The 72089-nt window shown below is 38.2% G+C and overlaps 1 protein-coding gene across 2 annotated transcripts; it reads right to left on the bottom strand.

The window, feature by feature from the left end:
* Positions 1-25630: 25630 nt before the first annotated feature.
* ZFX (zinc finger protein X-linked) lies at positions 25631-41640 on the bottom strand. 2 transcript variants are annotated; one of them, XM_068962253.1, is made up of 7 exons: positions 41580-41640; positions 38109-38678; positions 29329-29478; positions 28966-29109; positions 28378-28530; positions 27711-27851; positions 25631-26814 (listed from the first exon to the last, which is right to left on the bottom strand). In XM_068962253.1, exons 1-7 carry the CDS (start codon positions 41638-41640, stop codon positions 25631-25633), a joined length of 2403 nt encoding a protein of 800 aa, XP_068818354.1. The 2 variants fall into 2 exon arrangements, with proteins under 2 accessions (XP_068818354.1, XP_068818355.1); XM_068962254.1 differs by lacking the exon at positions 28378-28530.
* Positions 41641-72089: the final 30449 nt, after the last annotated feature.

Below are 72089 nucleotides of genomic sequence, written 5' to 3' on the forward strand. Positions count from 1 at the left end.
ACATATTAGTGAGAAAAGGGAAAGGGTGCTATTTACATCTTCAGACTGGACCACCTCTTACAGCAGGTGTCTCCTGGGAGAGACATCAAGGCTAGAAGGACCAGAAGCACCAGGAGGAGAGGTTCTCAATTGTGACTGCACATAGAGTCACCCAGAAGCTTTTTAAAAACCTGATACCTTGGCCCCTCCTTCAGAGATCCACGTTCAGTTGGCCTGGGCTGAGTCCTATGCACAGGAACTCATTTAACCATGCAGATGAGTCTCATATGCAGCTAGGGTTGAGAACCTCTGACCTGAAATAAGGGCTTGTAATCCTAATCAATGGGCTTCCTGGTGGCTCAGTGGTAAAGTACCCACCTACCAGTGCAGGAGATGAGGGTTTGATCCCTAGGTCGGGAAGATGCTCTGGAGGAGGAAATGGAAACACATTCCGGTATTCTTGCCTGGAGAATTTCATGGACAGAGAAGCCTGGTAGGCTACAGTCCATGGGGTCCCAAAAGAGTCAGACATGACTTAGCAACTAAACAACAGCAATGATAATCCTAATTTATAGTCAAGATTTAATAAGTCATCTTGTTGTTGTTCAATGGCTAAGTCATGTCCGACTCTTTGGGACCCCATGGACGACTGCAACACGCCAGGCTTCCCTGTCCTTCACTATCTCCCGGACCTTGCTCAAACTCGTGTCCATTGAGTCGATGATGCCATCCAACCATTTCATCCTCTGTCGTTCCCTTCTCTTCCTGCCCTCAATCCTTTCCAGCATCAGGGTCTTTTCCAATGACTCAACTCTTTGTATCAGGTGGCCAAAGTATTGGAGCTCCAGCTTCATCATGAGTCCTTCCAATGAATATTCAGGACTGATTTCCTTCAGGACTGACTGGTTTGATCTCCTTGCTGTCCAAGGGACTCTCAAGAGTCTTCTCCAGCACCACAGTTCGAAAGCATCAATTCTTCAGTGCTCAGCCTTCTTTATGGTGCAACTGTCACATCCGTACATGACTACTGGAAAAACCATAGCTTTGACTATATGAAACTTTGTCAGCAAAGTGAAGTCATCTTAGATTTCATTAAACTCAGAATTCTCATTGTTGGTGAAGCTAATCTGAAGAAGAGCAAAAGGTCACTGTACATGTTTTCCAAAAGCAAGATTCAACAATAAAGCACAGACTAAAGATTCTAGTGTAGATCTAGGGGAGAGAAGTTATTCAAAAATATGAAACTGTATCCAAGATTAGCAAGATCCCAGTGGCTTGAATAAAGTAGAGTTTGAAACCCGAGCAGGACCCTCTTCCCCAGAGTTCAGTTGGGAGACTACACCCACTCATTTGCTTTCGTTTGAGTAAGATGATTCAGAAGAGCAGGGGCAGTGAGTTTTGGACCAACCATACCCTGGCATTTTGGAAACCGAGACAAATGGAAATGAAACTGAAAATGCTACCTCCAAACATTGGGAGGTTTATATGGCCTGGGTTTGTTTCAAGTTGTTAAGGAAGATGGCCATCCAGCAGCAGCTGGCAAATGTGATGACAGCTACTCGGTGAGCATCTCCTCTTTTTCACATTACACTGTGGAGTGTGCCACTCTCTGGCTCTAAGGCTTTTGAGAAGAAACCATGATGCACTCAGGCTCAGCCTGGCATGGTTTCTAGGATGCCAAAAAAGTAATTAAACTGACAGAGAAGGATGGGGAGAGAACTGGAGGAGTAATCTCTGGCTGCCAGTATTAAATACCAGGATTCTTTTCACAGAGACTTTCAAATACTTCCTCGGGAAAACTGTCACAGGAACAATTTTATTTATTTATTTATTGGCCATGCCACGCAGCTTGCAGGATCGTAGCTCCCTGGCCAGGGGTTAAACCCACACCCTTGGGAGTGAAAGCACAGAGTTCCAACCACTGGACCACCAGGGAATTCCTTTAGAGTGTGAGTATTCACAATCTTACCTCACAATGTCCAGTTTCTAAGGGAGAAAAATTCTTCTGCATGTTGCAGTTCTTGGGTTTTTATTTGTTGTGGAGAATCCACACGTGAGGCATAAGGAGATTTTTTTTTTTTAAGTAGAGAACATAGAGAATCCAAGTTGGAAAGGAGGGGGTATAAAGAAGAAGCTGTATGGACAAGATATTGGAGAGGATTTGAGAGGGTTGGAAGGTGACTTTCACAGCTCTCTTACCAGCAGTATAAAGTGTACTGAGAAGCAGCTGTGGAGAAAAGGCATATTTAAGATGTTAGGTAGGTATTCAAAATGCATTTCCTCTTCGGTTTTTCTCAAGAGACCAAGTAAAGCTTTAAATTACTCATCATGAATGTTGGCTGCTGCCCTAGATTTCTTTGGATGTCAGACTTGTAATAAATGGATCACATAAGGCCTTGACTTAAAATTATTAAGAGTAGATGTAGCATACAGAAAATAACTTAAAATTAATTATTAATATCTGGAGAAAGATGAGAGAGGCTATCGCATTCATAAAACAAGAGTTGGGTGTTAAAAAAACAAACCAATTAAAGACTGGAAAAAACCCCAGCTGAAGAATAAGTTTTTCTGAGTGATTTTCTTAGAACACAGTGCAAACAGGGGACAAAAGAGATTACAATATTAAAGAAAAGTTAAAAGAACAAGGACAGATTAAGAAGTATCAGCTTTGATCAAATGAAAGTTCTAGAGTAGCTGAAGAGAATAGAGGGGAGACCATAATAAAATTAATGAGTTGGAAAATCTCAGAGGTAAAAAAAGACACAGTTTTCATATTTAAAGAGTGAAGCAAATGCTAAGGTATGACAAATTTTTAAATATTTATCTGGACCTATTGTAGTGAAATCTCAGAACACCAAGAATGAAGAAAAAAATTCTTTAAATTCCCAAAGAGGAAAAACATTGCCTTCAAAGGAACTAGAATAATATCATTTTCAGAATTCTCATCATTGCCTCTATGTGCCATAAAAAAGGAAATAATATAGCTTCAAGTACCAAGAGTGAAAACAGAAGGCAGACATAGTGAAACATGCAAAGACTCAAAAGTTTATGTTCCCAAACCCTTTTCAGGAATTTAGAGCATGTGACTGTGTAATTTTTAAGCCTAGAAAGAGAAAGACATAATATTAAAGAAAGAGTACATACAACCAGGAAAATAATAAGTAGAAATAATTTGAGGATAGCAGCTGTACAAATAGACCTGGAAAGAAACCAAGCCAGCTGAAACAGGGAAAGGAGGCTTCCAGAGAAAAACTTTGGGGAATAAAATCCAAGCAACCTAATGCTGAATAAAATGAAGAGCTCAAAAATGGCCTGCAATGCTGAAAGGACTGGTGATGAATATTCTATGTAAGTAAATTTAGAACTTACACTAAACAAATGAGAATTGTAATTATAGAACATAAAGCAAATTTCAAACACCTTGATGAAGGAAAGTAACCAACAAAAAAATGAGAGGTAGCTTTTCTATTTCTGGCAATAGTGGACTAACTTGTTGCATACCAACTCTCATCAAGTACAACTGGAAAAACTAGGTAAAATATTTTTAAAAATCTGTTTGAAGGTATCAGAGCCAATGCAATGAGGTCTTGAGAGCCAAGATAAAAGATGAAAAACACACAAAGATGAGACCAACATTCATTGCTGGCTGCTTTTCCTTCAAGGCATTTACTGATTTTTAAAAAAGCAGCTGAAAAGCTGAGAAGCTTAGCAGAAGCAATGACTCAGTCTGAGGAGCTGAGCAGTGCTTCCAATAGTCCCAAAGGGATGGGAGAAATTAAGAGTTTAGGGTCCACCAAGGAAAAGGGACCCTGATAAATACTCCATGTTTTCAGCTAGAATCTCTGAAGGGCCTTATCTTAGGAATAAGGATGAATCAGAAATGAATAAACACTCAAAAAGACTTACTCTCCGCTTCAAATCAGTTTAATCCCTGATTACATTAAGGAGAACTGCCTCTTTCAGTTGCCAGCCTGAAACTAAAGTAAAACAATTCTATAAGAAAACAATACTTTACAGAGAATCAAATTATCTCTATAATTTTTCATATATATGTCAAACATTCCATCAAAAATTATTAGGAGAATCCTGGCCAAGATGGACTAAGAAGGTTGAATTTACCCTCCATCTGAAACAACCAAAAGATGAAAAAATATATGAGACACTGGGTTACAAGACACTGGACATTAGGCGACAGATGACAGTGATGGAGAGAGCTGGAAAACAAACAAGGTGAACACTAGGAGCACACCACATTACGGCCTTGGGTGCCCAGGTCATGGGGCAGGGAAGGGGAACTCAGAAATAGCCCAGTGACCTCCCCAAGCTGAAGAGACAGAGCTGAAAATTCTGAGGTGATCAAAATGGCTAGAATCTTCAGGAATGAGTTTCAGAGAGGAGAGAACTGCAGAGAGAGAAGTCCAGCTTCTCTGCAGAGGGCCTCCCTTGAGTATTCAGCAGAGTACTAATCAACACAGGCATGTCAGGAAACTGCCCAAGGCCAGGGAAAGAATCAAATGAAGAGATTAGAGGGAACAGGACTCAGAGTTAACACAGGGCCAAGAATACTGCATGTTCCCACTAACCGGACTGGACAACCTCAAAATTCACAGGGAATTTGGCAGAGTACTCAGAAGAATCTGAGGTCAGTTGAGGGGATAATTAACCCTAGACTAAACACTGCTCTGATCCTGTCTAACAAATCTTAAAAACAAGACCTGAAAGGATCAAATTGTTTCCAAGGAGCTATGTCACAGAATAAAGCTTAAGAATGTTTATAGGAATACAAAATTATCCATCACTCAACAAGGTAAAATGCACAATGTCTGGTGTCCAATTAAAAAAATTACTAGGCATGCAAAGGAGGAGGAAAATACAACCCAAAATGAAGGGGGGGGGGAATCAATCAATCAAACAAACCCCCAAATGACACAGATGCTAGAATTAGTAGACAAGACCATTAAAAAGGGCTAAAAGGTATTTCATGCCCTCAGAAGTTATGACGTGGAAGATATGTATTTTTAAAAAAAAGACTCAAATTGAGCTTTAAGAAATAAAAATTATAATGTCAGACATGAAATTACACTGGACAAGATTTCTAGTGACCAGTAATAGCCAAAAGTTTTCCAAATATAATGGAAACTATAAACTCACAGATCTAAGAAGCTCAGTGAATCCCAAACACAAGAAACATGAAGAAAACTATACCAAGGCACATCATAATCATATCACTCAAAGCTAGTGATAAAGAGAAAATCTTAAAAGCAGCCGGACAATTTTAAAAAATGTTACTTAACAGAAGAACATCATATTTCTCTTTGGAACAATGCAAACAGTGAAGATAGATCTTTAGAATATTAAAAGAAAAAAACGTAAACCGAGAATTCTATACCAAGTGAAAATATCTTTCAAAAATGAAAGGAAGTAAAGACTTTTTCAGATTTACAAAAGCTGAAAGAAGTCATCACACAATGGGGAAACAATAGTCTTTTCCAATACCAAAGGAAAACTGAATATCCACATGCAAAAGAATGAAATTGGACCTGTACCTTATGCCATACACAAAAATTAACTTGAAATGGATTAAAGATTTAAATGTAAGGCCTGAAATCATGAAAATCCAAGAAGAAAACATCGGGGAAAATCTCTTTGTCATTGGTCTTTGGAATGATTTTTTGGCTATAATACCAAAAGCACAAGCAAAAATAAACAAGTGAGACAACGTTAAACCAAAAAGGTCCTGTACAGTAAAGAGTATCGTCAACAAAATGCTGCTGCCTATGGAATAGGAGAAAATATTTGTAAAACGTATAACTGATAAGAGTTAATATCTGGTATATATAAGAAACTCATACAATTCAATAGCAAAATAGCCAATAACCCAATTTAAAAATGGATAAAAATCTGAACAGACATTTTTTTCAAAGACGACACAAATGGCTAATGGATTCATGAAAAAGTGCTCAACATCACAAATCATCAGGGAAATGCAAATCAAAACCACAGTGAAATATCACTCACACGTTAGAACGGCTGTTACCAAAAAGACAAAATACAGTAAGTGTTGGCAAGGAGAAAAGGAAGAAATGGGAACCTTTGTACTTTCCTAGTGGGAATACAAATTGGTGCAGATGTTATGGAAAACAGTATAGATGTTTCTCAAAAACTGAAAGCTAGAACTACCATATGACCCAGCAATCCCACTTCTGTGTATAAAACTAAAGGAAACAAAATGGATAAATGGATAACGAATAAATGTGATATGTATACATATAAAGGAATATTACTGACTTTAAAAAGAAGGAAATCCTGCCGTTTGCAACAATATGGGTCAACTTGGAGGACATTATGCTAAGTGAAATAAGCCAGCCACAAAAAAAACAAATACTGCAAAATCTCACTTATATGTAGAATTTAAAAAACTCAAATTCATAAACGCAGAAAGCAGAATAGTAGTTGCCAAGAGCTAAGGGTAGGAGAAATAGAGAGATGTTAGTCATAGGGTGCAAAATTTCAGTTATGCAAGATGAATAAGCTCTGAAGATCTAATGTGTAGCATGGTGACTAAAAGTAGAGCAACCATATAATATAGCAATCCCGCTCCTATCCAGAAAAGATGAAAACTATAATTCAAAAAGATACATGCACTCTATGTTCATAGCAGCACTATTTACAATAGCCAGGACATGAAAGCAACCTAAATGTTGATTAAGAGTGGAATGGATAAGAAGATATGGTACATATACACAATGAAATATTACTCAGTCATAAAAAGAATGTTATTTGCAGCAACATGGATAAACCTAGAGATTGTCATACTTAGTGCAGTAAGTCAGACAGAGTAAGACAAATATCGTATGACATCATTCATATGTGGAATCTAAAATATGATACAAATGAACTTATTTACAAAAAAGAAACAGGCTCACAAATTTAGAAAACAAATTTATGGTTACCAACAGGGAAAGTGGGGGAGGGAAGGGCAGAATTGGGAGTTTGGGATTAGCAGAGGCAAGCTAGTATAGATAGGATGAATAAATAACAAGGTCTTATTATATAGCATGGGCGTCCCTGGTGACTCAGAGGGTAAAGTGTCTGCCTGCAATGCAGGAGACCTGGGTTCGATCCCTGGAGAAGGAAATGGCAACCCACTCCAGTATCCTTGCCTGGAGAATTCCATGGACAGAGGAGACTGGTAGTCTATAGTCCACCGGGTCGCGAAGAGTCGGACACGACTGAGCGACTTCACTTGACTATTGTATAGCACAGGGAACTATATTCAATATCTTGTAATAAACTACAATGGAAAAGAATCTGAAAAAGAATATGTGTGTGTGTGTGTGTGTGTGTGTGTGTGTGTGTGTCTGAATCACTCTGCTGTACACCAGAAACTAGCACAACAATGCACATCAATTATACTTCAATTTTTTTTAAATTAAAAGAAATTTTAAAAATTTAATGGGCAAACTGCATTAATAGACACTAAAACAAAGAAGATATATGGATGGTAAATGAGCATATGAAAAGATGGCCAAAGTTACTAGCCATTAGGGAACTGTACATTAAAATCACAATGAGATAGCATTACAAACTTAATAGAATGACTAAAACAAAAAAATTAAACTTGCAATACCAAGTACTGACAAGTACGCAGAACAAATGGAAGTCTCATACATTGCTGATAGTTATACAAAACAGTACAGCCACTCCAGGAAATGTTTTGACAGTTTCTTATAAAGTAAAACATACACTTACCACACTAATGACCCAGGTATCCCATTCCTAGGAAACCACCTTACATAAACGAAAACTTATGTTCACAAAAACGTGAATGTCTATAGCAACTCAAATCATAATTGCAACCCAAATGATCTTCAATGGGTGAATGAATAAACAATTGTGGTACAGCCTTATAATGGAATGCTACTGAGCAATAAGAAGGAACAAACTATTACATGGATGAGTTCCAATGGCACTATACTGTGTGAAAGAAGCCACTTTCAAAAGTTATATATTGCAAGATACTTTTTCTATGGAATTCTGGAAAAGAGATTATAGAAGATTGTTGGTTGCCATGGATTAGGGATGTGATGAGGGTAAGCTCACAAAGGGGCAGGTTGAGGGAGATTTTTAGGATGATGGAATTTTTCTGCAATCAGTTTGTGGCAGGGGTTATGGAAACATATTTATTTGTTAAAACTCATGGAACTGTACACCAAAAACAAAAAAAAGAATCGTTTTTATTTTATGTTAATTTCTAAAGCTCATAAACTTTTATACCAGAAAGTCAACTGCACTGTGTTATTTTAAAATAAAATGAAATTTCAAAAAAGAAAAAAAATTAATATCAATACATAAGCACTAAAATGGGGACAATTTTTAAAAGAATGATCATGAGTCTTGGTGAGGATATGAGGCAACCAGAACTCTTAATACTGCTAGTGGAATTTAAAATGATACAACTACATTGGAAAAAAAGTTTGTGTCTAAAATGTTAAACATAGACCATACAAACCACTCACTTCATTTACCCAAAAGAAATGAAAACTTATATCCACACAAATACATAAATGTTCATGGCAGTTTAATTTGTAATAGCCTAAAACTGCAAACAATCCAAATATCCATCAATGGGTGAATGTATAAAAATATTGTGGTATATCCATACAATTGAATAACACTCAGCAATGAAAAGGAATGAACTATTAGTATATGTGCAAATATGGAGGAAATTCAAAATAATCATGCTGAGTGAAAGAAACAAAAGAAAGCAAAGAAAGAAGGAAGGAAAGAAAGAAAAGAAAAAGAATAGCAGAGTTAAGAGCAGACTATATGCAGCCATTGATCACTTAGGAAGGCTTTCTTATCTCTCCATGCTATTCTTTGGAACTCTGCAATTCAGATGGGTATATCTTTCCTTTTCCCCTTTGCCTTTAGCTTCTCACCTTTTCTCAGCTATTTGTAAGGGCTTCTCAGACAACCATTTTGCCTTTTTGCAATTATTTTTCTTAGGGACGGTCTTGATCCCTGCCTCCTGTACAATGTCACGAACCTCCGTCCATAGTTCTACAGACATTCTGTCTATCAGATCTAATCCCTTGAATCTATTTGTCACTTCCACTGAAAGGGATTTGATTTAGGTCATACCTGAATGGTCTAGCGGTTTTTCCTACTTTCCTCAATTACTTTGCTGACAAAGGTCTGTCTAGTCGAAGCTAGCTAGGCTATGGTTTTTCCAGTAGTCATGTATGGATGTGAGAGTTGGACCATAAAGAAAGCTGAGCACCAAAGAATCGATGCTTTTGAATTGTGGTGCTAGAGAAGGCTCTTGAGAGTCCCTTGGACTGCAAGGAGATCAAACCAGTCAATCTAAAAGGAAATCAGTCCTGAATATTCATTGGAAGGACTGATGCTGAAGCTGAAGCTCCAATACTTTGGCCACCTGATGTGAAGAACTGGCTAATTGTAAAAGACCCTGATGCTGGGAAAGATTGAAGGCAGGAGGAGAAGGGGACGACAGAGGATGAGATGGTTGGATGACATCACCAACTCGACGGACATGAGTTTGAGTAATCTCCGGGAGTTGGTGATAGACAGGGAAGCCTGGTGTGCTGCAGTCCATGGGGTCACAAAGAGTCAGACATGACTGAGCGACTGAACTGAACTGAACTGATATGCAGCCAATGATAGAATTACTGAACTGGAAGGTAGGTCACAAGAAACTACCCAAAAATGAAGCATGGAGAGATTTAAAGGATGAAAAATGTATTTTAAAAAGTATGAGACACGGGCTACAATATAGAGACCTAAAATAGATCTCACTGGACTCCCAGAAAGAGAGGAGAGAGAGAATGAAGAAGCTGCATTTGAAGAGAGAACAGAAGTCATTAATTTCTGGTTTCAAGAAACCCAACAAATCCTAAGCAAGAAAAATCAAAAGAAATTCACACCCAGACATATCACAGCAGAATTACAGGGGTGGGGAAAGCACACACAAGCGAAAAAGCTAATCACTTGCCAAAGAGCTATAGTTAGATCAGTAGCTGACTTCTCAATGAGAACAACGGAATCCAGAAAACACTATAATGAAAATAACTGCCAACATAGGATTCTAATGTAGAGTTTACAACACACCGAGAATTTAAATGTATGACAACAGTCGTGGGGCAACTAAGCCCATGTGCCTTAACTACTGAGTCTATGCCCTAGAGGCCAGGAGCCCCACCTACTGAGCCCACGTTCTGCAACTACTGAAACCCATGGGCCTAGAGCCCATGATCTAGAACAAGAGAAGCCACCTCAGTGAGAAGCCCATGCACCCCCCCTCCCCCGCTCACCACAACTAGAGAAAACCTGTGCAGCAACAAAGAGCCAGCACAGCCAAATAAATAAAATTATAATAATAAAGAATACAAATGAAACTATTTACAAGTCAGAAATTGAGTCACAGATCTAGAAAACAGACTTATGGTTAATAAGGGGGGATAAACTGGGGGGCTGGGATTGACATATACCGACTTCTATATATAAAAGGTAACTAATAAGAACCTATTATATAGCACAGGGAACTCTATTTGGTGCTCTGTAATGACCTATATCGGAATGGAGTCTAAAGAGAGTAGATACATGTATACGTATGGGTGATTCACATTGCTGTACAGCAGAAACACAACACTGTAAACCAACTATAATAAAAAGCCAGTTTTAAAAGGGTAAATCAAAAGTCCTCATCACAAGAAAAAAAATTGTTCTTGTAACTATATATGGTGACAGATGTTAACTAGACTTGTGGTGATCCTTTCACAGTATATACGAATACTGAATCATTATGTTAAATGCCTGAAACTAATATCATGTTATATGTCAACTGCATCTCAATAAAATATTTAAAAATTTTTTTCCAAAAAAACATATATATGACAACGGTAGCATTTAAGTTAGGAAGACTAATCTATAATCCTTACATTTTCTCAGAGAAGTATAAAAGTACCAATTAACATTTGACTTTGATAAGTGAAGAAGTCATATTATAATGTACAGGGTAACAATTATCAAAACAGCAAAAGAAATTTCTTTTATTTGCAGACCAACAGAAGGGGAAAAGTGAAGCAGGAAAAAACAATAAATCCAAAATAAAGCAATTAAATAGATAAAAGGTAAATATGCATCTAAATTTACTCAACAATCATTAAAAGTGCAAAAACCAGGTCTTCTGTGCCCAAGCATATGATGCAATATGAAGAACCACCTATTAAGTATTTCTGCCAAAAACCTGAATATGAATCCAATCAAGGCTTCAGATCTAACTACTCATTTGCAAGAAATAAGAGCAACAGAAGAACAAGTTAAATGACATCAAGAGGAAGCAACCAGCCAAATGCAGTCTGTGAGACATTCCATATAACAAATGACCTGATTTCTCTGAAAAATTAATTCTGTAAAAATGGGCGGCTGAGTGGGTGAAGAACTCTTAAAGAATAAAAGAGTCAATTATGGAAATTTGGATATGGATTGGGTAATATAAGATAAGCAATTATTGTAAATGGTGATGGCATAGTAGTTACATTTTTTAAATGCCATCTGCTTGAGAAGCATACTTGGGTATTTATCAGTGAAGCTACATGATATCTAGAATTTGCTTTAAAATACTGCAGCATAAAATGGGATGGGAGGAATAGATGAAGGAGATTGGCAAAATGTTGATAATTATTGAATATGGATAATGGGTAAATGGGGGTCCATTATCCTATCCTGACTGCTTTTGTTTATACTTAATTTTTATAATAAAAATATAAAAATGTACAGGTTAGACAAATATGAAATATTTATCACTGATAAATATCACAAGTATTTTAAAATTTTCTTATGTACTGCTTACAAGAGATTAATTTTAAAGCATGATGACACCATAAGGCTATAAGTAAAAATATTTTTTAAAAAAGGAAAATGTTAAGAATGGTACATTTGTAAGTACATAATAAGCTCCCCAAATTTATATTATGTGGTCATTGCAAAGAACCAAGAAACTCAAGACATCCTTGAAGAAGAACAAAATGGGTAGACTTTCCCTAAGAAATATAAGAATTATTCTTCGTACTCCCCTGGTGGGCCAGGGGCTAAAAATCGTGCTCACAATGCAGGTGGCCCAAGTTCCATCCTTGGTCAGGGAACTAGATCCCACATGCTACAACTAAGATCCCGAATGCCATTACTAAGATGTGGTACAGTCAAATACATAAATAAATAAAATTTTAAAAAGAAATATAAGAATTATTCTTAAACTATAGTAGGTCATGTGACCAGTATCCAGAGTATATAAAAATTCTTTCAACTCAATAATAGAAAGACAGACAACCCAATTTTAAATGAGCAAAGGATTTAATAGACATTTCTCCAAAGAAGGCATATACATGGCCAGTAACCATATGAAAAGTGCTCAACATCCTTAGTCATTAAGTGAAAGTCACTCAGTCGTGTCTGACTCTTTGCGACCCCATGGACTATACAGTCCATGGATTTCTCCAGGCCAGAATACTGGAGTGGATAGCCTTTCCCTTCTCCAGGGGATCTTCCCAACCCAGGGATCGAATCCAGGTCTCCTGCATTGCAGGCAGATTCTTTACCAGGTGAGCCAAAAGGGAAGCCCAATAATGTATTAAGTAAGTATGCTATTTACCCCATTAAATTTTAATAAAGTAGAATTAACCCACTGAAATAACGTTCTAATAATGAAATAATGTTCTAATGTTACAGTAAGTTGGAAACTGCATTCCTTAGTCATTAGGGAAACACAAATCAAAACCACAATGAGATAAAACTTCACATCCACTAAGATAACTATAATCAAAACAACGGCCAATAACAAGTGTTGGCAAGAAAGTAGAGAAATTGGCACCCTCATAATGCTACTGATGGGAATGTAAAATCATGCAACTGCTTTGGAAAATAGTCTGGCAATTGGTCAAAATATTAAACAGAATTATTATATGACCTAGCAATTCTACTCCTAAGTATACATACCCAAGAGAAATGAAACTACACGTATGTGCAAAAACTTGTGCACAAAAGCTTATTGCAGCATTATTCATAATAGCCAAAATGTAGTAAGCCAGAAAGAGAAAGACAAATACCATATGATATACCAATACTTACATGTAGAATCTAAAATACAACGTGAATGAACAAAACAGACTCACAGACATAGAGAACAGACTTCTGGTTGCCCAGGGGGAGGCAGGGTAGGGGACAGACAGATTGGGAGTTTGGGATTAACAGATGCAAACTGTTATATATAAGATGGATAAACAAGAAGATACCACAATATAGCACAGGGAACTATATTTAACTATATTTATCCTGTGATAAACCATAATGGAAAAGAATATGAAAAAGAATATATATATGTATGTATAACTGAATCACTTTGCTGTATAGCAGAAATTAACATAACATTGTAAATCAACTATACTTCAATAAAATAAAAAAAAAAATAGCCAAAAAGTGGAAGAACTCAATTGTCCGTTAACTGATTAATGGATAAACAGATTGGTATACCCATACAATGGAATATTATTCTATCATAAAAAGAATGAATTACTGATACATATCACAATATGGGGGGCTTCCCAGGTGGCTCAGTGGGTAAAGAATCCACCTGCAATACAGGAGACGCAGGAGGTCTGGGTTCAATCCCTGGGTCAGGAAGATCCCCTGGAGGAGGGCATGGCAACCCACTCCAGTATTTCTGCCTGGAGAATCCCATGGACAGAGGAGTCTGGTGGGCTACAGTTCATGGGATCACAAAGAGTCAAACATGACTGAAGTGACTAAGCACACTCGCATATACTACGATATGGATGACCTTTGAAAACACTATGCTAAGTGAAAGATGCCAGTCAAAAAGAGCACGTATCATATGATTCCATTTATTTGAAATTACCAGAGTAGCAAATCTATAGAGACTGAAAGTAGACCAATGGTTTCCAGAGGCTGGGAGGAGAGGGGGACCAGGGAGTGACTGCTAGTGAGTACAAGATTCCTTTTGGGGTGATGAAATATTCTAAACTTAGATCATGGTGATGGTTGCAAAACTCTTTCATTATACTAAAAGCACGCAATTGTATATTTTAAATAGATGGGTTTTATAGTATGTGAATTATATCTTAATAAAGATGCTTTTGAAAAAGTATAGTAATTCAAACAGGGTGGTATAGTTGCAGAAAAAGACAAATGACAAATGGAACAAAACAGAACACCCAGAAACAGACTCATATACATAGGAATATTTTCAGCTGGCTCTGAAAATCAGTGAAGACAGTACTGGCTTTTCAATAAATAGTTGAACTTGTATCCATTTGAAATTGAAAAAATTTAAATTGGATGCCTAATTCTTAGGCATATATATTCTAGAACTGACTCTGTGGATTAAAGACTTAGTGGCGATAAGTCAAACTACAAAGCTTTTGAAGATATTATCAGAGAGTATCTTCATTAGAGTAGGGAAGGGAAGGCTTTCCTAAGACACATGAAGCACTAAACATAATGAAAATATTTCAACTTTGGTTCTTTAAAATGAAGACTTATGTTCATTAAACAAAGCAATAGAAAGTAAAATGGCAAGCCATAGAGGAAGAGAAGATACATGCAGAGACTGCTAAATTACATATAACTGGCTAATATCAACAAAGAAAAGGTAAACAATCCAACAGAAATGGGCAAAAAAAAAAATCTATACAGGCTTTCACAGAAGAAGAAACACAAATGATCAGTAAGCGTGTGAAAAGATGCTCAATATTATTCATATTTAGGGATATGTTAAAGCCTCAATGTAAATTGTTTTTTTCACATGTACAAAGTTGGCAAGACTTGAAAGTCTGAGAATATGCTTTGGTGAGAATGGGTAGCAGTGGGACTTCTCATACATTGCTGCACCTGTCAGAGTGTAAATGGGTTCAATTTGAAACAAAGCTTGGCATTCCATGTTAAATTTGAATAATGTGAGAAAACACATTCAGAAATAACCGCTATGTCTGCAACAATAAATGCTCTCCTTGCTAGCTTAACAAGATTTATAATATACTGAGAAAGAAGGATATGGAGAATTCTTATCTAGCACCATCTATAGGCTAAGCATTAAGTTAAGACCTTTTCACATGCTTCTTAAAGTTGAAGCAAAAGGGGTACCCAGACTGCTGTTATTCTATGACAGGAAACTTCTGGCTGAAGTTCCTTCTACCACGTAAAAATAACTCAGAAGCACTGTTAGTCCATGAGGACAAGCTACATATTTACAAATATCACCACTCTCTTGCTTTGCTCTTCAAACGACATAGGTTTCAAACATTTAAATTTTTCAGTACAATAACAATCACATGCTGGGATGTGAAATCAAAGAGATTCTTTCTTCAGTTGAAGACAGACTTGACCCATCACCAAGAAAGTGTTCAACAAGTAACTTCCAGACATGATTAAAACAGCCCACACACACAAGATGTATCTTAATGAAATTTCTGAATTTCAAAGATATTTTAAAAATCATATGAACTTTAGAAAACAAAGGAAAGATATAGAAAAGAGAACCAGTGAAATAACATCTATCAACGGTGAAAGGTTTATAACCTCCCAACTAAGGGACTGTGACCAAAAGTTTATACCTCCCAACTAAGACAGCATTTGTCTTAGTTGGGAAGGCAAAAGTAGATATTTTGGGGTAGTCAAGGCCTCAGAAAGAATATAAGACACCCACATATCAGACATGAGGGAATAAACATTTGGTATGCATCAATCAAACGACAATTTATTCAGCACAGAGATGTCAAATGGGGAGAGATAAAACGAATAAGAAACAACAGTAGCAATAAATCTTGCAATATATGCTTACATATAAATAGAGTATGATAACGTGACTGAGGATTTATAATATAAGCAATAAGAAAGGATTGTTGAAATAGAAAACACGTATCAGACAAAGCAGGATTCAAGATCAAACACTAAAAAGGACAAAAACAGATGCTCTGTACAATCATAAAGAAGATATGTCATACATCTGTCTAACAGAAATGTGCAAATGGCAAATACATAATGCAAAACTTGAAATACAAGGAAACGGAATAAAATACCAATATGATGGGAGACTTGAATATTTTTTCAAAAATTTAAAAATCAGGTAGTTAAAACAGTATAATATATATTTGAAATTATAATGAAGTCCAACCTTATCTATAAATCTATTTCAGAAGTGGAAAAATATACATTGTATTAATTTTCCTGTACTGTATGTTCCCCCCAAAAAACTTATGATGCCTTGGCCCAAAAGAAAACTATAAAATTCCAAAAAATGTAGAGGATATTTGGGCCACAGTATGAACCCAAACCAATAAAACTAGTGATCAACACTAGAAAGGAGATATTACCAGAAATGCAAGACAATAAAATAATTATAAGAGAATATTATGTGCATCTTTATGGTAACAAATAGAAAAATCTAGAAAAGTGGTCCTTAACCATGACTACACATTGTCATCAGTTGAGGAACTTAGAAAATTACTGATGCCTAAGTCCCTCCATCTAGTCAAGGCTATGGTTTTTCCAGTAGTCATGTACGGATGTGAGAGTTGGACTGTGAAGAAAGCTAAGTGCCAAAGAATTGATGCTTTTGAACTGTGGTGTTGGAGAAGACCCTTGAGAGTCCCTTGGACTGCAAGGAGATCCAACCAGTCCATTCTAAAGATCAGTCCTGGGTGCTCTTTGGAAGGACTGATGCTAAAGCTGAAACTCCAGTACTCTGGCCACCTTATGTGAAGAGCTGACTCATTGGAAAAGACTCTGATGCTGGGAGGGACTGGAGGCAGGAAGAGAAGGGGACGACAGAGGATGAGATGGCTGGATGGCTTCACTGACTCGATGGACGTGAGTCTGAGTGAACTCCGGGCATTGGTGATGGACAGGGAGCCCTGGCGTGCTGCGATTCATGGGGTTGCAAAGAGTCGGACACGACTGAGCAACTGAACTGAACTGGACTGAACTGAACTGAAGTCCCTCCCAGAGATTCCAATTTAATTGGTCTGGAGTGTTGCCCGGGCACTGGGTGGGACAAAGCCTGCCTCACGTGATTCTGATGGTTGACCAAAATTGAGAACCACTGAATTCTTAGTGGGCTTGGACCATATGGTCCATGAACCAGCATCACTATCTCCACGGAGCATGCAAGAAGTGCAGAATCTTGGACACCACAGAATTAGAATAAGCATTTTCACAACCTCCCTCAGGTGATGTGAATGCACATTAATGTTTGCAGAGTACTGATTTAGAAGAAATGGATGATTTCCCATGGAAATACAGATATCAAAACTCATTTAAGAAGAAAAGTTTGTGGGCCAATTAAAGTAGAAGAGATCATTAAAGTAAAAACCTACCATTTTACAAAGAGGCAGCAGACCAAATGCTTTCATGACTGAGTTCTATCGAGATTATAGAAAAGTTTCCAAGTTTATCTTATGGAGTTAGCTTTGCATTAACATTTAAACCTGATGACAACAGTACAAAACAAGGAAACGCCAAAATTATGAACACAGATACAAAAATTCTTTTAAAAAATACTAGCCAAATTTAAGTAACAATATATTTAAAGAACAATAAAAATTTCCTAAGTAGGGTACTTTTATCCTAGAAATGCAAGTTTGGTTTAACTTTTGGAGAAAGCAATGGCACCCCACTCCAGTACTCTTGCTTGGAAAATCCCATGGATGGAGGAGCCTGGTGGGCTGCAGTCCATGGGGTCGCTGAGGGTCGGACACGACTAAGCGACTTCACTTTCGCTTTTCACTTGCATACATTGTAGAAGGAAATGGCAACCCACTCCAGCGTTCTTGCCTTGAGAATCCCAGGGACGGGGGAGCCTGGTGGGCTGCCGTCTATGGGGTTGCACAGAGTCGGACACAACTGAAGTGACTTAGTAGTAGTTAGGAACCTATCAATGTAATTCAGTATACTTCATTACATCAACAAATAAAGAGAAAATCAAGTAACTGTATCAATATGTGGCTAAAAGACATTTGATAACATTAGCTATTCCTAATAAAGTCTCTAAGTAAAATAATAGTGGACGGAAACTAACTTTGATAAACATGTTTTCCAAAACCAACATTATACTAAGTGGTTAAATGCTGGACTGTTGCCATTAAAAGCAGGAGTAACACAGAAATGTCTGCTGTAATATATATAGTATTCAGCATTGTTTTAGAAGTTCTAGCTAACATAAAATAGAAAATGGGAATAATTGACATCTTTTTGCAATATGACTGCAAACATAGAAATTCAAGACTACTAAAACAAATTAGAATTGAGACTGTCATATGGTAAAGTAGCTAGGTCTATGAAAAATATATAAAGATCAATAGATGCTTTAATAGTATCTAAGTTGACTAAACTATGGTAAGTACAATCTCTGGCAAGTTTTTCAGCTGTTAAAGAGAATGAGAGAGAGCTCAGTCTGTTTTCCCAAAGGGATAGATATGATATATTATGTGACTTATAGAGAGGCACAGTCTTATTTTGGTCAAAAAAAATTTACATTCCTCCAAACGTGGTGGCTCAGAGGTTAAAGCGTCTGCCTGCAATGCAGGAGACCTGGGTTCGATACCTGGGTCGGGAAGATCCCCTGGAGAAGGAAACGGCAACCCACTTCAGTATTCTTGCCTGGAGAATCCCATGGACGGAGGAGCCTGGTGGGCTACAGTCCACAGGGTCGCAAAGAGTCGGACACGACTGAGTGACTTCACAATTCACAAAAACGTCCTCTTGCTCTGTTTACCTATTTATCTTTGTACAGTTTTGTATGAGCATGAAGGGAAGACATACAGTCTATTAACTATGATTACCTTAAGAAAATTGGCTTGAAGGAAGTGTAGAGATGACATCATTAAGCTGCCTTTATACGGCATGTTACAATAACATGCGTTTTATAACCTAAAAATGTAACAAAATTAAAACTCAGTAAAGATTTTATTTTCTCTGCGCTGTGTCTTCGTCATGGCGCACAGGCTTCAGAGTGCGCAGGCTCAGTAGTTGCGCTGCACCGGCCCTAGCACTTCCATGGTGGCTCAGGGTAAAGAATCCGCCTGCAGTGTGGGAGACCTGGGTTCAATCTCCGGGTCAGGAAGATCCCCTGGAGGAGAGCATGGCAACCCACTCGATTATTCTTGCCTGGAGAACCCCCATGGACAGAGGAACCTGGCGGGCTACAGTCCATGGGGTCCAGAGTTGGACACGACTGACGACATGGCCCTAGAGCACGCAGGCTCAGTTGCCCCCAGGGCATGTGGATGTTAGTTCCCTGACCAGGGACTGAACCTTCATCCCCTGCACTGAACATAGATTCTTAAACACTTGATCACCAGGAAATCACACAGTAAAGATTCATTTAAAGGATGTTCTGGATGGGACTTCCCAGGTGGTTCAGTGTAAAGAATCTGCCTGCCAATGCAGGAGACTGCAGGTTCAATCCCTGTGTAGAGAAGATCCCCTGGAGAAGGAAATGGCAACCCACTCCAGCATTCTTGCCTGGGAAATCCCACGGCAGAGCAGCCTGGCAGGCTACAGTCCACGGGGTCGCAAGAGTCGGACACAATTGAAGCAACTAAACCACCACCACCAATGTTCCGGGTAATAGGATAAGAGGGAAAGGCATTTTACTTTCTTCTCTGTACCATTCTGAATTTTCCATAGTCTCTCCAAAAAGAATGTGCATTAAAAAAACCTTTTAAGTCAAACAATAGTTACAGAAATACTTGATGTTTGAAAATCACTAAACATACAACAGAATCAGTGCTGTGGTTACAAAACACAAGATTTATGCATTATCAACTGAGATTGGAAGAAAACAAAGAACAGCCCTTTAATAAAGCAAGTGTATTGTGGGTCACATACAATAAAAATAACTTGCAAGATATCCATCTTTGTATAGTTTAATAAATGTTCCCTTTAAAAGCTATTTTTTTCCTGAAGAAAAATTGAAGCATACCGCCCTGGGAGAAATAGGAACTAAATGTTTGAAAGTCTGTCACAACTTCCTCAAGAGAGGAAAAACCAACAGGAATATGCAAGGCCAAAAGTAAAGAGGGCAACCCAGAATTGGACTAACCCTTACTTTATGAGAATGGCTTAAGGGAACTTTTTTTTGCTTCCCCTGAGAAGGTGGGGAAGATGGCTGTTCCATTTCTCTGGTAGAGGGCCAAGCCATCTCTCTATAGCCCAGATGGTAAGGTGAACCCCACACTTTCAAGTGACTGGCTGCATTATTCAAGGCCTGGCGTGCTGCGATTCAAGGGGTCGCAATGAGTCGGACATGACTGAGCGACTGAACTGAACTGAGACTGGACGGAGGAAAAGATTCGGCCTCTGAGTCTCTCAATCCAGCTTTACGATGTGAAGCCACATACCCAGTGAGGGTGGTTTATGTCTGTTTTCAATGTGATTAGAACCTCCCAAACTCCATCAGATAGCTTTGGAATACCTCCCCTCATTTCAGAGTTCAGGCAAAGGGAAATGGGTTCTGCATTTAAAGTCAAACACAAGCATGAAGGAAAAGCAGAAATTGGCCTCTCTTGAAAAGTAAAATATAGGTCTAGTTAACTATTCCATTTTTGTCAATGGGTTTAGCTATTTCTGAGTAATTCATATCATCAGTGAATAAAGGCCATCCAGAAGTACTACGTAGGTTTTCTGTGCTGAACTTCCCTTGTGGCTCTATAGTATCAGTACATCACTACAACGCCAAATCCTTTGTGTTCACCAGTATTAGCAACCCAAGTAACCCGAGACCAAGAGAATAGGAAAAATCAAGGAAAATAATTCTTGATTTTTTTTCACTTTGACCTCAAACTTGGTTGACTAAGAATTTCCATCAGAGGCCATGAAAAAGATTCTGAAGTCTGAGCAAGTGCAGATGCTATATCTAGGTATAACAGTGATACTTGCACCGGGCCTAGAAGTGATGAACTCCTGAAGGAGTCACATTACTTCCCGCTTGTACTGTGTTGGGGATTTATTAACTGTGTGATTTAAGCCTCGTGTCCATGTATGTGTGTGTGTAGGCCTTGTCTACAGGCAACACTCCACTAGAGTAACTTAAAAATAGGAATTTATTTACAATAGCAAAGGTGTCAAAAATAACAGGAACAATATATAACAAATCCAAGAGTTATTTTATGAAAAAGGCAAACAATACATACACAAAAGATAAAACAAAATCCAAAAGGGCAAACTTAATGTGACCTTAACAGCTGCATATGTGGCAAAATGGTTTTTCAGATATGAATTACTTAAGTACTGCTGGGCCATTCAACACACACATTTTTCAGCCTTTCTTTTTTACTTGCTGAACCTTCCTCTGAATTCTATTTACTTTTGAGGAATGTAACTTTGGGGAGGCCATTCAAGATTTATGAAGTACATACAGGATATTTACATGTATACTAAAAGATAGACTTACTGACAGGCTCACATTTCAAGAGGGGTATAAACTGAGTCCCACTTCACCATCACTGCTTCCTTCTAGGGCATGTGTGTGTGTTGTCTGCTACATAAAATTAATGCACCAGTAATCTTTAAAGTTCCTCAAGTGCTCTAAAGCAGTGCTTCCCAAACTTGAGCATGCATCAAAGTCATATGTTAAGACATGTTAAAACACAGGTCACTGACTGGGTCCCACGCCCAGTTTCTGATTCAGTGAATCTAGGGTGGGGCTGAGAATTTGCGTCTTTTAACAAAGTCCAGGTGATGATAATGCCAGCGCTGCTACCAGGCCACACTTTCAAAACCACTGCCCTGAACTATCACCCTTTTAAGATTTCAACTACTCATAAAGCTTTTCCTTACACAAATCCTAGAATTTGTGAGAAATAAAGGAAATTGTTAATACTGAGATTCCCAGAGAAGAGAGCAGTACATTGTCCGTGGTTGGGATCAGACAAAATCAGGGGTTCTACCGTGATTTTTTCAGCATGGCGTGGTTTTGTCTTTTTCATGGCTCTAGACAGTGACATTCACCATGTCTTCTTAATCATTTACCTCAAATTTTGATTAGTGTTTCAACTATTAGAGAAACACTTGTTCCAACAGTTAAATAACTGTAAGATCTCATCTTTAAAAGTCAAAGATGACTGAAATCTGTTTTATTATTTTCTTCTGACTCCTGATAACTTTTACCTGGCTTCTGAATTTATTATAACAATAACCATTCTCTAGGATGTTAGTGTCTACTAAAGCCTTCCAACTGTGTACAAAGGGGTAACTCTAGGGCAGGGCTTCTGCTGTGGAGGTGGGGACAACCCCACTGATTAAATGTGCTATTGGACTGATGCTGAAGTAAACTTTAAGTGCTCTCAAAAACCATTTTGTGCATGGGGAAATTTATCTTGGGGGAATTAGAGATGCTAATAAAACAAATCCTTTATGAAGATAAAAGAAAATAAGAATTTCAAGGACATGCTCATCAAAGAACTTCCCAATCACCTCTTAACTTCTCTGAAATGTTACCTGCAAATTTGCAGAACTGAAATATTAGTAGTATTTAAATCCAAGTCACAAAATTCAAAGCAATCAAGCATTGTGCTTTACACTGCTGCATGTAAGGAATTAAGAAATGGGGAAAGGAAAATAATCCACTGCTTTTGATGTTTATTGGGTTTACAAAAACTGTACATTTTTTTTTCTTAAGAAAAAGCATTAACTTAGTACTGGTATCAAATAGACTAAACATTAACAGGAAAATATTCTGATTTTTATTTTTGCACGTTATTCTCAAGTACACAATTACAATAATGTCACACATCCCTATATGATTTTCTTTTTATGTATTTTACTTTTTTTACAAAGTGTACAGAGGGAGGGACATACAATATTTAATAGGATATTTCTACAGAACAATAACTTATATTATGTCCTTGTAAAAATCTGTACCTCTTTAAAACATTTAACTGAAACATCCTTTTAGCTTTGCTAATCGAAATTGTTTTAAGAATTAAAACTAGGTTGTAACTAATGTCAGTACATAACAGTGACTACGATTTCAGTTTCTCTTTATACAGACAAATACACTTTATCATATTCACTTGACCAAACCCTTAAATACCTTTTAAAGGTTTCAATATTGTGCTTTAAAAAGAAAAGAACGGTGTATGATTCCAGACCATGTAAGAGAAATATAAAGTGTGTAAATTGTTGTGTTCTTTATCTTTCAGTTTATTTAAAAAAATATAAATGACCAATTATATTTTCTGTATTAATTTTTACAGGATGTTTTAAAATTAACAAATTTCCACTTTCATATAAGTGTTTTCTTTTACATTATTTGTGGGAAAAATAAAAATTAAGGGAGATTTTAAAGGTTCTCACAAAAAAACAGACAGAGCTTTCAACTGTACTGCGGGGCAATGAATCACAAAATTGTTAGTTACTTAAAAAAAAAAGCACGTTACGGGGGGCAAAAGGGCACAGGCGTTTCTATGCCCTGGCTTTCACCGGCATTCAAGGATGGTGTTCATACCAGCCTAAAGCACTTGATTTAGAAATGGACTCAATCAATCTAGCACTTTAGAGGCTTGCCAAACACTATTAGATTTCTAACCCTAAAAATATAACTCTTGCAAAGAAGTATCAATGGCAAAGAGAAAGATGAAAGCTAAAAACCTAATAGCACAAAGGGGATAGAGCACCATAATGAAGTGGCAAGGCAGCTAACAAGTGGGGAAAGAATTTCAAAATCTCCCACAATGTGCCAGATACTCGTGTGTCAACAGCCAGTGTACTAAGGATTTGTTCAGTTGTGTCCGACTCTTTGCGACCCCATGGAGTATAGCCTACCAGGCTCCTCCGTCCGTGGGGTTCTCCAGGCAAGAGTACTGGAGTGGATTGCCATTTCCTTCTCCAGGGGATCTTCCCGACCCAGGGACTGAACCCAGGTCTCCCGCTTTGCAGAAGACACTTTAACCTCTGAGCCACCAGGGGAGCGAGACCCCAAAACCTATTTTATGTTCTCCAAAATTCATCTTAACCAAATTCTAAGTAACCAAGTACATTCTATGTATTTATGACCCTGAATCATATCTATTTGTTAAAAAAAAGTTAACTCCTGAAGAAAAACACAACTGTGAAAGACTTGGTGATATTCCAAATAAGGCCTCAAAATTTTCTCATGCACTGAGAATACACCTTTACCTTCTAATCAAAGCCAACATGAGTGTTACATTTTTGAAAGGTTGCTAGCTGTAACGGAGAAGTAACGAGCAGTCTCAACTTGCTAAGTGGAAGTCGTAATTAGCACCCATTCTATGGTACATGGAACCGCTGCTTCCTTAGTCCCCTCCCTTGGTGACACAGAGTCCCCTCACGGGCTTCTCAGAGAGAACTGAGGGAGTATATATCTGGATACTCATTAGCTTTTCAGAAAAATATAAAGGCGTGAAGCTGAAGTTATATGAAAACATTCTATGTAGAAACATCTTAAGTTCTATTTTTCAGTTACCAAAGATATTTAAAAGAAAATACCTTTACTCTTTAAAAATACTAGTGTCCTTATTTTCCTTCTAATTCTTCACCTGAGTAGTCTCTCCAAAGAGCATGATTTACAAAATGCTCTCTCATGCATCCCTGCATCTTTCATGTTATTGTAAATTTAATACTTTTCATTATTATAGATTTTAAACAACTACTAATTGGGGTTGTGTGTGTAAATATGTAAAATAAGCAATACACACGATACATGTCATATATATGTGCATATACATAAGTCAGGGTACATTTACATATATAAAGTTGCAAAAGATCCTATGAGCCACGAATTACCTCTAGGAGATTCCAAATGCAGTCCTCAGTAAGTCTCATTTGTACCACACAACCATTCCAACACAAAGCAGCACAGACAAAATACAACAGGATCAAGCAAAATTTTTCAATAAAGTTTTCTAAAAGTTTGCTATGCTGACAAAAGGTGTAAATACTCCAAAGAAAGCACCCCCTGAAAGGATATTTTGTCTGCTGAACAAAACGAAAGTTAAACCCGAACCTAGCCACTGCTCTTCACTCAGCAATGCCAGGGACGCAAAAGCTTGAATGAAAACTTTCATTGTCACGTGGTCTGAAAATATTAAACAAGAAGAGTAAATGACTTCCATGTTAGGATAATTAGACCTGACCATAAAATCTCCCATTTATGTTAGTAGATGTCTCTGACAATTTTATTGTGAGAAATTTATGGGAAAAAATAAGTCAACATGAGTACTTTCAGAGTTACCAATCTAAAATTACCTTAACTTTAAGTTAAATGGTCTTAGAAGAGTACCATCAAGGTAAGCAAGGTAAATATTTAAATAAATATAAAACTTCTAAGATAGAAAAATTCAGTATAGAATCAGGGATTACTTTATTAAAAGCAACTTGCTTGTTGCTGCTTTTCCCCATTTATTAAACAAACTGAATAGAATTCAGAACACACTATTGAACAAAATGTAAAAAAAAAGTCAACTAAAAGCAATAAATCTATTTGTACACAGCATAAATCAATATACAGTATTGTATGTGAACGAGACTGACTGGCTTTTAAAATGATTTTTCTGCTTCAAAGCCAACATCTCTACAAAAGTCTGCCGAAGTATTATTAGGGCAGGCCAACTTCTTTATGATGTCGCATTATGTGCTGGTTCTTTTCTGAAGGTCTTCGGAACCCTTTCTTGCAGTACTCACAACGGTGAGGGTAGTCTTTTGTATGAATGGAAATAACGTGCCGTTTAAAGCCTGAGGCATCTGTAGTGCTATACTCACAGTACTCACACTGATACACTTTCCTGCCACTGTGTGTCTTCATATGCTTTTTAAGCTCATTCTGTTGCCTAAATCCCTTTCTACATCTCTTACACCTAAACGGAAGATCTTTTGTGTGAACTGAGAGAATATGGCGACTTAGAACAAAGGGATCTGCAATCTTAAAGTCACAATGTCTACACTGGTGCATTTTTTTACCCTTGTGGGCAGCCACATGTTTCTTGAGTTCTGAAGGCCTATGAAAGCCTTTATCACACATGTCACACTTATGGGGGTAGTCCTTTGTGTGAACTGAAATTATGTGTCGTTTCAAATCGCTTGAGTTCGAACTCTTGTGGTCACAATGCAAACACTGGTGTGTTTTGCTTTCTTGGTGGATAAGAGCATGTTGCTGGACCTCTTTGGTATCTGAGAAAGTCAGAAGACAAATGTCACACTTGAATGGCATCTCTTTACTATGCTTAGTTTTTACATGCGTTTTCAAGTTAGAAGAGTCTGCAGACCTATATTCGCAGTACTGGCATTGGTACGGCTTCTCGCCAGTATGGATTCGCATGTGCTTTTTGAGCTCTGATGGATGACGAAAACCTTTACCACACTCCACGCATATATGAGGAAAGTTTTTGCTATGGACCGCCAAAAGGTGGCGATTCAGTAACCCTTGTTCAGCTGTCTCATATTCACAGAATTTACATTTGTGCATTTTGTTGGCTCCTTTCTCCTTATGCACCATTTTATGAGTAAACAAAGCCCCAGCATGAGAGAAATGCTTTCCGCACTCATCGCATTCAATGGCCTTCTCCGCCTTGCTGGTAAGCTTGTGGCTCTCCAGGTGGTTGTGTAAACTTATCTTCTTGTTGGTAGTGTAATCACAGTCAGTACAGCGGTACTTCTTCTTGGTAAGGTGTTCAGGATGGTTTTTCATGTGCCTTTTCAAAAAACCTCTCGACTTAAATTTTTTCCCACAAATCATGCAAGGATAGACAGTCAAGGGATGTCCATCAGGGCCAATAATTATTGCTAAGAAAGGAAAAGAAAGGAGCATGAGTGATCAAACCAAGTTCTGTTTTGGTTTCTCATTATTAAATTTAGTAGGTCAGATTCTCTAAAAAAAAAAAAAAAAGAAGAAGAAGAAGAATTTAAAGTGTGTGTTCTGAACATTATTGGGCAAGTACTCCTATGTTAGGCTACTTGCTGCTTAACAATCCTTTTACAGTTTTTCAACATAAGAGATTAGCAGCCTCATCATGAAGGGAACCTGGTCTGGCAACTCCACTCAGTATGACTGTACCAATCTCACTCCCTTCAGCTTGGAAAAAATAAATGAAATAAATATGTAACTTTTACCAACTAGCAACTGAAGCTATACCAATTAAGAAATCGGTGGAAAATTACTGATAAAAAAGTTTCATAATCACAATTGCCGTTTTGGTTATTCTTAACATAACTTATGTCAATTTACAGTAAAGCTTAAAGATGTCTAAAAAATCTTAGTATGCAAATCAGCATATAAGAATAGACAGGAATATGCCACATGAACTGAAGTACTTGTCCTACTGCTCTGTAAATTATTCCTGCTTTATGCTGACATAATCAGATTCTTTAAATATGTTCATTTTTTAAAAAAGTTAATGCTTATAACATATCTCAAGGATTTCTTTGCATAGCCACATAAAATTCACCCAAGTTTTGAATTTTTTAAATCTACATTTGATCCACTCACTGTTGTTTTTAATCCAAGGAAATCATTCATGAATATCACTGAATTCTTAAAATTATATTTTTAAATTCAATACACAAAAACTCTATGTGGTCTAGCAACTAAAATGCCATCACAACACCTTTAAGGATACACACTAGAGTTTCATCTGAGAGCTCGCAAAGCACGCTGCGCTGTGGAACTCATATGCCCTCACCTGTTTGGTACTGCCTGGAATCAGGTCTTCTCCTTTTCTTTGGTTTTTGTTTAGCCAGTCTGCCAAGCCCAGCAGACTCATCTATGTGCAAGAGGGCACTTGCAGTGCCATTCCGGTTTTCAATTCCATCAGAATTATTACCTAACAATGTGCATTAAAAAACAAAATTATACAGTATTATAAAGAATTAGGGACTCTTTATTAACTATAACAACGAAAATAAGCCATGATACTCATGAATGACGGAAATTCCCCATTCTAGGTAATGGGTTTTATGACCACATCTATTATAGCAAGACTGTAAGAAATGCCTAGCTTCCATACCTAAAAAATATATGTCAGCATTTTGCCCCATGGACTCCCTTGTTGTCTCCCCAAACTGTAAAGTCATGGGCCACATATAATCAAGATGAAAAGTTTCAGCTTGAAAGCTTGTGTACTTCTTGCACTACTTCCTTCTACGTGATATACACATGAAGGAAATTCCTCTTAAAAATAAAGGCAAAAAGTAGACTTTATAATCGTCCTCTATTCTTATTCAAATAAAATAACCCTTACAGGATGCTGGTATTTCAGATTTGTGAAATGTAAGACCACAGAAACTGTTTTCAATCATGAATTCACGTTAAAGAACCAACTCAATCCCAAGAGTTGCAACAAGACTTACCGTAAGCTGCTGCCCATGCTATTGGCATGAAGGTTTTGATTTCGTTGTCATCCATCTGCTGCTCATGGGCGGCAGCAGCTGCTGCAGCGGCAGCAGCATCCTCCTCTCCTACAATCACTTCCATATAAACTTCATCTGCAATTTCAGCAACATCTAAGTAGAAAATTTTAGAAACTTCTGTGACCATGTTTACAGAGATCACATATTTTCACGTGAATTCGGTTAATAGACAAGTAGAAAGAAGGTTCACATGTTATATACCTAGAACACAGCTTTCACATAGCACTCAATCAATATTTGTTGAATGAATCATATATTTCTTGGCTTTTAACATAATTTGCTTTAAATTTTATCTTTCCATATTCTTTTCCATTATGGTTTATTATATTGAATACAGCTCCATAATTTGTTCTTAAAGCCATATTCTAAGCATACACAGTAAGTCATTGATGTTTCTCTTGGAATACAGCAGAATCAACAGTTTCTATAATACTGCTATTTGTTTCCTCCAGTTACTGGCCATATTAAAAAAAAAAAAAGAGCTACAGGAACATAAAATTCTCACCCACAAAAAGGCCACCTACTTACTTAAATCTTCATCTTCTTGCTGAGAGTCGTTGACAGTCATATAAACCATCTTTTCTCTTGGCACACGAATACTGTTATTCTGATCAAGTAGTTCAACTCCATGATCATTCTCAGGCTCACTCTCCACAATGTCTACAGTCCCACCTATCAGGGAAGATGACAGCTCCAAGAATCTATGTGAAAACTTCATTTCCACTTGTTTTACTTATTATATTTGCATACTTTTCTACTGCTATATTGGAATCCTCGCTTAAAAGGTTATTTTCAGAAAAGATTACAAATATTCACTGTCTAAACCACCAAACAGTAATTAGGGTGAAGTGTTTGATCAGGATGGATACTATGCTGAAGGTCTTCTCTTACCTAAGTCATCTTCTCCAGGGTCAGCTTTAAAAATGTACACCTTGATAACTTCAGGGCAAGTGCCATCTACTTTACAAGGATCGATCTCCGACTCTGCATCCATGGTCATTCCAGAGGAACCGTCATGTTCTATTTTGCCAGCATCATCCACTACAAAGGGCAGGAAATATATAATAAATAATAACAGCAGATATTTAAATAAAATGTTACCATTTTAAAATGCCCGTTTTACAAATATAATCCCTTAACTTGATTCACATAAAACTGGATGATTTTTACCTCAACAAGTAGACATGCAAAACTGATTGTAACAGGTACTGGAAATGTGGCTAACTGCTAAGATAGAGCAGGGTCACGGAGGGCTTTGTAAAACCAGGCAGAGGGGTTCAGACTTGACTCTGATAGGCAGGAGGTTTCACAGTCTGGTCAGGTATGACAATCTCTCAGGAAACTTAAAAACAGGGGCACCGCCAAGCAGGTCTACAGAATCAGAAACTGCAGGGGTGGGGCCTGACAGATTTAGAGGTGCCCTGCCCCAGGGATTCTGATCAGCAGTTCAAGAACTTCTACTATAGATAGTGGATGAGTCTCACAGAGTTGGCCTTGAGAAAGGTGGCTTCAAAGGGATACCACTTTTGAGTCTACTGCAATAATGCAAGAAGGCCTCAAAAATCAGGACAGGGGTAGGATGCATGGGGAAGAGGGCTATCCTTGAGTTGTATCTAGGACTAAAATTGTAGAACCTGGAGCCCAAATTAAAACTGAACAAACGGATCTCTTCCATTGATAAACCAGAATCTATTTTCATTATTTAGTCTTTTACCGAAGTAGAATTCACCTTCATATTTTCACCTTGAAAATGTGTCTACTAACTTAAACTATGAAATTATTCTGAATATGAAATATTACAGAAGTGATTTACTTTAAAAACAAAACACTTTGGTGGTCCTATTAAGTACTAAAAATTTCACTGTGATTTTAAAGATTCCATTAAAAATGAATTTCTAAAAACAGACAAAGAAAGCTTTCATAACATTGAGTCATCACACATATGATTTCTGCATAAGTGCCTCCTTCTAATGTTGTAATGAAGAACTAAAGTTTTAGAATAAGGCCTCTCCAAAAGAGAAGAGCATAATCTCTGGAAATTAAGACCACTTCTAATAATAACTATCATTTGCATAGCATTTTGCAATTTCCTTAGCATTTCTATATAGTTTTATTCCATTTGATTCTTACCTTTTCCAGAAAAAGAAAGGAAAGCTCTGAAATGATATGTGACTAGCCCCATCAGTTAATAAGTAAGCGGTGGGAGAAAGAGTGGGCAGGTGCCTGTTTTTAGAACTTAGACCTTTGTCCTCATCTTCAGATTTTTAAAGAAATGTAGGTTCACTATATAAAATTTGGTATTAAAAAAAATCATCAATAGTCTCACTAACCAGAGATTGCATCATTAGTAAATTTCCTTCTTAGTTTCTTTTAAAATTAATTTATTTTAATTGGAGGCTAATTACTTTACAATATTGTCAAGTCTTATGTAATAATCATTACAACCCATTTAGTATCTTAAAAGCTAAAGAAAAATTTGACTTATCAATGATCTTATTAGCAAAAGCAAAACTACAGCAAAATACAGGCGTACTTTACCCTTAGGTTACATTTTCTCAGAACTTTGTGGATACTGTTCCACTGTCTTCTAGCACTGAGTATTTCTGTGTGGATGTCCCTATAATACTTTATCCTCAAAGTTCCTAAACATCACTGTGATTATGACTTAGTAGTTTTATCATTTGGTCAACTTGAAAGAAAGATTTAATCTTTATTTCAGGAAAGTTCCTTGAAGATTCTAATCTTTATTTTGGAAAAATTTTTTCCATTATAAGTATTTTTCTAGTTCAGTTAGTCCCCTCTTCTGGAATTTCACTTATGTGCACTTGTCTCCTTTATCTGTCTCCCATATCTATCCATCTTCCCCATAATCATTTATATCTTTTTATTTTTAACCATTTCATTTTTGTGATTTTCTAAAGCCAGGTATCCCTCTGCCCCTCCCTGGTTACATACTGAGGCATATTTATTCTTATAGTTACTTCTATGGTGGCTTTTATCTTGATCATATTCTTACTTCTCAACTTCTGTCAGTTTACTATTTACCTCTATTGTCTTATAATACATTTTTTGAACCTCTGTATCTCGTTCTCTGTGTTTTAAGAAATCACATTGTTTGCAGTTTCATTGAGCCTGCAGGTCAGTGCTAACCAACAGAATTTTCTGTGATGATGAAAATGTTCTATATATCTGCACTAGCCACATTTGACTACTAAGCACTTGAAATGTGGTTGGTGCAATTTAGAAACTACGTACTTAAATTCATCTTGCAAAATATTAAATAAAATATTTCAGAGAGCTGAAGAACATGAATCTTCAAAAGGCTCACCATGCATGATAACACAACACATGAAAAAAGATCCACACCTAACTAAATACAACCTATGATCATATTTCAGACCAATGGGGATGAAAAGATGATCTGTAAAACTTTCAGGTGAAAAAGAAATATGTACAAAGAAATGAGAATCAAAATGGCATTAGGCTCTTAAACCAAACGTTGGATGACAGTGAAACATGCCATCACAAATTGTCAGGGAAAATTCATTTCAACCTAGACTTCCATACCTAACCAAGCTATCAGTTAACTTAGAAGTTCACTTTTAGACTTCCCTCTCTTATCTTCCTCAAGAATCCTCTTTCTGAGGTTAAAATTTCAACTTTATTATATAGCCTATAAAATGTTTCAAAGAATTGGTTATAATCTGATCTCCTTTAATTCTTGAAACTTTCCTAGAGAGGTTCAAAGGCTTTCTTAGTCTCTGTAGACAGAGACTTAAAGGATCAGAGCCATTCAAGTGCCTACCCTAAGTTACAGTCATCTCCAACATGTCATCAGAGATATAATTAGTGAAAAATATGGGCCAAATTACACTGAATTGGTCTAAAACACACCGTTAATTAAACCTAGTTAACCAAGAACTCCTTTCTTCACAAATTCAGGGGGAAGAGGAACGACTGCTACAATTCCACCCTATGCCTGCCTTTACCCAAAAATGCCCTGATGGGACAACAGGAAGGTTTTAAATGAAGCCAGTCCAGGGTTAGTCTTGCTAGCCCAATGGATGTCACCAACAGAGAGACTCTGTGTGGATGATCACTATGGCCAGTAGTTATTGACAGGCATGCTTTGTGCTGGAAGCCTGGTGTGCATGACCTCTAATTCTCACAACCACACTGTCGGTCAGGTAGTATTACTGCCTTTTCACAAATAAGACTTTAAAAAAGTGAAATCAGTAATTTGCTCAAATTCATACAGCTCATAGGCAGCAGGCATAGCATCCAAACTGAAGGAAGGCTGGCTGACTCTAAGCTACACGTGCTATTTCCACACACCACGCTGCTTCTCTATCATCCCTATGAAAGGTCAGGTATGTTCTCTCTCCCTCTCTCCTGTCTCTCCACTAACCAACTCAAATTATCCCATCAAGTAAGCAGAGATCTGTCCCAAGAGCAAGGTATCAGACAGTTTTTGTCTAGGGCTCAAGCAGATAAACAGTAAATATGAATCACAAGCCCAATCTGAAGCTCCAACTATATCTAAGACTTTCAAGATGTAGAACTTTTAACCCAATCTTTTTTGTGGTGGGGAGAAGGAAGGAACTACAACATCTTTATCTTATTTGAGCACTTTATCCCCTGGTGGCTCAGATGGTAAAGAATCCACCTGCAATGGAGAAGGACCCAGATTCGATCCCTGGATCGGGAAGATCTCCTGGAGAAAGGAATGGCAATCCACTCCAGTATTCTTGCCTGGAGAATCCCATGGACAGAGGAAACTGGCACCCTACAGTTGATGGGCTCGCAATAGTCAGACACGACTTAGTGCTATCTTTCTTTCTTTTGATTCAATGAATTCCTGAAATTTTTAATGAGAAGAATATTTGCACATCTGTTCATATTCTTCTTTGACCTATCAAGTAATGAATAAATATCACAGGAATTCAGATACACCACCATCTCTCATGAAGAGCATTAAAGCTGACTGCTAATAATGGCATCTCAGCATTCTCTATCACGGATAAAATCAGGCCATTCCTGTATATGTTTGGCACAAAGCCCTCTCAATCCTAAACTTCTGAAATCAATATAGGTTTTAAGTTAAAATGCAGCATAAAAGAAGTATCTTTACTGGGAGGCAGAAACAAGAGAAAAGCTAATTAATTACAAGGCATTCAGCTGGTTTGATTCCAAAGCCAACAGTTTAACATGATTATTACTTTGAAGGGAAAAGGGATGACAGTGTGGAGTAGAGGAAAACAGTGAAGAAGTGTCTGTGTAATAGAGAAGACAAAAGAAACTACCAAAAGCCACCATAACTAAAGCCAATTTAAAACCAATCCAACCATTTCATTACAGTAAAATAGGGGGATAAGAACTTGTACTAATATATATGTTTTTATATTCTTTGAGCTTAGGTGTGATATTCTATTTTAAAAGAAAGAAACAAAAAAAAAGTAAAATTGCATTTTATTATTAAAAATGTATTTTTATGTACATATATAAAATGTACTAAAATACAGTATAATAGCAGTTTGTATCCATTTGTATTTACTTTTTCAGGAAACATTAAATCTATATAAATTAGCAGAAACCCCAGGCCTACAAAAAAGATGATTATAAAGATTTTTTAATAAAAATTTTGCAATTCTGAGCTCTAATACGAGAATCTAGTACACTGTGTCAACCATTACTAAAGAAACTTCTGGCTTTTTGGATAACCTTCTTGGAAGGGTTGACTTCTTAAAAGGGTAATAAAGTGAGATGCTGTGCAACTAAAGGTCAAACCAATGACATACATTTTACTCCTCAGAAAACAGGTTTAAGGCAGGGCAGAAAATGGAAAGACAAGTCAAGAATGGAGAGTGCTTTCTCTCCATTGATGGAGACAAAGATTCTTGTCCCCTCGAAAAGCACAATGAACCCAACTCCCTCCTTTCTCCAGCCTTGCCCTTGGGTTGCCTAGTTGTGGGATACAAAATCTGGCAGTTATATTTAAAAATAGCATTTTCATAGTAAATAATTCATCTTACAAATAAACTTAAGTCTCCCAAGCTCACCTGGCCCCTGCAGTTCAGCAATCAATCTTGTAGGCTCTTAGCTTCCTATCCTGGCCCATCCCCATAAGATAAAGGTCTTTGCTACTACCCTTCAGCTCCCACCCAACCTCTGCAGGTCCTTCTATATTAGTAGGTGAATTTGCTACACAGAGAAAATAGCTCCCAACATTCAAACACTCCTTTTAAACTCACTGTCTCAGGCTCTCCAAATTTCCTGAACCTTAACTACCTCTCTCTCACTCTTCCTTTCTAGGACTCACCTATCAGCTTTCCACTACTGCCCTGAAACCTACTCTATTCCTCTTCTCTGGAACCTGCTCCACCTGTTAGTTCTTCCTTTTTCTTCAGTCCCTGTTCAACAGTTTGCGTTCTGCACCTATAAACCTATAAATGCTCAATACACTTCCACCATCCAGCCAACCATCAAAACCTGTACTCATGCTTTTTCTGTCCCTTCAGTGACCAAAATGGCAATTTATACAAACTGCTTCACCTACTCCACCACTTGCACCAGCTTCTCAACCCATTATAGCTTATCTCCTCTATGTCCTCTCCACTGGCCCATGCTTTATTGAAACTATTCTAATTAAGATACCAATAACTTGTTATTATAATTTTTTTAGTTCCTTTCCATTTACAGTTATTACAAAACATTGGCTATATTCCTCATGTTGTACTATACATCCTTGAGCCTATATTATACCCAATAGTCAAAATAAAAATTTTTTTACAGATGGTAATATACATGAGGGATAGGATGGGGAGTGAGGTGGGAGGGGCGTCCAGGATGTGGGGACACATGTGTATCTGTGGCTGATTCATGCTGATGTATGGAGAAAACCATCACAACATTGTAAAGTAATTATCCTCCAATTAAAATAAATTTTAAAAATGAAAAAAAAAATTTTTTTAAATTAAAAAATAAAGTTGCCTTTCCACAAAAATAAAAACAAAGGCTCACTGAAAAAGATACCAATGACCTCTTAACTACCTAAAGAAAATGGCCACTCCCTCCTCAGTGACTGACACTCTTAGAAATTCTTATCTTTGACAGTGTTAAAAACACTCTAAAGATTTTTCTCTTCCTCTTTTTCCTAAACCTTCCTGATTTTCATGGGCTCTTCTCTGCCTACTTCTTAAATTCCCAAAGGATCAATACCTGACATTCTTATTTGATAAGCACTTTCTGGGGCCCACCATCCATTTCCAGATAGGACAGGATACCAGCTATATAATCTCTTGTCCTAAATTTCTTCCTCTCTAGTCACAAACTCTCTCAAAAGCACCAAATTTATATTTTTAACTTCCACAGAAACATCCACCAGATTGTTCCCAGCAAACAACCCAAACTTTAAACAGGTCCTAAATCACTTTCTTTCCACTGAATTTATTCCTCCCAGGTAACAGCATAACCAGGCAGTCATCTCCCAAGGTAGAATACCTTAGGGTCCTCCTCGAATTCTTTCTTCCTTAAATCCCTACCCCTAATCTATCACCAAATCACATTCATTTTACTTCCTAAACTCTCTTAAATTGAACTTCCCTTCTATACTCCCACTATTATGAAGGTACTCGGATCTTGTCTCATCTAGGAACCATTTCAACTACTCTCTACCACTAACCTCTCCTCACCTATTCTTACTCCATAGTACTACTAGGATTATCTTCCTAAAATAAATTCAAGTTTCAAACAGGGTATTAATATTTTTCCTTGTCAGAATGCCAAAAGTTAAAAGGGGAAACAATGTCCTATGCTGGTCACAATGTAGGGAAATGGACATTCTCATAAACTTGGTGGGTGGAGTTAGTATTAGGGAAACTATCAAGGGAAATATAACCAGACTTGTAAATATGTGTACCCTTTGATCCATCAATACTACTTCTAGAAATGCATTCTAAGTAATTAAACAGAAAGTACACAAAGTTACAAGTACATCCTAAGTTCCCATTATTCTCAGAAGCAGCCAAGACTTTTTTTTGACATACTATACCATTTTCCTGGAATGGCTCCCTCTCATCCATGACCTTCTTCATCTTGTTAAACTAAGAACTCATCGGTGAGTTCAAAGGTCAGCAACTCCATTCTGTCTCCACATTAACTTAGTCATACCTCTACATCATAGTGTGACCTATCTTTCTCTCCCACTGTAGACTGCAAGCTCTCCAAGAACAATGGTTTTGTGTGTTTTTTTATTTAGCATATATCCATATTCTTGGGTTTCCCAGGTGGTACCATGGTAAAGAATCCACCTGCCAATGCAGGAGACACAAGAGATGTGGGTTTGATCCCTGGGTTGGGAAGATCCCCTGGAGAAGAAACAGCAACCCACTCCAGTAATTTGGCCTGGGAAACCCCATGCACAGAGGAGCCTGGCAGGCTATAGTCTATATTTGCACTATCTACACAAATTTCTGAAACACAGTAGAGGCATAATAAACGTGTTGGAGTGAAGGCATTTTTCTTCTTTTCACAAAAACAATTCTCTGATTTCCAAAATCTTAAGAACTTTTAAAAGGTATTTCCTAAAATGCTGGTGGACTCCAACATGTTCTATTAAATTAAATGTAACAGGTATTCAAACAAAGCAAACAGTCTCATAAATTTATATGAGCAAATAGTCTGTGAGTGTTGTCTGAATTTAGTTCCTAAAGGCACAGGAATTTCCACACTGGGTCAGAACTGTGGTCTATTCAACTGTGGATTTTATCTCTGACAGTGGCACCAAGAAACAGATTGTAAGACGACACAGCTGTCCTCCCAGATGTTAGAGGTGTGTTACAAAACAGTTACTTTTCTTCAATAATCTAGTATGAGTCTGTCACATTTGAAATGTTTTGGAATCATCTGTTTAAATACTATGCCAGAGCTCTTTCCCATGCTGTTATAATAAACAGCATTTTACATACTGTATACGTACGTAAGTTGGAGAAGGCAATGGCACCCCACTCCAGTACTCTTGCCTGGAAAATACCATGGATGGAGGAGCCTGGTAGGCTGCAGTCCATGGGGTCGATAAGAGTCAGACATGATTGAGTGACTTCACTTTCACGCATTGGAGAAGGAAATGGCAACTCACTCCAGTGTTCTTGCCTAGAGAATCCCAGGGACAGGGGGAGCCTGGTGGGCAGCTGTCTCTGGGGTTGCACAGAGTCAGACACGACTGAGGCAACTTAGTAACAGCAGCAAGTAAATAAGTTATTATATAAGTAGTACTGTATATTCATATACAAGAATATAAGTAGTTTGATTACACATTTTTCTCCTTTTAAGTTTCAAGAGGGCTCCTAATTCTAATAAAGGCTCATAACAACCTAACCACATCCTTCATGATTTCACAAAGTTCAATTCTATTCCTTTCCACTTTTGTCTTTCTAGACAAAAGAAATTTCATCTTTCTATTGTGTCCTTAAAAAGAAATAACTCTATTCTGTATCATTTCAGTTTTCTTAAATTTTGAGTTGTCTTCTAGGGTCCAGACTGAAACAACAACGAAAAAAGGTCAATGAGATTTAATTTAATTTTACAGAAGTCAAGAATATATCCTCCCAACCTAAGTTAGGAAAGACAACCTTTGAAAACACCTTTGACAATCACTGCACCACAAGACTTACAGGAAATCATAAGGTAGTCCTCACAGTTGCCTTTGTCATCCTCCTGCTGGTCCACAGGGATCCCGTTGGCATCTATGACTGCTTCTGAGGCACAATCTGCTACCAATACTTCTTCTGACACTACATCGGCTGTCAGAGGATCAGTGACGATTTCTGCCTCTACTACGCTATCATGAACAACGTGTTCAACGTGTCCAATGTCAGACACGTGTATGGATTCACTGGTCAAGACGTGTTCTGGCATAGACATTGAGGCTGAAGTAATATCAGAAGCTAAGACATCATCTGGGACTGTGCAATGTGCTAAAGACACTTCTTCTGTTACATCTGAGTCCAGCACTTGCTCAGGAATGATGACTGTTTCAGATACATCTGCTTCTTCCATGATATCTGGACATTGAACATCTTCTATAACAACGTCCTCGATAACATCTTGGATTACAACTGAGTCTGGGTCATCGGGAACAAAGTTATGCACAGTTATGTCTGAATCCACAACATCTGAAACAAAAACAGTTTCTTGTACTTCCACAACAATTTGATCACCATCCATGTGTGTAGCGTCAGCTCCTTAAAAAAATAAAAATTAAAATCACAAATTTCAGGTAGACCTGCATGACTACCTCAATTAATACAAATGTTACTTAAGTTCTACCAGGAAAACAGTCTAGAGCTCCTCAGTTGTCTCAAACATTAAGGCAGATTAAAGAAATAAAGAGGGAATCTATTTTTGAATCATATCAGAAATTAGAAATTCTTAACACAAGAATTTTTATACTCATCCCAAATCAACCGATAAGGAAATAACAGAAAAGCAAATTGAGACAGTCACACAAAAAAATATATTCATGAAAGTAATTTCCTAGGCTGACTAAAATTAAACCCATATGTACAGATACTTGAGGGATGATTATAAAAATTAGTAAGTAAAGCAACTTCAGGAGGTAAATATACCATTTCCCTCACTATGTTTTTCACTTCTTTCCCTTCTTGCTCCATGTCTCTCTCAACTCATGTTTTTTCTTCTTTTCATCTCTCCCATGTTTTCTTTTACTTCCCTTCCATTTTTTCCCCTTTCTCCTGTTTTGTTTGAGGACAATATCCCACCAATATTCTCCATTTATGACTACAGAAATTCAGAAACTATCTTCTGAATCTAGAATATAAAAACGATTGGGCCATAAATAAAACCAGGGCTAGAAGGCCACAGTTATAGAGAAAAGACAACTGATTAAGGAGCCTCTGTGGAAAGGTAAGATGAATAAAAGTGTAGCTGCTCTGTAGCAGTGGAGGGTAAGGTTAGTTGGAGCAGGGCCTGACCCAACCTCACCAGGGTAGTCTGCCTCCATCCAGCTTCCTCCCATCTTCCCATATCCCAATCCCCCAGGCAGTTCCTCAGAATATAAGAAACCCTATTCTAGTCCACTCTGCAGTTAATGAATGAAGGTAGAGGGTTGAATCATTTGAAGCCCAGTGAGATTAAATGACTTCACCAAGATCACACAGTTTGCACAGACTATGGTGCTCAGTAAATATTACTCTGAATGAATGCCACAAATGAGAATCAAAATCAGATATCCTTGCCAAAAACATAATGTAAGACAAAACAAATCCAGTATCTTGGCTCCTGATCCAGAGAAAAGCAAACAATATTTTATAAAAGTCTTACCTAAAAAGCTATTCAGTCGATTAGTGCTTCTGGATGTGACTCAGACCAAGCTGAGTCCAAGCAGCTGCCTAACTCAATGACTGTATCAATGGCCAGGCCCGCAGAGACACACAGGGCTTTTTAAAAAAATTTTTTAACGAACACAAATAATCAACAAGGGCCAAAGAACCTTTAAAAATGTAAGACATCTTAAAGCCAGTTAATATTCATTTTAATTTTAATTATTCCTAGAAATAACGAAGTGTTTGCTTTAATTCCCATAGAACTCACACAAAATGTTTTATACTGTTTTCAATATTCTCAATGTAACATCAAGTAATAGAGCACTGTAATCTCCATTTTGCAGGCATGAAAATGAAAGCATTTAGTGGCAAGAGTACCGGTTAAAAAATCTAAACCACAGGGCAGGATTTGGACACTTATTAGTTTTGTGACCTTGGGCAAGTCATTTAACCTCTGAGTTTAGGTTTCCTCATCAGTAAAATGAGGACAGTAGTATCTGCCATGCATACCTCACAGGACTGTTGTGATGATCAAATGGGAATATATGGGAAGTGTTCTGAAAAACTGTAATGAAAGGTTTCATTATTATTAGGACATATGGAAATGGAGGCCCTGGCAGATTAAGTGACTTGCTCAAAGATAAACAAACACCATAAGTGTTAACAATCAGGGCTAGCAACAGCCCTTCAATCTACCCCTCAGCCCATGATCTAGGCTTGCATGCGGCAAGATTAAGCTAGTAAATAGCGTGCGTTTTTCTCCAAAGAGCTTAGTCTCTCCTTCAAGCACATTAATTATACTTCATGTTCTAAAGAAAGAATCATAACTTTGCATTTATCATTATCAAGCTGAAATTACCAAAGGTGAATCAAAAGACTATCCCATATTGTTAAGAAAAATACATAACCCCCCCATTAGATTTAGATTAAAGAAAAGTTAAAATTAAATATTAATATTTAATTTCCTGATAGTTAATTACTATTTCCTTAATATACTACAACAGTCATTTCAAGTCCAATGGAAAACTCATTAACATTTTATTTATAAGGGCTCCTAGTTAATGTTATATAAAACCATTTTACATTATAAAACCTAGCATAATCACTTCACTATGTTATATAATAGGAACCATGAGTAATTAAAAATTGTGAATACTTTATTCTATTTTTAGGACTTCATAAATTTAATTTTCCTTGAACAGTTTGGGGAGTGAGGTAAGATTCCATCTTCCTGAAGCAAATGGCTCCTTTTGTTACCTTGTGAGAGAGAGGATTTTAAAAGTAGGATGGTGTCAGAAAACAGAGTGCCTTAGGTTTATACTTTACCTCCTGGATAATGGGAAACAAAAATGACGAGATCCATATGTTATTTTATGATGAGTACTCTGATTGCTGGGCTAGCCAAAAAAGACTAAGGGGAAGGAAAAGAATTTAAAAGTTACTGAAGACTAAGAATGAGATGATAGAGTTGGTCTATGTGGAAGAAAGTAGAATGAAGAGATGTAAACAAGGAATATCTTCAAAGGAAGAACTTTAATAGTTAAACTTAATGCTATAACTGAACTATACACTAAGGTTTGGATCCTGTTGCTGTTACTGACAAGAATATGAGTGATGGTTAAGAGGGAGCCATATTTTTAGGCAGGGAAATAATAATGTACTCACTTCAACATCTGTAAGTTTGACAGGATAATAAGATACCTAAATGTGAATATCAACGAGAGCATCTGGCAATTTGTCCATTTGACAACCAACTCCAAATCTGGTAGTTGGGAAGTGGAACAACCCAAATAGTTATACCTGTTGTATCAAAAAATGAGTTTGGTTCTTGTGGTTGTAATTCAAGTCCATCTTCATCCATGGCCTTTAATTTTCATCAGTCACAGCTCCTAAATTAGGGGGGAAAGTAAACCAAGCATTAGGTTTTTTATATCATGTATTAACAATGTCATATAATATTTACACTTCTGAAACACTCAAAATTATGTGACAAATGAATACCTATCAAAAATGTATCTAGGTGAAATAAAAGAGAAAAGTTAAAATTAAATTGCCAAAAACATAATGATATATGGGCATCTATATGGCAAACAAAGGTAGATAAATCAAAAAACCAACTCAGCCTAGACTTTCTGAGATACTACTTACATACATCATACATACAGCAGACATCCTGATGAATTCTGATACATGCATAAATCTGTGTAATCACTACTCTACCTAGATCAAGAAGAGAACATTTCCAGCATCCCAGCACTCTTGTCTCCTCTCAGTCTGTAATATTCCTCACTCACACAAGGTCAACTGGCTTTATTAAGACTCAAATCTGTAGCTTACTGGGAGGAAATTCCTGCACAATTGTCTTATTACTTCTCTAAATTTACGTAGTCTGCTATCTTCCAACCAATACATTAAACAACAGTTAAAAATTCAAAGTGTGTAATTGTAGCAAACACCCTTTAGGATCTCTGCCTACCTTAAAATGACCTCTTAACTAACCCTCCAGTCTAGAGAAGTAAATTCCCACAGTGAATTTATACTCTCCTGGCCATAGCTGATTGGCACTAACTATAAAACAGTACAAATAAGTTCATCTTTGAGCACAATAAAATCAAAGTCCTATCCCTAGAATTGAACCATGAGCAAAGGTCACTCAGTCTATCATTCTCTCTCTCCTCTCCTCATGGCTGGAACATAGAAGGTGAGGAAGACTATTTACCAACTTCAGCTTAGACTAGTGAGATAAAGTTTACAAATAAAAAACAAAAAGAATCCAGTGAATGCCTTGAGAAATAGAGAAGAGGGGCAGGGAAGAGAAGCTTACCAATAATAGCTTTTTAGCTCCTGGTTCTAGATCTTTCTGAGGTCCAGCTACAGTCTGCCTTGAGTTTTGCAAGCCACCCCAATGACCTTAATGCTCCCTTTTCTACTTAAGCCAAAAATTTACAACAAAAAAATTAACCAATCAAATAATATACTACTTAATACTAATCACTGCTTCAAAAGAGCAGACATCAGGGATTAGGGCTTACTCATGTTACAAGTATTAAATAAACTTCCTCCCTCACTGGTTTCCTTATCTCTACTTTCTCACTTTCTAATCCAACCTAAATGGTAGTATTAAACACATCTTTCTTTTACTTTTATCATCTTTTGCTGATGATAAAAGTGCCGCATGATGCTTGCTAAAATTTCAAATAACAGAAACAAGAGTCATTTTTTTAAAAGCATCAGCTAGGTGATATCAGGCCTCTGCTCAAAAAATGTTTAATGGCTCCCTGTTTCCTTCAAATAAAGTTGAAACGCCTGCCATCTTCTAAGTTCCAGCTGCAAATTATCTTTTTCTCATTATCTTCGCTAAGTCTCTTTCCTTCAAGCAACATCCCCGAACACCACATTCACACACTTCAACCAAACAAAAATGCTCAATGTCCACATAAGATCCAAATTCTATACTTGGCTCAGAATTTCTTCTACCCGGAACATCTTTCCCCTGTCATCTGTTCTTCCCCCAAACCCCCTTCCCCACACCCAAAAAAGAAAAAGATGAAAATAATATCCCCCCTCCTCTGAACTTCTACAGCATTTTATCCTTTTTCCGACTGTACTTGCTTGCTGTAAATTATTTATGATTATTTTCAGATGCTAAACTTGCATTTACATACACATATATAATCCTTAATGAAATATCCATGAGAAACTCAATTAACATTAATAAACAGATTTTCAGCTTGTCAATTCTGAGACGTAGTCTATCCATTTTCAGCAAAGTGAATGTTTCATGTTATTTATCTGAAGTTGTTCAAATTAAATGGACCAAAAACAAAAATATTTCAACTATAAAAAATGTAAAACATAAATGCTCTGAATAAATTGTCACTGCTCTCTCCCCAACAAAATCACCTCTGGCCATAGTCCATTCTTGCCTTTTAAAAATGTAACTACAAAATTATAAATGTAAGCTAATTTTCTAAGCACAATGACATAGTCTTAAAGCATGAAATTAAGCCAATTTGGAAGGTAATAAACCCAAACCCATCGGCTCTAAGAATTTTCCACCTGCACAGTAACTCCTTTTCTCAGCTTTTCTATGAAAGAGTTTGACAGCTAATCCCCTTGACTGACATTCTCTCCTTCCTCAGTTTAAGTGATACTCTCGTCCCTCCCTATCTTCCCAGCTTCTGTCTACTCTGCTGGCCCTCTCCCCTTACTTCAGTCCTGCCCAGGATAGGACACTTAGCCCTATTCTCTTCTTTCTCTTTATTCCAGAGTTTCAATTACGATTTACACAAAGATAATTCCCCAAATCCAATACTCAGGGTAGTTCCTAACACTTCCACCAGGCTGTCTGCTGAGGATTTTCGTCAGGAGAAAATCCTGCTTTCTCCTCCCGATATGACCACTAAGGCCTTTTCCTTCTTCCCTGCTTATATTCCACCAGGTTGTCAGACTGTGTCCCTTCCTTCTCCACAGGTTCCCTGGAATCTGTCCCTTTTTATTCCTAGTGTCACCATTCACTCTCGGTTTCATATGTCCTGATCCCCAAGGGACAAAAATAGCCTCTCAACTGGTCTTTCGCTTTCTGCCACTCCCACAACAAATGACCAGGAACCTACAAGTCAGGGCTGGTGCCAACTGCCAGGGCATTCCTGCCATCTGTGGGCAGACTAATTTTCAGAAGTACTGTTTTGTTCAAGGCACTCCCTGCTCAGAAAGCTCCAGCAGTTCCCCAAAACTCAGGGTGCTCTAAAATATTAACCCAAGTTACCACATTAGACTTATTTGCTATTATTCCCAACATTTCACATCATATCCATTTCCTCAGATACTCTGGTCCAAATGGAGGGTGTCCGTCCACTCACCTTATTTTGACTCAGGTAAGCAGTAACTGTTCAACAGTTTTGCCTGGTTATTTTTCCTTCTATTTTGTCATTATAAAAACTCAAATCAGGAAAAAAACATGTTTTGAACTTCCAGGCAGAGGTTACTGTACTTTGTAACCCCTCTGGGTTAGAAACCTCTCTGATCATCAGACTGAAACCAAAGTTCTTAGAATGGGACTACTCAGGACACTTCTATGGATTGTGACAAAGTCGGGGTGGTAGGGGGCACACACTGATGATGTAACTGAAAGTGCCCCTACCTTTGCTGCAAGAACCATGTCCAGGGACCAGCTGAATCTGAAGACAAATCAGCAGAATGGTTCAGAGAACCAAGAGCCCAACAATTTGGGTGAACACATAGTTTTAGTCTATCAAATGCCCTCAAAATAATTCCAGGACCCCACTGTCCCTTAAGCTCAGTAAAATATTCCCTTCCTTGGATGCATGATCTTAAAAATGCTATGGAAAAATTCACAGCAGAAAAACGTACCATTTTAAGAGAAATAATGGCTTGAGTTAAACTCAGGAAATTCAAATAACTTTCTTCCATCCTTTAAAATAAAGCAATAAAAATACCATGCCAAGTTAATAAGTATAGCAGTGGCATTTTATCTGTCTTAAATTACGGATAAAGAATATAATTTATTTGTTTTATGTCTCTTGATACCTAGACACTTTCACAATCTTCCTCTCAGGCAGATTAACAGGGTGCTTATGTATTCCCTCTGCTTGTTGTCATAAGCATACAAGAACCACTTGTCTGCTTCTGGTCTTCCAAAACTCAGTGCCTCTTAATTTCATGATGTAACTCTAGTTCCTCTCCCTAAGACATGCTCAGAGACTCAAACTGTATTACACATGTTAAATGAAACTGCTCAAGTCACAGGAAACCCAAACAAAAGCAGACCTGTCTGTAACAGAATTTTTCTTAAAAAGAAAATGAAACTGCTTAAAATTTATATTTAAAGCCTAACATGTTCTCTCTTAAGCTACATTTCTTTACCAATTTTCCCCAAAATTCTTCAATGTGGGATATGTAGTCATCATTTCTTCAGGTATCTAACTTTCAAATCTGGAATGCTATTTCACTTCTCTCACCAATTCAGCCCTTTAATTTGTCTCACAGCCAGTCACTCTTAAATTCATCATGTTCCCTTTATTTTCACCACAAGCTCTGGTGGGCTTACTCCAGAACCCAGTGGCAATCTTCCAATTAAAAGTTTGAGCCCTTTTTGAATTGAAGAAATTTTCTTCTGTTTCTACACTTTCTTCCATTGTCTCTGTTCATTCTTACTAGAATTTCTATTATAGAATGTTAGAACTCCTAAATCTAGCTTTCACATTGCTTTAACCTTTTCTCCTGTATTTTCTATCCTTTTCTATTACATCCTCAGAATCCTTAAACCCTTTCTTCTAAACTAGCTATTTGATCTTCACCCCATCCACTGATTTTTACTTAAAATATCATGTTTTGGGACTTCTCTGGCGGTCCAGAGGCTAGGACTCTGTGCTTTCAATGCAGGAGGCATGAGTTCGATTCCTGGTCAGGGAACTAATATTCAGCATGCCAAGTAGCATGGCCAAAAAGCCTTTTAAAAAAGTTATAATTTCAAAATAAACTTAGTTTTCTTTTTCACAGTAGCCTTTTTCAGTGGATACTGCATCTTCTCAAATATCTCTGAGGATTTATTCTGTACTCTATATTAAACTGTCTCCTCTGCTGTTTCATTATTCAGTGAGTTGAATTTGGTGCCTCTCTTTCAGACTGATGGTATTCCTCAAAAGCATTGTTCTTACCAGTTCTCCACATATATTTGTGGATGAGGGTCTAGACTAGAGTTACATTCTGATAGCTGGGCTGTATTCTGTTTTCTTAGCCCAAGCGAGAATCCCTGGTTGCCTAGCAATGAACCCAAGTTCTGACCAAAGGAGTCCTGTCTAGAAAAAGGCCAAGGAAGAGAAAGGAACCATGTAATTAGCCAGGCTTTCCTTTATGGTGGATGAGTATCCCTAAGCACAGGTACTAGAGGTCCAATATCCTCTGGATAGCTATAAGCTACCTAAAGCACTGTCCTTAGCTTTCTCCCCACAATACTCACATTGGAATTTCCTATGGATGAATTTGCAATTCAGAAAGCCAAATTTCTGGCATTAGCTCAGGAGGACAACCACTAGAGACATCTATACTGATAAGTAAATGCTTGGCTTTCCATAACTTTAATTATCTGGTTGTGCCCATGGCTTGCTCTTTCTCCTAGGATGTCCCCACTTCTGACACTGGGGATAACACAAAATGACAATTTGGGGATGGTCCTTCCAGTTTTTCAAATAGGGATACATGTTTATTAAGCTAAGCTCTCTAGGGCTTTGTCATTGATTGATTCCCAATTGCTTTATGCAACCAGAAATTCATCATATTCTAGACTACAAGTGGCATATCCCTCAAGTTTTCTTTTTTCTTTGAATCTGTATACTTCTTCCTCAATGTGATTTCAAAAGAAAGTAAAAAATAAATGTGTGTTCTCTAGTCTATCTTGAAGTCATTATTAATTTGTATGTGTCAAATAAAACAGCATGGAAACATGTAAAAGGAAAAAAAAAGAAAAAAACCAACTATGAGATAGAAATGGAACCAAAAAAATCAATAGTAGTAAAAAGCTACAACTTTTATCAACACCTGACAGATCAAACACTCAAAAAATAAGTAAAGATATATATAAGTAATATTAAGCTAAAAGATTTAATTCAAATTCCACTAACGGAATATTTTAAACAACCTTGCCACCCTCTGTGTTAAGAGGAAAAAAAATGCTTCCTGTTGTAAATGTCAGAGCCCCTCCTTCCTTGTCCTGTCGGAATTCTGTACATTTTGCTCAAAAATTTAATGCCAAGTTGTTACAGATTAGCTTTTTCCATAAAACCATTTGCGCCAATCAGTCACTTCAAGGTTTTTTGGTTAAAGTCTCAGAGTTCAAACTTTCAAAATCTATTAAAATTTTGTCCTAAAACTAACACAACACTGCCTATTAACTATACTTCGATTAAAAAAATTTTCTTTAAAAAGCTTTTAAACAGGAAAAAAAATTAGACCTAAAAATGACAAATCTTCCTAAAATCTTATTTTTCCAAAGCCCCTATTCATGTTCAGATTAAGAGTTGCCAAAATATTAGTACCTAAATGTCCACTGACAGATGAATGGATAAAGAAAATGTAATATATAAATACAGTGGGATAGTATTCAGTCTCAAAATCCCATCAGTCAGACTCAGAGAAGCACAGAGTAGAATGGTGGTTCCCCGGGGTTAAATGGAGATGTTGGAGAGAGAATGGTAAAGGACAGAGAGTTCTGCAAATCCTCTATATGGCATAGTATCTATAGCTAACAATACTGTAGTGTACACTTAAAATTTCCTAAAAGGGTAGATCATATGTTAAGTGTTCTTACTATGAAGGAGGAGGTGGTGAAGAGAAAAAGGAAGAACGGGAAGATAACAGGATTCCACTAACATGAAATGGGAAGAAAAGGCAAATCCATACAGACAAAAAGTAGACTGGCAGGGGCAGGGGGTAGAAACTGTTTGCTAACTGGGTACAGGCTTTCTGAGGTGATAAAAATGTTCTAAAATTACTGGTGATAGGAGAACAACTCAATCTACAAAAAAAATTCACTGAAGTGTACAGTTTTGAAGGGTGTATTTTTTAACAGCTTTCTCTCAATAAAGTTGTTTTAAAAAACACACAAGTACATGCAAATCAAAAACTAGTTCATGTTACAATATGTATTTTTAGATAGGAGACTGGTATCAGTATCACTTTATAACAAAAAGAAATGTATTAAAACTCAGGTGAAACACTAGAAGTATTTCTTCTCAAGTCAAACTTAAGACAAGGATGCCCACTATTACTATTTAAGATTATGGGAACTGATAGCCAAAGCAGTAAGATAATGAAATGCAAGATATAATTATTATTTGAAAGAAACTATATTTATTTACATATGACTTACTGAGGAAATTCAAGAGAATCAACTAAAATCTTAATTTCAGAGTGAATTCATAAAAGTGTGCTGATACAAAATTAATATACTTGAAGGCAAAGGTTTTTCTTTTTTAAGACAAAAGCTTTTTTATGCCATAGTTAAAAATGTAAAATACCACCAATAGTAATAACTGAAAACTCTACTAAGTAGGATTTTTTTAAAAAAAATACAAATACGAAGAAAAGTCAATCTTGCTCTTCAATATACCGGATCAGTAATATTAATTTTCTTTGATTACTACATTCAATTAAAATCCCGACACACTTTTGTTGTAAATCAACTGACCTCATATATATAGGTCTACTTTCAGACTATTCTGTTCCACTGACCAATTCAGCCTTGCACCCACTACATTAATCATTATAACTTTATAATAAGCTTTGCTATATGGTAGTGTAAGTTTTCCAACATTTTTTTTCAAGACTGGCTTTGCTATTCCAGGCCCTTTGCATTTCCATATAAATCTGATATGGTCTATCAAAAAAAAAAAAACCTGTTGGGGTTTTGATTGGGACTTCATTGAATCTGTATGTCAAAATTGACATATTTATAATATGGACACTCATGATCCATGAACACTGTGTCTCTCTACATTTATTAGCTCGTCTTTCATTTCCTCTCAGTAATGCTTTTTAACTAAAGGTCTTAGTAAGTTGTGCTGAGTTTATTTCAAGGTATTGAATGTTTTGTGATCTTATTATAAATTGTACTACTGGCTTTTAAAACAAAAATATGAAACAATCAATCAACTGTACTGACTTTTAAATCTGATTTTCAAATTGTTTGTTGTTGGTATAGAGAAATACAATTTATTTTTGTGTATTAATCAACGTCCCTCAACTATAAAGTAGTAAAATCAGAAATGTCACAGAGATAATAACACCCCCCCAAAAAAAAAATCCCATAAATTTGAAAGTCTCAGTAATTCAATGGGCAATTGGAAAATTATAAAAATCACAATACATTTAGATATAAATAACAAAAAATCAATTCATATCAAATTCACTATCCAGTTACAGTTCAGAATGTTATAGTTTTAAAGGCATTTAACAGTAGAGATAAAAAACTAATGAGCTAAACTTCAAATTAAACTTTTAAAATGTCAGAATAAATGCAAATAAGATAGAAATATTAATCATATGAGCAGAAACAAAAAGGATCAATAAAAAAGAACTATTTTAAAAGCCTTAATATAGGGAAGTTATTGGCAGTACTCATCAAAAAAAGGAAATCAATGAAATTAGACATTTTAAAGTCATTAGAGAAGACTGTATTTTATACCAATATATTTGAAATGTCATATCTTTCTATAATAATTTATTTTGTATAAAGAAAACTCAAGAAAAGCCAAAAGACCTATCACCATAAAAAAAACTATTAATCAAAAAACAATTCAGAAAAAAAAAAGGCACCAGGCAAAGACAACTTCACAGATGAATTCTAACTTTCCAGAAACAGATCATCTCTATTAAACACAACTTGTTTCAAAAAGAAATACTCAATACATACCCCCTTCAAAAAAAAAAACACCCCACCAAAATATCATTTTTAATGATAAAATATTAGAAGCATTCCATTAAACATTAAAGTACCTAGACAATAATGCCTGTTATCGATGTTTTCATACAAGTCTGTGCTGGAGGCATTAGTCAATGAAGTAGAAGAAAAAGAAAACAAAAAACAAAGAGGCAAAAAGGAATCAAAAGAAGAAATAAAACATCTTTATTCACATACACTTATGTATTTAGAAAATACAAACAAATTATAAACTCCCACATTTCACTGAATCCAAAAATACCACCTGTTTTAAGATGCATCCTTGTTCTACCTACAACTAAGGAAAATACACTGTCAATTAAACTGATACTACACTTTAACATCTAGAAATTTCATTTTAGACTTATCAAGACAATTCTTTTAGACTGATTTAGAGGTATTTCCATCATAGCCTGTGCATATACAGAAGAAAAAATAGAAGCAAAAGAAATTGATAAGAGGGGTACTCCTAAAACTTCACATTCAGGGTTCTACTACTGCTCTTCTACTTAAAGCTCTTCAATTTTTCCTAACAATACTGTCCTCTACCAATAAGAGTATTGGTGATACAGCATTTCATAAATGTTCCATTATTATCTATGGGATTTTCTTTCTGGTAAGACACTCACTTCACAATTCCTTCTGCCTTCAGTTGTATTGCTGAGCAAGAAATTACAAAACAACAATCCACATACTCATTTAAGTGATGACAAAATGAAGAGTCCTGACCAAGTACGTGCATATAAAGACGATAACATCAAGACATGGACAACCATGATTGGAGGACAACCATGATTACAGGACACTATCAACTGAAGATCTATATGACTCTCTGAGGGGGAGAGATGTAAGATATAATGGAGAGGGGGAATGTACTTCAGAATCTATGAAATATAGTAATATGCAAGTTCAACAAGGTTACACTATCAATACATTAAGTCCATAGTACTCTCTATATATCAGCAATAACTAGAAACAACATCTAAAAGATATTCACAATAACAAAAATTATACAAATTTTTTCTAGCAAAAAATCTAATAAAAGCTGTGCAAGAGCTTTATGAAAAGCAGTAGAATACACCCAAGACTCAAATCTCAGCTCCCCTATTTAGCATTTATCTATATTTATCTATATATTATTCTGTAAATTTGATGCAAATACAATAAAAATCCAACAGTTTTTCATACAAACCAACAAACTGACCTGAAAATAAAGGAAGGAAAACAGCTTTAAAACTCTGAAAAAGAACACTTATTTAAAAAGATAAGATTAGATCCCTACATCACACAATAGAGAAAAAATTCCAGATGAATTAATGACCTAAATATGAAAAAAGTACAATATCCTTTATGACCTTGGCGCAAGGGAAGAATTTCTTGCTGATATAACATAAGACATGTATTTAAAAAAAGAGGAGAAAACTGACTACTTTCACATTAAGAAGTCCTACACAAAAAACATTGCACAAAAATTAAAAGATTAGCCACAGACTAGAAAATGGTATTTTCGGTGTGTAAAACTACACATCATTAATATTCAGAATATAAATAACCATAAACCAATGAGGAAAAGGCAACAATCCAATAAAAAATGGACCAAGGTTAGGCACAAGTAAGTCACAGAAAACTCATACAGCCAGTAAATACATGGGGAAAAAAAGTTCAACAACATGAGTACTCTAACAAATGCAAAATGAAAACAGCAATGAGATACCATTTTTACCCAAAAGACTGGAGAAAACTGCAAAGTCTAATCTTTTGGCAGTGGTCTGGAGAAATAGAGGCTCATACACAGTTGGTGGGGATGTCAAATGGAGCACAATTCGACAGTTCCCAATAAAATTGACAAATGTGCTGACTCTTGAATGTAGCCGCTCGACTTCCACAGTCTCGAGAGAGAAGAACCCCCTATTAGGATGCTCAGGGCCACATTGTTTGAAATTGCAGAAAACTGCTAACAACCTAATGGCTCCTCCCTAAGAACAGATAAATAAACCACAGTATATATACACATTAAAATATAAGTAAAATGAATGAAGTATATCAGTGGTTTTCAAATTTCTTGGACTCAGGACCTCTTTATACTCTCAAAAATTGAAGACCTCAAAGAGTTTTTGTTTATGTGGGTTCTACCTAGACATGTTTATGTTAGAAATTAAATCCGAGACATCTTAAAAAGATTTATTAGTTGATAGAAAATCAACCCACTGTATGTAAACATGAACACTGATTTTTAAGTAACTATTTTTCAAAACAAAAAAATTGTGAAAAGAGTAGCACTGTTTTACATTTCGGCAAATCTCTTCAAAGACAGGCTTAATAGAGGACAGCTGGATTCCCATAACTGCGTCTGTGTTCCATCTATCATGACATCATGTTTCGTGGCGCCTTTGTACAGTACTTGTGCAGTGCACAAAAGAATGAGGCTGGAAGAATCTCAAGGATCCCTGGGAATTCCTGGAGCACTCTGAGAATCGCTAAACTAGATTCACATACAAGCATGGAAAAAATCTCAAAAAACACTTTGCAAAGTGAAAAAATATATATAAAATGATCAACACAGTACGATACCATATATGTAAAGTTAAAACAAACAAAGCAGTACTTAATATTGTTTCTGGTACATACGTAGTAGGACAGTGGTTATTTCTGGGAAAGAAAAGACAGGAATGGGATAGGGAGGCACTCTTTATAATCTGTGAGGTTTTCTTTAAACACAAAGCAAGTTATGAAAAAAATACGTGTAAGATATTTAAGATCTGTTAAATCTAAGTGATACTTGCTTTTTAGTAATTTGGAGATATTTCATAATTTTAAAATTTTAAATATTTTTTTAATCCTAATGGTTTTATTTTCAAGGTCATGTAGCTTCCTCAAAATGCACCTCCCTTTGAGTAAAATATAGTTATAAGATTCCTGGATTTTATAAAAAAAAATTCTTTGGAAAATAATTTGACAGGAGTAAGAGGAGACTGACTATATTAACCCCAAGTTTAAGCAGTGGGGATTACTCAGCTTATGTGGTATGTCTTACTACATACACCCCTTGGTCAAAGAACATGATGACTAGACAAGATACTTTAATAGTTGAAAACTACCCAACTACATACAATTCTCTGCACCCAATAATTGAGATAATTGTTTTTAGGTAACTGTCTTTACTATGTGCCAGGTAATGCTCTGGGACAAGGATAAATGAGAACCTGTCTCTACAGGTTTAGAAAAGATAACAAAAATATAAATACACAGCTAAAACAGAATAGGTTACATGCTAAATTAAAACATACCGACACTGCTATATAAAACAGAATAAGAAGCCTGGAAAAACGATGGTGCCATAAAAGAAAGAAAACAAGCTAGCAGCAGGAGTTATTTTAGGGGCTCTGGGTTTAAAGAACAATCCCCCCCCCCCCAATAAACAGTACTGGGCATCTACTATGTTCCAGATAAATCTGGCTTCAGCCATGTTAGACACCTGAATAGAGGTGATTAATAGGCAACTGGAAATGCCAGATGAGAAACTAGAAAAGAGGGCGGGCATTGTAAAGGGCACCAAAACCACGGGAAAAGATTCAAGAAAACAGCATAGATGACTGACCTGGAGGAAAATCCCATCCAGAAGACAGAGAAGGCGGCACAGAGTTTCTGAGACACAGACACTTTTACGAGATACACCTGCTGACATGCTGTGGAAAAGCTTCCCAATTGGGGAAGTATCGGATCTAGGAAGAGTGGGATGAACAGAAATAAAAGTGCTGGTGAAAGGAAAAACAGCTTAAGTTTTTTTAAGATGAGCAAACCCAGGAATGTTTTTAAGGACAGGGAAAGGCACCAGCAGTTAGAGGGCAAAGATGCAAGTGGCAGAAGCACACTGACAGAGCTCCATCCTTTGGGACCGGTGGATCCCACAGGCAGAGCGTCTGGGCCTGAAGAGGGCCAATTCTTCCTGCAAGCGAAGAACAGGAGGACAGCCTACGGAGAGACAAAGGAAGAGTTTCAAGTGGCAGGAAGGAAATTCAATTGCTTATATCTGACAGTCGTCTATCTCTCTGGCCTAAGTAAACGATTAGGTAATCTCTGCTGAGGCTGAGTGGTTTAAAGGACAGGTTGAGGAGTTAAAGAGTAAAAAAGAGAAGTCAGGAATTGCCAGTGTACACAAACACAAATAATACAAACAAGGACACCCGGGGCAATAAAAGTCTAGATGGGTTTAGGAAAGAAGCATTTACCAGAGTTTTTCTTCAATGCATTATGAGTATGCTTTTTAAAAAAGGCAAACTTGCATCTATCTGAAAGATACACAAATTGAAATCCAAGATGGCCAGTGTTCCACCAGTTTTAAACCACAGATGTCTGTCCTCTTAACTATACAACTTGAGTCCAACTCTGAATCTTATTCATCCACTCTTGCTGTACTGGAACATCCACTGCTGCTGTACTGCATGTGCAGCAATAACAAGTCTCTTTTAGAGTTCTATGTATTTCCCAGTTGTCAAGATACAAAGCAACTGGTTCTTTCAAGTTTACGTTTACCTTTACCATCTCAACAACCACAGCCCACCTTAGTATCTTGCTTAAGAGTCAGCCTCCTACAACGCACTGTCGCCAACGTTTCTAACTCATGGCCCTTTACAATCAACATGAGACTCTTAAAAAAAAAAAAATGGAAAAAGTGAAACAACTTTCTAATGAATATTTATGCTACCTATAAATTTACGTTATCATAAAATTCTAGGAAACACATTCCCAAAATGTGCATCTAGACTAGTTCAAATATTAATCAAAACATGAGAAGGCTTAGTGTAGCGAACAGCCTTAGTTACCCTCTTAATCAAAAAGGTGGTTCCTCTTACCAAGCAGAAAAATAGGGATTCCAAAAAAGCCATCTGAAGGCTGCTGCCTTTTTAATCATCATTAAAACTGACTTCTTTAATAATCACCATGGGGATACTTACAGGTTCATTCCTCCTTTTGGTAAAGTAACCCACAGCACTGATCCTGTAATGTTCAACCACGGTAAATGAACAGCTAGAAGTCCCTCCCCATTGGTTTATTACAGAAATTATAGCAACTCTTGAACAAAAGGTTACTTGAAGTGAGAAATTAGGACAAGAAAAAGGAGCAGTTATCTATAACAAATTTTTTTTAAAAGTAGCAAAATTGGCTGAACTTCCGAACATTCTTGATAATCATTCCTGTAGTGAAACACTGCTTTTCAAGGTTAACTTGCTACTCTCATTATATCTCAACTTTGAAACTTCTGAGGCCAGCGGAAGGACCAAGAGACTATAAAGCCAGGCTCAGGTGCGTCATCACTCTTGATACTTGAGGGCTCTCTGGGCCTTTCCCATCAAGTATAAGCCTCTCTACCTGCAAAGCAAGCTCCATCTACCTTAGCCACCACTCCCCTACCTACACCATCTACTCCAGCCAAATTATACACACTTGCTGTTTTCTGTAAGAAGCGTTCACCCTTGAAACGCCCTTTCCCCACCCCCATCTCCGTCAAAGTCCTACCCATCCTTCAGTAACCTCAAAATGTGACCTAACTTTGCTTTCCTCTGAAACCCCAATAACTGGTTGTACCTTCTCCCGCACCACCTCAGTACATCTCACCTCATCTGCCTCTGAACAACGAACTTCTTGGAGTCGGCGTCTGCACTACAAGAATCTTTTTAATCTTTCGGAGCACCAGCTGGCACTGGGCTCCGAGTTCACGGGAGAGTAGAGTATGCAATCAAAACTACTTATAAGGTGGAACTGCACCGTAGAATTTTTCACATCAAATAGAAAAACTAAATACCGTACCAGGTACAGGAACAGCACTGCATCACTTTATGCTGTCCTTCAGTAAGAATATAAAACTTCTGCCCTTTTCTTACTCCTGGCGGAAAAAAAAATGCTACCAACAGATCGCTAAGAGCTTAAATGTATCTTTGCTAGAAAGCTGTTGCCGAATTAATGAAATTCAAATGACTCCGTAAGATTTTTCATTCCTCCGTTTCCATGCTGTGCAATTTGCATTTTTCCCTTACAGCATAAAAGTGGTAAGAACTTCTTACCTATCAATGTTTTTTTCTTTTTTACTCCTTAGTTTTTTTACTCAAGAAGACAGTGATTGTTGGAAAACAACTGCATCTAGGGCACCCTAACAGTCACGTGTGACTTCGATGTGGTAAAAACTGAAAAATGTCTTGGGGTCCCTTTTGCGTGATGAATCCACAAGCCTGGGCGGCCATCCGTCCGGACGACCCTCAAATGACTACCAGCGCGGGGGAAGGGACCTGAGGGACGAGATGGCACCGGCACCCGGGCGCCAGCTATGGCCGCCTGCGGCAGCTCAGTTAAAATACAGCGGAAGCAGGAGCCAGTCACGGGGCTGCGGAAGGCAGGGCAGGAAGGTGGCGCTGCCGCCGAGCGCCTGGAGCCCGAGCGCCCATCATGGCGGCGAGGGCAATGGCCGCTGTGGGGAGCGAGCACGCCCCCTCCGCACGCACACGCTGCCGTGCCGGGCCTCCGGGACCCGTCACCGGAGCCGCCGCCGCCGCCGCCAGCTCTCCGACCCCCCCTCACGGGCTGTAGCGGAATTTTCTCTTCAGACACCGCCTTCAAGATGGCGGCTCCCCCTCCCGGCAACCCCCTCAACCGTCCCCTGTAGCAGGCGCCGAGGTGCCGCCATCTTGTCCCCCGTCCCTCCCCCCCCCGTCGATATTTACATAGCGAAAATCGGCCCGGCCGGCCTGCGGCCTTCACCTCACGCCTGCAGCCTTCGCCTCCTTGGCAGGCCTCACCCCCGCAAGATGCCCCAGGCCGGCCGCGACACCGACCCGGGGCCCCTCGGCCGTGTCCAGGGCCACCGGGCAACCCTCCCCCAACGCCCGCCCGTTTGCGGAGCGCGCCTCCGCCGCCGCTCGAGGCAGCCGGGCTCCTCCCCGGGCCTAACTGCGGCCTCCTTGGGGCCTGCTCGGCGCCGCGCGCCACACCGCCCGGCCTAGCGCGGAAGGGCGCCACGCGGGCCGCCGACCAGGCCGGGACCAGGCCCCTGCGCGCAGGCTAGGCCCTACGGCCGCGGCGGCGCCCGGAACTCACCGGACGGGCGTGCGGGCGGTCGGCGACGGTGGCGGGTGCTGCAGGCCGGCCTTTCTCTGGAGCACTGGGCCGGGCTCCGGCTGGTGGGGCGGGCGGAGGGAGGGAGGAGGGGCCGAGTTCGGAGCTGACAAAAAGCGGCCCAGCTCCCCGGCACGGGCCCGCCGTCAGCACGTCACGTCACCGCCCGGGAGAGAAACCCAGGAAAATGCGGAAGGATAGATAGGCCCCCTCCTTCGCCCGGTGTGTCCCCCTGGCGCCCCGGTCGGCGCGCTCACGCTCCGCGACCGGGGAGCCCAGTGGCCTCGCTGCGGCGGGGTCTCCGGCGGCCGCAGTCTCCGTGACAGCGCCCCCCTTCTTTCCACCTCCTCCGCGCTCCCGCCCGCCGCCGCCGCTACACACGCGCCGCTGCCGCTGTCTCGGCCGTAAAAGCCCGCGTGGGGCCGTGGTCTGCCGACCCCGTGGAGAGGCAAGCGGCCCGCAACCGGCCCGGCCGCCCCCCACCATCTCCCGAGGGCCGCGGCCGGCCCCCGGGCCCTCCCCGGAGACCTACCGCCTCTCCGCGCCGGTCCTGGCCCAGGCGCCTGCTCGAGTTGTTTGCAGGCCCTCAGACCCCCGCCCGCAGTAAATGTGTTTTCTTCATCCCTGTGGCTGGAGAAGAAGATAAATTTAGCAACCCCCACTATCCCCTGCCTTCGCTTAAAAAAAAAAAAAAAGCAACTTTGAAATAAAATGAAAATAGGCTTGCCAGTCTAAATGGGTGTGTGGGCAAAAGGAGGGGGAGAAGGGTTATCCTAGAGCACGTAACAACCGCTTAATTTTTTCTTTTTAATAAACGTTCAGAAAACCTAATTGATTACGGCAGAAAAAATAAAAAGTGTTACGTGTCACATTTTGAAACTTGTTTCGCACAGCAATTCTTAACGTATATTTCCTCTATATCTGTGTTTCACGGTTGGGGAGTCTGAAATATATGTCTTGTGTGATTGTTTCATAACTAAATAATTTTTCACATTCTTTAATAAATCTAGAGGGAGCAGCAGAATGGCGATATGGGTGTTTTTTACAAACTGCTTAAGCCTTTCAAAGTTTAAAGAGACATAGAAAAATATGTATTTGAGTAAATAAAACATTTGTCAACTCCAAAAATGTGTATTTTGCAATTTCGCTACTGAAATTGGTATGCTTTTTCCATAGTGAACCCAAACTATGTTTAAAACTTACTAGTTAAACGCTAAATAATGTAGCCTTTACATTAATTCGAATCTGATATGCTTTATTTCTTTGTTCAGCTCACTAAATGTTAAAGATACTTCTAAACAGTAAAGAACACAAAAGTTATAAAGCAAACAGCATATTAGTGTGAAATCTCTTCAAATATAGAGGCCTTCTATTTTAGTATCCCGTGATGACTTTTTAAAACTCCCAGAATGCAATTTGTCCTTTCCTTCAGACCTCTTAAAACTATAAAGTTGCTTTCAAAAAGGAAAAGCAAAGGTACAGTAAGAAGTACTCTCTGAAAATGTACTTGATGGTAAATTTTCTCTCAAGGCTTGAAGCTTGATTTTTTTCAAGCAATTAAATGATAAATGACATATCATCATTTATAGAAAATTCCACTGGGCTGAGATACTATTCACAGAAAGGTAAATAAAACTAGTATTTTTTCAAGTTTAAAAAAAAGTGAAAAATTGCTTGTATACCCACACTAATATGGTTTCAAATATTGGTAACCAGCATTTAATAGGTACTTTCCAAGGGCCTCCTTTTAATGCTATGACATGTCAAGAATGGGTCTCATCAGTCATGTAACTAAGCAACATAGGACACAACCTAATGTCAATATTCTTGTTCTAGTTCTTCCATAATTACCCTCCAATACTTCTAAGTCTACTAGCACTTGAGGAAAAAGTGTCAAGGAACATAAAAAAGATGTTTACTCAATTTAAAAAGCCAAAAGCAGTTTAGGTACAGATACTTTTAAAGAGCCTTTTGCCATTGCCTTTCATCCATAAAAAGACTGTTACGGGACTTCCCTGGTGGTCCCAGTGGCTAAGACTCCCTGCTCCAGATGTGGAGGAATGGGTTCAATCCCTGGTCAGGGAACTAGATCCTACATCCCTGCAACTAAGACCTAGCACAACCAAAAATAAATATATTTTAAAAAAGACTGTTAACTTTGATGGGAAACAAGGAAAGGATGGCCTAGTCCTATTAATTATATTTAACAGACCATTATTGAAGTCCAACAAAGATTAGTCTATGGATGATTGTACAGATGAGGTCAGCTATAATTTTTTTTTTGCATTTTTTAAAAGGTATTTCAAATCCATTTACAGAAGGCTGTAAGAAACAGTATATGATAAAAATCATTTCACTGGAACTACATTTAATACAAAATTCTCATGTTATAAAAGTGAAGTCGCAAAGGAAGTATGAACAGCAGAGATCAGAAATTGTTTGATGGTTCGATGTTGGGACTTTGCTGGTGGCCCAGTGGCTAAGACTCCATGCTCCCAATGCAGGGGGCCCAGGATCAGGGAACTAGATCCCACATGCCACAACTAAGACCCGGCACAGCCGAAAAAGAAATAAATATATTTTTTAAAAAGGAGATTGTTCCATATTATATAAAACACAAAATATAGGTTGTGAAAATATTCACAGTAGGACCCTGAAGACACCTAAAATCACTGAAAGCATTTGATAATCAAGCACTAAGTGATTAAGCACCTGAGACTTTGCATTTAAGGGACCTACTGCAGCCTCTCTTGCACTCATACTTTTTTTATTGTTTTAGTATTAGAGACCTAGAGAATTCTGGGCACAGGGAGTAAAAAGATACGGTGCTTGCCCTTGGGGAACTAAGAATAAGGAGGCTGTGTATGGCTGAATACAAACATTCTTAAGTGCTTTCATTTTCTCACTTAAATAAACACACAATAAAGTGAAATTTTATTTAGGGAGATTGAGAGCAGAACATTTCAAAGGCATATGCTGTGAATACAAACGAGATGGTTTCAAAGCAGTCAAAGGGATTTTGGTTAAGTGCTAAAATTTATTTGTTCCTTGAGAGCTGTTAATGTATATCAGATAGTTAAAAGCAACTACTCAAGGTTTCGACAGTGTTTTAATAACTTAACTAAAAATCCCTGACATGTTTATGGGTCCTTGAGCCAGGAATAATACAAGGCCTTTCAATCATCTCTTCAGAAAAAGATTATTCAGAAAAGAAGCTGTTAAAAAAAGAAAAAAAGAAGCTGTTGCTTTTCATTTCTCATCACTGACTGACAGAAATCCAAATAAGAAACAATAAATTACTAGCTTATGAGAAATATAGACCTTCTTGAATAAAGTTGTGATAATTCATTATATTATATCCCAAAGGTTAAAAAAGCATTTACTTTCCCCTAGCAAGAACTTAAGTTTTATTGAACTAAGCATGCCCTATAAAAATTTATCATTTATCTGGTACTTGATACTTAAGTTATTCTTAACATGAACACGTTGCATCATGTTGGAATTCAGCTGACTATAATTAATGCCAAGTAAGAATTTTTACTCTGAATCTTTAAACCACCCTACCCAAGGGAAATAATTTTAAAATAAACACTGAGTGACAATTAGGTGGTTTTCGAACAGTATTTTTCACACAAATCATTAGTTGAATAAGACACTGTTTGATTCCTGAAAATTACTAATAGCTAAATTCTACCTCATGGATTATAAATCATAGGACAAAGCAAACAGATTAGCTCCACTGATGAGGTAAAAATCAATATATGAGGTCTAGAAACAATAACCAGTAATGATGAGCACCCCAGGCACCCAGACTGGGATCTCTATATATAATTTCCCACTACAGGACCAGGGTTTCTGGGAGAAATGACTGATTCCTGGGCTGGAGCAGAACAGTACAAGATGAACCAGCAATATCTTCTCATAAAAGAAAGCAAAGAAAGAAAGTGTCAGAAGGTCTCAGGCGCCAGTTTAAAGAGGCTCCAGCTGGCTAAAGATGAAAAACAATTGAATGTTAAAAGAATAATTGCTTTGGATCAAAATACATCATTTATGTCCCTGAGTTTATACTGAGGCTTTTAAAAATGATCACCTAGTGGTGACGGTTGCACAACTTTGTGAATATACTGGAAACTAGTGAATTTTATAGCATGTGAACTATATCTTGACATCTAAAATATGATCACCTTTGGAGAATACTAGAGAACCAACCAGGCTTCCCAAGTGGCACTAGTAGTAAAGAACACACCTGCCAATGCAGAAGAAGCAAGAGACAGGGGTTTGATCCCTGGGTTGGCAAGATCCCCTGGAGGAGAGCATGGCAACCCACTCCAGTATTCTTGCCTGGAGAATCCCATGGATAGAGGAGCCTGGTGGGCTACAGTCCATAGGGTCACAAAGAGTTGGACACGACTAAAACAACTTAGCACACATCCATGCAGAGAACCAACCATTATTTTAAAAACTAGTAAAGGGAACGATCAAGTATTTATCGTGTATGAACTATACTGAAATAGCCAGAATACTGGAGTGGGTAGCCTTTCCCTTCTCCAGGAGACTTTCCCAACCCAGGGACTGAACCCAGGTCTCCCGAATTGCAAGTGGACTCTTGACCAGCTGAGCCACAAGGGAAGCCCAAGAATACTGGAGTGGGTAGCCTATCCCTTCTCCAGCAGATCTTCGCAACCCAGGAATCAAACCGGGGTCTCCTGAATTGCAGGCAGATTCTTTACCAACTAAGCTATTAGGGAAGCCCTGTATGAACTATACTTCAAGTTAAAAAAAATAGTTGATGAAGGGAATATTCTTTTAATAGAAGTATCCCTTCTCCAGTGGACCATGTTAATGCAGAGTTCCAAAGAATAGCAAGGAGAGATAAGAAAGCCTTCCTCATTGATCAGCGTAAAGAAATAGACAAAAACAATAGAATGGGAAAGACTGGAGATCTCTTCAAGAAAACTAGAGATAACAAGGGAACATTTCATGCAAAGATGAGCACAATAAAGGACAGAAATGGTATGGAACTAACAGAAGATATTAAGAAGAGGTGGCAAGAATACACAGAACTATATAAAAAAGATCTTCTCGACCCAGATAATCACGATGGTGTGATCACTCACCTAGAGCCACACATCCTGGAATGCAAAGTCACGTGGACCTTAGGAAGCCTCACTACGAACAAAGCTAGTGGAGGTGATGGAATTCCAGTTGAGCTATTTCAAATCCTAAAAGATGATGCTGTGAAAGTGCTGCACACAACATGCCAGCAAATTTGGAAAACTCAGCAGTGGCCACAGGACTAAAAGGTCAATTTTCATTTCAATCCCCAAGAAAGGCAGTGCCAAAGAATGTTCAAACTACCACACAGTTGCACTCATCTCACATGCTAGCAAAGCAACGCTCAAAATTCTCTAAGCCCGGCTTCAACAGTACATGAACTGTGAACTTCCAGATGTTCAAGGTGGATTTAGAAAAGGAAGAGGAACCAGAGATCAAATTGCCAACATCTGTTAGATCATCAAAAAAGCAAGAGAGTTCCAGAGAAACATCTACTTCTGCTTTATTGACTATGCCAAAGCCTTTAACTGTGTGGATCACAACAAACTGGGGAAAATTCTTAGAGATGGGAATACCAGACCACCTGACCTACCTCTTGAGAAATCTGTATGCAGGTCAGGAAGCAACAGTTAGAACTGGACATGGAACAATAGACTGGTTCCAAATTGGGAAAGGAGTACATCAAAGCTGTATATTGTCACCCTGCTTATTTAACTTATATGCAGAGTACATTATGAGAAATGCTGGGCTGGATGAAGCACAGGCTGGAATCAAGATTGCTGGGAGAAATATCAATAACCTCAGATATGCAGATGACACCACCCTTATGGCAGAAACCGAAGAGGAACTAAAGAGCCTCTTGATGAAAGTGAAAGAGGAGAGTGAAAAAGTTGGCTTAAAGCTCAACATTCAGAAAACGAAGATCATGGCTTCTGGTCCCATCACTTCATGGCAAATAGATGGGGAAACAATGGAATCAGTGAGAGACTTTTTGGGGGGCTCCAAAATCACTGCAGATGGTGATTTCAGCCATGAAATTAAAAGATGCTTGCTCCTTGGAAGAAAAGTTATGACCAACCTAGACAGCATATTAAAAAGCAGAGACATTACTTTGCCAACAAAGATCCGTCTAGTCAAAGCTATGGTTTTTCCAATAGTCATGTATGGATGTGAGAGTTGGACTACAAAGAAAGCTGAGTGCCAAAGAACTGATGCTTTTGAACTGTGGTATTGGAGAAGACTCTTGAGAGTCCCTTGGACTGCAAGGAGATCCAACCAGTCCATCCTAAAGGAAACCAGTCCTGAGTATTCATTGGAAGGACTGATGCTGAAGCTGAAACTCCAATAGTTTGGCCACCTGATGTGAACAACTGACTCATTTGAAAAGACCCTGATGCTGGGAAAAATTGAAGGCGGGAGCAGAAGGGGATGACAGAGGATAAGATGGTTGGATGGCATCACCCACTCAATGGACATGAGCTTGAGTAAACTCCAGGAGTTGGTGATGGACAGGGAGGCCTGGCGTGCTGTAGTCCATGGGGTCACAAAGAGTTGGACATGATTGAGGGACTGAACTGAACTGAACTGAATAAGTATCCCTACAATATATGAAGAAGACTTGATAGCATATCACCATTTTGCAACCACTAATAAATCAATGAATCTGAACAATGATCATCAATAGCTGCTAACTAGAGTAACAACCAGACATATGCCTCATGACGGAAATACACAGTGCATCGGTGAAAAAAAATGAAACCTGAACCTAATCAACCCACTAGCTTTCTCTGCCAATTTACAGGAAATAAAAGAACAGAGAAATATACCAATGAAACAACAGGGATGTAATCGACAAAATCTAGATGGTAGGAAACACTATGGGATCTTCTCTCTTCAATAAATAAATTATAAGTCAAAAAACATTGGAGGGGAAACCAACAGATGAGAAAAGCGACAAAAGATATATCTCAGTCAATTGAAGTGTATGAACTTCATCCGAATCTTAAGTCAAGTAAGTATAAAAAAATCAGACAATTAGAGAAATGGGAACACTGACTGGATTGCTATCGACACTAACCAGATAAATGCTGACATAAATTATTGTTAATCTGGTTTAGGTGTAAAGATGGTGTGATCATATCTTTGAGTCCTTATCTTTTAGAGATATATTATCAAAATATTTACAGATAAAATGATATGCTGTCAGAGATGGCCTTCAAAGAGGGTGAGTGGAAAAGAGGTTGAGGTTGAGCGGTGGATAGAATTGAAAGAAGATTGCAGTTGAGCAGAATCATTGAAGCTGTATGATACGCACATGGGTGCTTGCTACATTATTCTCTTTGTGCACATATTTGAAATTTTCCGTAGCAAGTTTAAAAAACAAACATATATAAACATAGAAGGAAAAACATTACCTTCAAATTTTCAAAGAATCTTTGGAGAAGGGCAAGCATTACAGATACTAGTTGCTTCTTTTCTCACTTTTCTGTGGACCATATAATACCACGTATTTTCAAAACAATAAGAATAAGCACTAAAAGAAATAAAATTAGACTACATATTAGGAAAACAGCAATGCCTTTCAAATTTGGAAAGGAACACATTGTTAAAGATGTGAATTCCTGGGCCTCAATTCCTAGAAATTCTTATTTTTAGTAGGTACAGTATACAGCTGAGGAATTTGCAGTTTAACCAGGAGCTCAGGTGATAACATAAACAAGTGGCCCACACACCAATAGTACTTTAAGAAATTCTAGTACATCCTTTAATACATCTTTGCCCACATTTATAAAAACTTTCTGTTTGAGTATCAAAGAAGTAAAATTGCTGGATGTGGCACATTTTCAGTATTACTTTCCAAAATGACTGTACTAATATACATTCCCTCCAGCAGAAGAGAATTCCCAGTTCCCCATTCCTTGGCCAATTCTTGATGTGCTTGTGCTTTTAAATTTTTGCCAAGAACATAACTATCTTACAGAATGACCTTTAAGCTAGCAACATTTGTTAAAGCAGCTCTTGAAAAATTTTCCACATTTTGAACAAAGACTTCTTTTTAATGACATAACAACTTTTCACCCCAAAACACATTCAATAAATATGCTAAAAAGAAATGATAATTCAACCTTAACCTTAAAGCAACAACAGGACATTAGAATTATTAGTCAGAGAATCTCATATGGAACAAATTTGAATTGTGCTCTGTGTTTACATAAACCACAAATGTTTTTTGATTGTTTTTGCATACAAACATCAAGCAAATAGAAACAAACGGCCCAAACTGAGAACAAAACAGGAAGAAGCATCTGGCAGAAATGTGGCAAGTTTCGTAATTCTCCAAAAGGTGAGGCGAGCCAAGGACACAGCAGGAATCTGACCTAGTAAAATTAAAGTTTCAATAAAGTGTGAATTGTGCATATAAGATTCCTAGTCCTTGGTAATAGAGCCCCCACTTTATGGTAGTGACAGTAAGGGAAATTTCACATGAAGATGAAGTAAGCAGTAAAAAGAACATGACAAGATGTGGTCTGGTGAGGAGTCTAGGAAGGATTTCGCTATGAAGAATGACTTGTGAGTAGGTCTCCCCACTCCAAAAAAAGGACTATGAATAAAAGGGTTAAAGTGGCCTGTGCTTTGGAGCCAGGCTTCTCAAATGGGCACACAAATCGCCTGGGAATGTTGTGAGAAAGGCTTCCTGTGACGCAGTGAGTCCAGTTTGGGGCCTGAGATTCTGCATTTCCTTACTAGCGCCCAGGCTAGGCCTGCACATCAGGGGTCTGTGGAACCTGCATAGTTGCCCTCGTCCCCATAACTTTGCCTGAAGTCTATCACTGAGAAGTAGTGTATGGCAGGTACCTGCTGGTACTGCTGCTAGAAAGACAGCAGGCCTGGCCCGGGAAACAGCTGAAGCCTTCTCCACAACCACCCAGCATAAGGGAGCAGGCTTTATGTAAGCATGGAGTTCTGCCGCCTGGGCTTCTGTGGCCCCAGGAGCTGGAGGTAGAACAAGGAAGAAGTCAACCGCTATTGAGATTAACACTGCCGACCACGTCCACGCCTCCAGGAACTCATCAGGCAGAGGAGGACAAAGATAAAGATAGGAAGAACAGAGCGTCAGCCCCAGCACCAGGGACTCGCTGTTCCCACCAAGGCGTAGGATGAAAGCTCTTTGAGAAGGTCTTCCTAAACTAGAGGAAGATCCTATCTCTGGACTGAAAGAACTCACCTCGGTTCACAGGAAATTAACTACCTGCCCACAGAGACATTTGGCAACAATGTTTAATAAGGGGCAGGGGAGGTGGTGGTTGGGGGAGAGCCCTGCCTTCATTCAGGGAGGAGAAAACAAGTCATCATTAATGGAGGGCTTGAGTTCCACACGCCACATGGTACTTTCCATGAATTCTCTCATTTAACCCTCATAGCCTTCCAATAAAATGGCGGTGCTGGCCGTTAAGTGGACTGGATTCAGCGACTCGGCCCATCTTGTCAGGATCCCTCTGCCCTCCAGCTGCCTCAGCTCTCTCATTGCGCGTGGGAGCAGGTAGGCTTCCCCCAGATGCACACAGGCAGCTCTGGGCTCACAGTGTCCCAGCTCAGCTGCCCCAGAAGACAGAGTCCCTCTTCTGGTTTCCCCACAGAAGGACACCGGTTGTTTATGTTCTATGCTCGCCCTTGGATCCATGACGGTGGGCAAGAGGATGGAGTGATATTCAAGCAGGGGCTGAGGGTACTGTGACTAGAAGTCCCACCAGAACTAAAAGGTTAGAGTGAGAAGAAACAGACGAAGAAAAGAGAGGAAGGCTGGTCTGGCTAAGAGATCCCAAGGGTCCACGACAGGGAGGTCTAGGAGCTGCCCCACTGTACAGAGGACAACAGTAAGGATCAGAGAGGATCAGAGAGGTCAAGTCGCTTTGCCCAAGGTCGCACATCACGGGCAAGTCAAAGAGCCAGGACACAAAGCGAGGCGGTCTGACCAGAGCTCTTAACCACTGTGCTCGAAGGCAACAAAGCCAGTTTGGTTTCAGACTTCTCTGCAACATCAGTTTTCAGAAGAAAAAGTCTAGCAACAGCTCAAGTTTTGGGGGAAAAAGACTGTAACTGAAAAGATCTGTGTGCTCTGCCAAACTGTCTTTCTCTCTCTCACACACACACACACTCACACTGTGTGACAGGCAGTGTTCTAAGTTCTAAGGGGACCTCTGTATTCCTCTGCTTGAGCTGAGGGAAGAGGAGGCTGGTGGCCCACTTTTCCCAGAGTGACACGTCTGCTCTGGAGGAGGATAAGTGGGCAGGGATTGTAGCCCCTCGTCTTATCATCTCGCTCTTCCTGATATGGAACCTTTGCCCTGTGAGCAAACAGGAGCAGGAATGCTGGAACCCAGTACTACACAGCCTGCCACACGTGTGCAGACCCTCCGTCCTACTGTGGAAGCTGGGCAGAGGAGAGATCGCCAATCCTCTGCCCTGCCCCTGCCTGGATATATACCTTCTGCAGCACAGAGCTGGCTGTGATGAGAGGTGGTGTTGGCCTGCCTCCCTGGGGTGAAACCAAAGCTCTAGACCAGGAGATGTAAGGGAATGGGGCCTCATCTTTCTGGTTCTATTTTCTAAGAGTTCTAAGAGCAGAGCCTCCATCATACTGAGCTGGGGGATGGGAAGCAGTCCTTGGCTCAAATTCTACGGGCTCCCATTGTTCTTCAGTTCAGTTCAGTTCAGTTGCTCAGTCGTGTCTGACTCTTTGCAACCCCATGAACTACAGTACACCAGGCTTCCTGGTCCATCACTAAGGTCTGTGGATTTTCTTGAATAAATGCTTCTCTATTTGCTGTATGTCCTTAAAACAAATTCCAGATACTTAAAATGATTGACTTTTTAAAATAATTTTTACCAGTTAAATGGTTATTTCACTGAGTATCTCCCGACTTCTTTATCCCACTATTTTAAAAGTCAACTACCATAAACAGGTTTTTTTTTTTAAGGTAAAAATAAGTTTTCTTGGTAGTCTTATACTCGTGATTCAAACATATTCAATGTGTCTCAATTCACTGCAGGGTTTTTTTTTTTTTTTTAAGCTATGCTGCACCTAGACTGCAGGATCTTAGTTCCCCAACCAGGGATTGAACCTAGGCCCACAACAGTGAGGGTTCAGAGTCCTAACCACTAGACTGTGAGGGAATTCCCTGATGCAATTATTTTTACTAATGTTCAAATTATCCCAAATTATCCTTCGCTACAAGGAACTTCTTTAAAAAGTTGCCTTCAGATTTCTTCTGAAGTGACACTAACAGTCACGGAGAACTTTCTTGCTATTACAATACAGGGTACATGACATTCCATAGACCCACAGAATGCTTCTGAAAAACTTAAAAGTCATAATTACCAGGGAATTCCCGGGTGATCCAGTGGTCAGGACTCCACGGTCTCAATATTGAGGACACAGGGTTCAATCTGTGGTCAGAGAACTAAGATCTCACAAGCTACATGGTGCCACCGGAAAAAAAAAAAAGCTTACCAGTATCAAAAGGAACACATAGGCCTTCCAAAGAAACAAAGAAGATAAAAGCAAACACTCAAAAGAGAAAAATAAATGTAAAAATCACAAAGCAAATAAAAAATGATCATGCACGTGTTCAATCGCTAAGTCATGTCCAACTCTTTGTGACCTCATGGGCTGTAGCCTGCCAATCTCCTCTGTCCATGGGGTTTTCCAAGCAAGAACACTAGAGTGGGTTGCCATTTCCTTCTCTAGGGGATCTTTCCTACCCAGGGATCGAACCCACATCTCCTATGTCTACTACATTGACAGGTGGATTCTTTACCACTATGCCACCAAAAAATGATGAGAAAACAAAGTAGCATAGAAAAATGAAATGAATAATAAAACAAATGTATTAGTGATCATGATAAATATAAATGGAATCTACTCCCTTATTAAAAATTAGCATTCACAAATTGAATTAAAGTTCAATTTTACATAACTTAAATGAAGCACAAGATGAAACAAAAAGATTAATGTAAAGGAAGAGGAAATATATAAAACAAATACAAACTAAGAGAAATCTAATATGAAAAATATTAGTAGAATTTGACATTTAAAAAATGACACTGAAATTAAAAAAAATTTATATATAGGATGCTAAGTCGCTTCAGTCGTGTCTGACTCTGTGTGACCCCATAGACAGCAGCCCACCAGGTTCCCCTATCCCTGGGATTCTCCAGGCAAGAACACTGGAGTGGGTTGCCATTTCCTTCGCCAATGCATGAAAGTGAAAAGCATGAAAGTGAAAAGCAAAAGTGAAGTCGCTCAGTCGTGTCCGACTCTTAGCGACCCCATGGACTGCAGCCTACCAGGCTCCTCCGCCCATGGGATTTTCCAGGCAAGAACACTGGAGTGGGGTGCCATTGCCTTCTCCAATACATAGGATAAAGAAACACTAAACAATATGATTAATATCCTGCAAACAAAAGTCCAAGATGGACAGCCTCACTGAGGAATTCTACCAAACATACAGAGAACAACTTATACCTACCTTTATCAAATGATTGCAAAATAACTGAAGAGTGGGAAACAGTGTCAAATTCATATTATGAAGACATCACTCTGATACCAAAATCAGACAAACACACTACAATAAAAACAAAATTACAGACCAGTATCTTTTATGAATACAGATGTAAAAATCCTCAAAAATATTAGCAAAATGAATTCAACAATGCGATATAACACATTAACAAAAGGAAATACAAAAACCACATAATCATCTCAACAGATGCAGAAAAGGCATTTGACAAAATTGAACATCCATTCCTGATAAATATTCTCACCAAAATGGGTATAGAGGGAACATAAGAAAAGCCATTTACAACAAACCCACAGCCAACATAATACTCAGCAGTGAAAAGCTGAAAGCCTTCTTTCTAAGTTCAGGAACAACACAAGGATGCCTACTCTTGCCACTTCTATTCAGCATAGTATTGGAAGTTCTAGCTACAATAATCAGAAAAGAAAAAGAAACTAAAGGTATCCAAATTGGAAGGTTAGAGGTAAAACTGTCACTATTTGCAGATGCCATGATATATGTAGACAGAACCCTAAAGTCTCCACACAAAATCTATTAGAGCTAACAAATGAATTTAGCAAGAGAGCAGGATAAAAAATTAATACACAGAAATCTGCTGCATTTCTTTATACTAATAATGAAGTGTCAAAAAGAAAGTAAAAAAAATTCAGATTTAAAATCACATCAAAAAAAAATCAAATACCTACCAATAAACTTAACCAAGGAGGTGAAAGACTTCTACACTTAAAAAGATAAAACACTGATAAAGGAAATTGAAGATGATTCAAAGAAATGGAAAGTGACCCCATGCTCTTGGATTGGAAGAATTAATACTGTTAAAATGGCCACACTACCTCCAAGCAATCTACAGATGTAATGCAATCCATGTCAAAATACTCATGACATTTTCCAAAGAAATAGAAAAACTAATCCTTAAAGTTATATGGAACCACAAAATGCCCAGAATTGCCAAAGCAAGTTGGAGGAAAAAGAACAAAGTTGAGGACTTCCCTGGCAGTCCAGTGGTTAAGACTCCACCCTTCCACTGCAGGGGGCACAGGTTCAATCCCTGGTCGGGGAACTAAGATCCTGCATGCCACACTGTGCAGTGCCTGTTCCCCACCAAAAAAGAACAAAGCTGGAGGCATAACCCTCCCAGACTTTAGACTATATTACAAAACTACAGCAACCAAATAGTGTGGTCTTGGAAAAAAGCAGACATACAGATCAATGGAACAGAGTACAGAGCCTAGAAATAAACCCACATCCCTATAATTAATTAATCTATGACAAAGAACGCAAGACTATACAGTGGAGAAAAGAGAACCTCTAAAACAAGTGGTGCTGAGAAAGCTGGACAGCTACAGGTAAATAAAGAAATTAGAATACTCCCTTATACCATATATAAATATAAACTCAAAATGGTTTAAAAACCTACGTATAAGACACGACTACATCAAACTCCTAGAAGAGAACAATGGCAAAACATTCTCTGACATAAATCATAGCAGTATTTTCTTAAATCTGTCTCTCAAGGCAAAAGAAATGAAAGCAAAAATAAATGGGATCTGCTGCTGCTAAGTCTCTTCAGTCGTGTCTGACTCTGTGCGACCCCATGGACTGCAGCCTACCAGGCTCCTCCACCCATGGGATTTTCCAGGCAAGAGTAATGGAGTGGGTTGCCATTGCCTTCTCCGAAATGGTATCTAACCAAACTTAAAAGCTTTAGCACAGCAAAGGAAACGATCAACGAAACGAAAAGGCAACTTGTGGAATGGGAGAAAGTATTTGCAAACAATGCTTTTGACAAGGAGTTACTACACAAAATAAACGAATAGTTCATACAGTTCAATGTCAAAAAATCAAACAACCCAGTCAAAAAATCAGCAGAAGACTTAAATAGACATTTCTCCAAAGACACAGAGATGGCCAACAGGCACATGAAAAGAGGTTCAACATTGCTAATCATTAGAGAGATGCAAATCAAAGCTACAATGAGGTATCACCTCACACCAGTCAGAACAGCCACCATTAAAAAGTCTACAAATAAATAAATGCTGAAGAGGGTGTGGAGAAAAAAGAAACTTCCTACACTGGTAGTGGGAATATAAACTGGTGCAGTCAGTAAAA

Source organism: Capricornis sumatraensis, chromosome X, assembly GCF_032405125.1.
Source record: "Capricornis sumatraensis isolate serow.1 chromosome X, serow.2, whole genome shotgun sequence".
NCBI classification, from domain to species: domain Eukaryota; kingdom Metazoa; phylum Chordata; class Mammalia; order Artiodactyla; family Bovidae; genus Capricornis; species Capricornis sumatraensis.

Coding starts and splice junctions, on each gene's coding strand:
- ZFX (XM_068962253.1), bottom strand. CDS start 41,640: ATGGATGAAGATGGACTTGAATTACAACCACAAGAACCAAACTCATTT. Junction 38,679..41,579: donor CTCATTTTTTGATACAACAG/GTATAACTATTT, acceptor TATTTTTTTAAG/GAGCTGACGCTACACACATG. Junction 28,531..28,965: donor GCAAGAAGATGAAGATTTAA/GTAAGTAGGTGG, acceptor TTTTCTACTTAG/ATGTTGCTGAAATTGCAGAT.